This window comes from Euphorbia lathyris, chromosome 1 (assembly GCF_963576675.1).
Source record: "Euphorbia lathyris chromosome 1, ddEupLath1.1, whole genome shotgun sequence".
Classification (NCBI taxonomy): domain Eukaryota; kingdom Viridiplantae; phylum Streptophyta; class Magnoliopsida; order Malpighiales; family Euphorbiaceae; genus Euphorbia; species Euphorbia lathyris.
Window position 1 is genome coordinate 95,704,962 of NC_088910.1, and position 67,598 is coordinate 95,772,559.

General features: G+C 34.3%; 3 protein-coding genes and 1 long non-coding RNA gene across 14 annotated transcripts; 1 reads left to right on the forward strand and 3 right to left on the reverse strand.

Moving 5' to 3' along the window:
* Positions 1-14,342: 14,342 nt before the first annotated feature.
* Positions 14,343-19,795, forward strand: LOC136207626 (WPP domain-interacting tail-anchored protein 1). The gene is made up of 5 exons (XM_065998756.1): positions 14,343-14,578; positions 15,578-16,169; positions 16,548-17,689; positions 18,813-18,953; positions 19,426-19,795. The coding sequence occupies exons 2-5, from the start codon at positions 15,611-15,613 to the stop codon at positions 19,621-19,623; spliced, it is 2,040 nt and encodes a 679-aa protein (XP_065854828.1). The 5' UTR covers positions 14,343-14,578; positions 15,578-15,610; the 3' UTR covers positions 19,624-19,795.
* An 857-nt stretch (positions 19,796-20,652) lies between these two features.
* LOC136207610 (pentatricopeptide repeat-containing protein At3g02330, mitochondrial) lies at positions 20,653-24,037 on the reverse strand. Its single transcript, XM_065998754.1, has one exon. The coding sequence runs from the start codon at positions 23,871-23,873 to the stop codon at positions 21,231-21,233; it is 2,643 nt and encodes an 880-aa protein (XP_065854826.1). The 5' UTR covers positions 23,874-24,037; the 3' UTR covers positions 20,653-21,230.
* A 6,711-nt stretch (positions 24,038-30,748) lies between these two features.
* Positions 30,749-41,515, reverse strand: LOC136207642 (uncharacterized). 10 transcript variants are annotated; one of them, XM_065998766.1, is made up of 7 exons: positions 41,169-41,515; positions 33,993-40,171; positions 32,572-33,916; positions 32,220-32,301; positions 31,214-31,580; positions 31,022-31,096; positions 30,749-30,936 (listed from the first exon to the last, which is right to left on the reverse strand). In XM_065998766.1, exon 2 carries the CDS (start codon positions 40,142-40,144, stop codon positions 38,126-38,128), a length of 2,019 nt encoding a protein of 672 aa, XP_065854838.1. In that variant the 5' UTR covers positions 40,145-40,171; positions 41,169-41,515; the 3' UTR covers positions 30,749-30,936; positions 31,022-31,096; positions 31,214-31,580; positions 32,220-32,301; positions 32,572-33,916; positions 33,993-38,125. The 10 variants fall into 10 exon arrangements, with proteins under 10 accessions (XP_065854838.1, XP_065854834.1, XP_065854833.1 ...); XM_065998762.1 differs by having other exon boundaries at positions 32,572-32,766; positions 33,846-33,916; positions 33,993-41,515; XM_065998761.1 differs by having other exon boundaries at positions 32,572-32,849; positions 33,846-33,916; positions 33,993-41,515.
* A 9,768-nt stretch (positions 41,516-51,283) lies between these two features.
* On the reverse strand, positions 51,284-53,653 carry LOC136207750 (uncharacterized). 2 transcript variants are annotated; one of them, XR_010676887.1, is made up of 4 exons: positions 53,453-53,653; positions 53,321-53,357; positions 53,095-53,176; positions 51,284-51,710 (listed from the first exon to the last, which is right to left on the reverse strand). It is a non-coding gene; the product is annotated as an uncharacterized lncRNA (long non-coding RNA). The 2 variants fall into 2 exon arrangements; XR_010676881.1 differs by having other exon boundaries at positions 53,095-53,653.
* Positions 53,654-67,598: the final 13,945 nt, after the last annotated feature.

The following is a 67,598-nucleotide window of genomic DNA, read 5'->3' on the forward strand; positions in this document are numbered from 1 at the left end:
AATAATCCGGTTAAGACCGGGTATCGAATCCACGGGATTTATAACTACAAGTATTAGACGACTCGGTTTTATACGTTATCTAAGCGGTGAATACTTTGAGGTTGATGTGAGAACCAACTACAAACTACTCCTAAACTATTAGTGAGACAGATTTACGTCAAAAACTCTACGAAGTGATATGAATGGTGATAAGTTATAAATACGATAAACAATGATTCTAAATATATACGGTTAATGGTTTACTCTTGCAATGACGACTACGTGTAGTGTGACCGACCCGTGAAGTACTTAGACTACTTGGTTCCTAGTCAAGGCGTGTCTAATGCTCGGGATCAGAAATTAGGGCCCGTAAGTTCCGTGGCTTGTCAATTCCTACGGTTTCCGGTTTGTCACTTCCGATAAGGCAACACCTATATGAATCCCTAAAGATAGCCCGAATGGCGTCGGAAATCGCGTCCTCCTACACAATAATCAATTATAAATATCAAAAGAAGTAGCAAGCATCAACACATATAAGAAATAGAGATTGTAAATCATAAATTATAAATGTGGAGAGCGTAAATGCGGAATACAACCAAGCCTAGTACATAGGAAGAGTACAAACTAATTAGCAAGTAAAGAGGGAAGAATCGGCCCTTGGAACTAGCTAACCGGACTCAAGACCGTCTCTTAGGACTTGGAGGTGGAATTCTCGAGCTTGGTGGATGGAGGTGGAACAGAACTTTGACGGAATGCCGAAATAAACGAACAAGCTCTCAATGTGGGAGAGTTTTGCTAACTAAAATTTGAATCTAAAACTAAAATAGCAAGAACTTAAAGTATAAAACTTGTCTATCAAAAAGGTATCTCAAATAAGTGCTAGTCACTCTTATTTATACACATCAAGCTAGGGGTAAAATCATAATTTCACAGGGTACAAGCATGGAGCAACATAGCCTTCAATAATGTCTTGCATGTGGACCTAAATCGGATCTTGTTGTCTCAACCATGCCCCACGTATATTGATGTATGTCACGCGTGTTTGAGCTCTTGGCTAAAAAGCGCTTGAATTACACCATGTACGCCCTGCGTATCCTGAAACACGCCTCGCGTAGATAGTTAACTTCGGGGGAAAATGCAGTCTGACGTTTATGATTGGGCCAATTATTGCTTTCTACGCCCCACGTAGGTTGGGGTACGCCTCGTGTACCAGCGGTTAGATCCCACGTGGTGCCTGCGGATAAGGCAATCATTTCTGACTCCATGTTCCACGCCCTACATAAGGGATAATACGCCTCGCGTAAATACATGATTTTTGCTCCTTGTTCGTACCTGAAATACAATTCTTGAGAGCCGAGTTAGCTTGACGTTTTATTTTCTAAATTAATCAGAAATAAGGAAAATTGTCCGAAAGTACAAAATTTATTTTTATTTCGTTATTTTATTTAAAACACTCTATTTTTGCAATTAAACTTATTTATTTCATCTAAAACTAGACCGTAAATCACGTTAAAAGATAGGGACAAAACGCCCCTATCAAAATACCATGTTCAAATTGGAGATACATACACCAAGGTTGCCAACCAGAGTTACGCCAATTTGACCACGATTTCTTGGCTCAGCAAATTCAATACATACATGGAGAATAATATACCAGTTACTGGTATGCTTAATGTCACTGTGAATTGCTCCTGCGGAGATTCATCCATTTCTAAGGATTATGGATTGTTCCTCACTTACCCTCTCCGACCTGGAAATACTCTGGAATCTGTCGCGGCCGAGGCTAATATTAGTACTGAATTGCTCCACAATATAAATATTACTGAATTATTATTCACATAACGGAGCAAACACGTTGAAATTCAATTGATTTTAGAGAGAGAAATTAACAAAGAGAAGAGAGAAGGAATAACAAAAATAAGAAATTAAAGAGATAAAGAAGATGATGTGTTTGACTTTTAATTTTTATTTTGGGATTTACTTGTGATAATTAGATGATAAAAGAGTTAATTTATAAAATAAATAAATATAAGAACCAAATTAATTCTTTTCCTTTTGACATTTAACACCGTTAGTCAATTTGGTATGTGTTTGCTAACGGAATGAAATACATGGTACCATTTTGCAAACTTTTCCCTAAATTTTTTCTAAAGTAACTATTTTTTTCCTCTCAATAGAAATATTTCCAATGAGTATTTACGGATTACTAAAAGATAAAGCTCATTTAGTTGATCCATACACTATCTTGTTGTGCGGTGGTTTTCACCTGGTCAGTGACTGACTAAGTGAATTTGGTCAATCATCGTTAGATCTAAACTTATTTAAATCTTATGGTGGAGATTAAAATCAATGTAGGGTTCAGATTTATACCACCTAGATCTAATGGCGACGGACCAAACTCACTTGGTCAGTCACTGACTAGGTGAAAACTACTGCCTATCGTGATCTCTTTTTACAAAGGTTTAGGCATGTTGTTTATGTTGGTCCCGTGTGATTAGTTCCAAAGGGGGGGGGGGTTAGGAACTAATATAACTTTTTCGCTAATTAATCTTGCTGACTTAGTTATTTTAGTAATTTGAACAGCTCAGCTTTGGTCAGCTTGGGTGAGCTTAGCGTAAGACAGCTTTAGTTAGATGCTGACTAAGACTGTTTTACTTGAGAGATGGAAATTGACTCTCTTGTAGTTAGTTTCCAACTCATTACTTCGATTTACTCCGTGTTTGTTTCTAACAGTTTATATGCTGAGTAAATGCAACAAACAACACAAGCACATATACAACAACAACAAAGCCTTAGTCCCGAAATGATTCGGGGTCGGCTAACATGAACCATCATATAAAACCGTGAAATCAAGTCGTGTCAGCGACACAAATTCTCTCCCTCCACTCTGTCCTATCCACTACCATATTTTCCTCAATTCCCAGTAAACTCATATCACTCTCTATCACCCTCCTCCAATTTTGCTTAGGTCTTCCCCTACCCCTCACCACTACATCCCTTTGCCACTCTTCGGTTCTCCTAACCGGCGCATCAAGCGCTCTATGTCTCACATGACCAAACCACCTTAGTCGGTTTTCTCTCATTTTATTCTCAATAGATATGACCCCTACTTTTGTCCTAATTATTTCATTACGCACTCGGTCCTTTCTCGTATGACCACACATCCATCTCAACATACGCATCTCCGCCACCGACATCTTATGGATGTGGCAGTGTTTCACTGCCCAACACTCCGTACCATATAACAATGCTGGTCTAATTGCCGTCCGGTAGAATTTTCCCTTCAATTTATTAGGCATGCCAGGATCACAAAGGAAACCCGTAGCACTCTTCCACTTCGACCAACCAGCTTTAATCCTATGAGCAACATCTCCATCTACTTCTCCATCTGTTTGGATAATAGATCCTAAATACCGGAAGCAATCCGAGGCCTGAACAACTCTCCCATCTAGGGTGATTGTCCCTGCCTCCCTACTCCTATGGCTGCTAAACTTACACTCCAAATATTCTATCTTACTTCGACTCAACTTAAAGCCTCTAGATTCTAGAGTTTGTCTCCATAGTTCCAACTTCCTCTCCACTCCTTCTTTCGTCTCATCAACCAACACAATATCATCTGCAAACAGTATGCATCATGGTATACCATCTTGAAGTGAACTTGTTAGTTCATCCATAACGATGGCAAAAAGAAATGGGCTTACTGAGGAACCTTGATGCACTCCAATCGTAATAGGAAACTCTTTAGTCTTCCCTACACTCGTGCATACTCCCTCATACATGTCCTTTATGATGTCAATATATTTCCGCGAAATGCCTTTCCTTATCAGGGCCCACCAAAGTACTTCCCTTGGTACCTTATCATATGCTTTCTCCAAGTCAATGAAAACCATATGCAAGTCTTTCTTATTATTTCGATAGTGCTCCATTAATTGTCTCATTAGATGGATGGCTTCCATAGTTGATCTTCCCGGCATAAAGCCTAACTGGTTTTCTGAGATCTTCATCGTCCTCCTTAGCCTTTGTTCGATCACTCGCTCCCAAAGTTTCATAGTGTGACTCATTAATTTGATTCCTCGATAGTTGGCACAATCTTGGACATCGCCTTTGTTCTTATACAAAGGGATTAAGATACTTTTCCTCCATTCTGATGGCATCTTATTGTTTCTCCAAATTTTGTTGAACAACGTCGTCAACCATTCGATTCCCCTTTCTCCCAAACATCTCCAAATCTCAATAGGGATGCCATCAGGTCCTACTGCTTTCTTCAACTTCATCTTACTTAATGCCATTTTGACTTCACCCTTTTGAATTCTCCGCAGGCATTCATGATTTATCATATCGTGATGGATACTTATATCTCCAACATCTTGTTGGCGATCTTCATTAAATAAGTCATCAAAATAGGACCTCCATCGTTCCTTGATATCCTTATCTCCAACTAGGACTTTATGGTCCACATCCTTCACACATTTAACTTTTCCGAGATCTCGCGTCTTCCTATCTCTCATCCGAGCAATTCTATATATGTCTCTTTCCCCTTCTTTCGTATCCAATCTTGTATACAGATCCCGATTCACCTTTGCTCTAGTATCTCGTATGACCTTCTTTACTTCCCTTTTAGCCTCTTTGTATTTTTCGTAGTTCTCGTCACTCCTACATTTCCCCAATAGTTTATAGGATTCTCTCTTACTTTTTACTGCTTGTCGTACTTCTTCTGTCCACCAAGATGTGTCCTTACCCGGTGGCATGCTACCTTTAGATTCCCCTAGAACTTCCTTCGCTACTTCCCTTATACTATGCTCCATCTTATTCCATATCGAATCTATATCTAAATCCATATTGCAAGTCCAAATATATTTTTTGGTCATCTCATCCACAAATTTTTATTGATTCTCCCCTTGCAATTTCCACCACTTAATCTTAGTCTCTACTTGTGGTGTTTGTTTTCTTATACATTTCCTACTTCGAAAATCTAGCACCACTACTCTATGTTGGGTTGTCGTACTCTCACCAGGGATCACCTTACAATCAATATAACTCTTTCTCCAAGCACTCCTTACTAAGAAAAAGTCAATTTGGCTCGCATTACCGCCACTCCGATAAGTCACTAAGTGGGATGTTCTCTTCATAAACCATGTGTTCATGATACTCAAGTCATAGACTGCTGCGAATTCCAAAATATCATTTCCTGCTTCATTCTTATCTCCAAAACCATACCCTCCATGAACACTCTCAAACCCATCTCGCCTAGAACCCACGTGTCCATTGAGATCACCCCCCAGTACCATTTTTTCATCCCTAGGAACCTGTTGCACCACTTCTTCTAAGTCATCCCAAAAAGCTTGTCTTATAGTAGACACATCTAATCCTATTTGTGGCGCATATGCACTAATGACATTCACAACCTCATCCCCTATCACTAGCTTAACACTCATAATTCTATCGCTCTTCCTGGACACCGCTACTACATCATCAATATACTCCCTATCAATAAGAACACCTACTCCATTTCTACCCTTATCCTTTCCTGAGTACCAAAGCTTATAACCCCAAGGAGCTATCTCTCTAGCCTTGGCTCCAACCCACTTGGTTTCTTGTAGGCACAGTATATTTATTCTCCTCCTCTTCATAACATCTACAATTTTAGCTAATCTTCCTGTCAATGAACCTATGTTCCATGTCCCAAAGCGTAACCTACTACCCTTACCCCTACCCCTACCATTACCGTGGACTAGAAATTTGAGAGAGTTAGAAATTACTCAGTATCACTTATCCTGGTTCGGCCTCTCTGCCTACGTCCAGTCCCCAGAATCCTCCGGACTTTTGGAATCCAATACTGAGCTCTTTAAAGGTAGAGCACAAACCGATTACAGGTAGTTGAATATGCAAGAGTACCGTCCTCTATTTTTCTACTCAACTCCTACTAAGCACCACAGCCCGGTACTTAGATTTCTCTAACACTGAATGTTTACAACCAAACACTCGGCACAATACTCTCAATATTTCAATTGATACAATTTGTTCTCTTTCAGAGGGAGAACACTTTGGATGATTACAGAGAATCAAAATAGCATTTACACAAGAATAGAAAATGAGTGTAAGATCTTTTTCTTGTTTTGAAGTGCTTTGAACTTGTATTTTTCTCTCTTGTATTTTTCTTTTTGTACCTCGGCCATGATCCAAGAGGTTTGATTGTCTTTATATAGATGAAGACCTGTAGGAGGATCATTTGAAATGATTTAGCCGTTGATTCCAAAACGGCTCTTTTGGGAGACAAATTCTGGTCAGCTTCAGATATTGTAGGCCAATCCTATCCTCTGAATTCTTCAGACGTCAGACTTATCTTGTTCCTGCAGACTTCGTCTTTTTACGAAAGTTGTCTTTTAGTAATAATCCATTGACCCATACATCTCGGAATGTGTCTATTACGTATTTCCGAGGATTCAATTATTGGTGCAGACGGTTTGCAAAACTTGTCTTCTAGTGAACGGATCTCTCATGCTGTCCTGAGGATTTACTCGTCCTCTTCTTTATACGTTGTCTTTGTTTGTTGTTAACTCTTATGCTGAGTTCCCTTTTTGGTCAGTTTTTATTTGCACGGCAATTAGTAAGAGAGCTTTTGATGCTGAGTTCCATTCCACTTAGCTTTGTTGAACTTCAAGCTTCTATTCTTTGGTACTGAGTTCAATTCTACGCACCTTGTCCTTTGATCTCATGCTGACTTTGTCCTGTCTTTCTTTTTATATCTTTTTGTTTTATACTCAACATTTAACCAACAGATTAGTACAATTAAATCAAAGCACTTAGGGGGCGTTTGGTTTGGGGGTTTCAGGAAAGGGTATGGGAAAGGAGATTCCTCATTCACTTTGTTGGTGTTTGTTTTGCTAATTAAATGATTCCATTTACCCTTTTTTAGTTTTGTGTTTACCCCTAACTCCTCTAATCCATTCCCCACTTCCCCCTAAGGTTTTCTATTCCCTTTCCTCACTCTTTCTAACCTACACTCCTTATAAAATTTTACTTTACTCTCTATTTTATTATTTATTTTTATTTTGGTCTCTATTTTTTTTTATTTTTACATTTCTTTATCTTTGGATTAATTTCATTTTTGTTATATATTTTTAATTTTTTTACTAAATTTTACTTTATTTTTATTTTTGTTTAATCCTTATATTTTTTTATCACTGGATTAGTTTCACTTTTGATCCTTATAATTATTTATTTTTACCTTTTTATCTTGAAAAATAATTTTGATCAAATTTTTTTCTTTTATCATATTATTCAGTTTTAATATTTATTTTTAATTATTTTCTTTTTAAATATAATATTTAATAGGGTAGCAAGTGAAGGACGTTTTGGATTGTTTTGGATTATATATGAAGTTATTTCACGCTTTATAGAAACTATAGTAAAAGAGTTGATTTTTTTTATTATATATGAAATTAAAAAAAAATAGTTTTGATTCCCTATTTGAGCCAAACATCCACAAAGGGAATAGGGTGGAATTGCATTCCCTTTCCTAAATATATCCAAACACATAGGGGTATGAATGCTCATTCCTTTCCTTTCCTTTAGTTTCCCTTTCTTGATTCATTTTCCCTTACCCATTGTGAACCAAATGCCCCCTTAAATTTAATTGTTCATTAATCATGGATGATTTTGTCAAATCAAAATATTGTGGAATGGTGTTTCAACAGTTTACTCTATTTCCTTTTTTTATTCGCATTTTCATTTTAAAATGAAGAAATTTACGTGTTTGGTTAAAGATTTTCTATTTGCCTTTTATATGAAATCTTTGCTTTTTAAAAAGTAGTGTTTTCCAATAGCAAAACAACAAGTCCTTAATCTCTTTTTTTGTTTGCTTTTCATATTTTAAAAAAAAAGAGTTTTATGTGTTTGGTTAGGAATCTGTTGTTTACTTTTTATACATAAAAAAAATAGTTTTTTCCAACAGTAGGGAATCCCCACTTTTCCAATAAGAAACAACAAATTGTAACACTAAACAATAGATAAACCATAAACCAAACATGCATTTAATATAGAGTAATTGACATGTATTCATGATAGGGTAAACTATTTATGTCGCATCCGTGACCCTAATTTTAGCTATTATGTCCAAACATTAGGTTATATTATAGTTATTTATTGATTAGTGAATTAATGAGGTATTATGGATATAGTTTGGAGGTTAATTTCATGCTTTAAGTGTAAAATTAAAAGTTTAGGGTAAGTTTTAAAAGAAGTTAAAGTTTAGAGGGACCAAAAGTGATATTTCCTTGTTGGAAATATAAATCCCAACATTCAAGACCTGCCCTATTTCGGATATCAAGGGGGGGTGGGGGAAGAGAGAGTTGACCTCATTTTTTTTCAATTTTTCATTATTCTCCATTTTTTTCCTATTCTTTTCTTTTAAGCATCCAAACTTACATAGTTGCAATGATCTTCAGATTAACCGGAGTTTCCATGGTCCGATTGAGCCGAAATTTTTACAGTAGGTTCTAGACATTCTAACACACATTGTGGTCGGTGTGATTTTGATTTGGAGATTTCTAGCATGGATTCGTCCTAAGCAGATTAGAGGGGAAGATTTGAGGTTTAATGTGTTTTTCTCCCAATTAGTCCTAAAGTAAATAATTATCAACTACCATTTTGAGTTTATATATATATGAATAACTCTATATTTTTTAGAAAATTGAATTTTTATAGTGATTTTTGACATGCATTTGATTAATGGGAGTTTTTATGATTTAGTTTTTAACATGAACTTAAAGTTAAGTTCAAGTAATTATATATGTATTTGCATGTCAATTTCAACCTATAATATATGTTTATGCATACATGATTTGAGTTTGATTTTGATGAACTTAGTATATTTGATTAATATTTGTGTAAGATTTGGATTTTGAAAAGTAAATGAGTGGTTTTTTATAAATTTATTTCTCAAAGTAAATTTGAGTTTTAATTAAAGGTTGTTAAAATATTAATTTTGATGAAATTAGGATTTATTGGAATAAAGTCTATATAGGATGATTTATGTGTTATTCTTAAGAAATTGAAGTTAATATTGATAAGTATATTTTTAAATTATTTATTGGTGATTTTAGTTCAATCATGATTTATGATTTAATATTTTGGAAATTGATTGAGTAAAGGTATTAAGAAAATTTATGATGTTGATTTATGAGGTATATATATATATATATATATTTCTGATTTTAAATTATATTATGAAATTATAAGATTTTTAGTATCCATCAAGAGTAATCCGGATAGGTGGCTTTAATTAAAGTCCGTATTTAGTGAGAAATACGACCTATGTACACAGTTGAAAGACCTACCGGGTATGACAAAGAAGTGTTGTGTAAGACCATGCGGGATAGGCAAATTATGAGATATCTCGATTCTATTATATTGTGGGGATTGATACATATGAGGATTATCTCTCGGATGGATACGATTTGCGAAATATTTATTGATATACAGTTTATGAAGTATTTATTGATATACGATTTGTGAAGTATTTATTGAGATAGAGTTTATGAAGTATTTATCGAAATACGATTTATGAAGTATTTATCGAAATACGGTTTATGAAGTGTTTATTGATTTACGGTTGATTTTAGTAAATGGTTAATTGCAAACCTATTTATTTTGTATAGTTGTGATTTTAACCAAATAAAGGTATGTAACTATTTTGAACACGAGTTTTATCTTAAGTAATTTAATACAGTGGTATTTTGAGAATAAGTACTATTCCGAGTATTTTATTATGGTTTAATACATAAAATGTTCATTTTGAAGTATATGAATTTTATATGATGCATTTTGAAAATTTTAAATATATATATATATACATAGTTATTTTGAGTATAATTACTTTATGTAGTTGATAATTGCTTACTGGGATTTCTGTCTCACGTTTTTAAAATGTTTTAATGTTTTAAGGTGACAAAGTACAAGGTATAGAGAAGATTACCGACTGATTAGGCGAGAATTTGAAGTTGTTGCTTATTGTTAGAATTGTCACTAAAGCTTTAGTATATCAATTGTAATATCAAGGAGTTGGTAAATATGTTGAGGCTCTTAAATGACTAATGTAGTAGAAATATAAGTTTATTTCATAATATATCTAAGAGGAATTCTTGAAAAGTATGATTGTTATTATATTTGGATAATTTGGAGACTATTAGGTGTTGATTGTGATCTTTCTATATCACGCCCGATGCCGATTGAGGTCATTTAGGATCGGGTGTGACAGTTTGGTATCAGAGCTCTAGGTTAAATTCTTCGGACCTAAGGTTGATAGTAATTGAGGAATATTGATATTTGGTGATACCTAATAAATAATTGATAATGATTGAGGAATATGAATATTTGGTGATAGCTAAGAAATAATTGATAGTAATTGAGGAATATGGATAATTGGTGATGGTTAAGAAATAATTTGGAATTTTTTGAGGATTTGAGTAAACTAGTTAGTAAGTTTTAAAATGGAAATTTGATGTTTAGTACCTAGGTGTATGCAAATTAGTAAGTTATTGGATATTTGGTGATATCGGTTATATGTGAAATAAGTATGAATTGAAATTAATATTTGGGAGTTTCATACTTAGCTTACAAATATATATGTTAGAGGTGAAATAAGACTAGAAGATCTTGAAATAACATGACGAGTTTATGTTCTTAAGAGTATAAGTGACCGAGGAAATAATAGCTTAATGAATTGGAGATATTAGATATAAGCTTGAGAAAGATAAAATATGGACATCCCAACTAATTGTTTTGGAGGTTGACTATAAATTGGAGATTGTGATAGGAGTTTAACAAGTTATAGAATCTTAAATTGAATAAATGATATTCGAATTCAAAGTGCAGATCTATTGGTGAACGTTATCGGGCTGTGGTTTAGAATTATTGTGAGTTGTATATAAATGATGTTTAGAGAGATACCGATGTTAGTGATCAATGAGAAGTAAAATGGGAGAAAATATTAGAGTTCATGATTTGATGATTAAAAATGAAAATTTGGTAAGCTTAAATATTGTTTGATGAAATAATTAGGACATGAATGTTGATGATAAAATTCTTTGATCTTAAGCGATATTGAGGATATGGATATTGATATTTAAATTTATATAGTACTTTACATAGTCAAGTTATTTTTAGTTGAAGTTGGATGATTATAGTGTAAATTTATATACGGATCAAATTAAGAGTTTATAGGTCAAATAAGGAAATTTGATGACATTATAAATTTTATTGACTTTATGTATGTAAGGATATCATTTGGAGTTTGTAAAAACATTGATTATCGTAATTTAGGTACTATATATTCTTGGACTATATGGTTTGGAGAAACGGTTGAAGTTTATTTTGGTTGGATTAATGGTATATATGGTGGTGAATATATATAAAAAAAAGCATAGTAGTTCAATTGAATTTGAGGAAATAAATAGGAAATTTTAAGAATGACATGGATATTAAGATTTTATGAAAATAGTCCTATTGTTAGGAAATTGTGTCATAATATAATAAAATTTATGTTTGGTCAACTTACCTCGCCTCCTCAACACATGGTACTATCTCAATCATAAATCATTTGTTTGCCTTTTCTGATTCTTTTTTCTATTGTTGTTTTGATTTTGTTTTTGGTGAACTATTTATAGAGTAAAGACTTTTCATTTGGGGGAGGGGGGGGGGCGGGGGGTGGTGGGAGGGAATGGGTCCCGCTTGATCTTTACTCTTAGAAAGCTCACAGGGGCTGGGCGCGGATCCTGGAGATACTGGATCGGGCCGAATATCCGAGGAAAAAACTCCGGAATTGGACCAGACTGTTGACTTTTTTTGAGAACCGAACTGGTTTGGACCGTTGACTTTTCGTCAAAGAACTAGACCGAAATTTATCCAGGACCGGACTGATAACCGGATTGGATTGGATTGGATTGGATTGGATTGGACCGAACTGAAATAACCGAAAGTTTAGCAATAATAAATTTATATTTCATACATTAACTTTATATAAAGAGAAATATTATATAATATATAGTTATATATTTTGTAAGGTTTGGTAAACTAATTACAATGATATAAATTTATAATTTATTAATAAAGTATAACATTATTATATAGTCATAAAAATTATCCCGATTAATTCCGGTTTTAAAATAAAATAAAAAATATTTACCTAAAAATATAGACATGGAGAATCAAACACCTAACCGAATGGAACATTGTTAATTGCCTTAACCATCTAAACCAGTTCTATTTCTTGTTAACCATTTAATTAAGTAACAAATATTAGAAGTTTTAAATATTAAATTTTTTAAACATTTTATAAAATAGAATCTCGTGCTTCTTTTACACAGAAGCTTCCTCTCAAGATTGGTTGAAAACTTCAACTCAAGGGCTGGGCGCGGATCTTGAAGCTATTGAAGAAGTCAATATTTACTTAGCAATTATATTTCATAGTTTTATTTTAATTAAATGTTTATGAATACTAACTATGTAAATGTTATTTAATTTGTAGAAATTAGTTCTGATCCTGAAATTGCATCATCTCTTTTATCCATATTTCAATTGGATATCTAAGGTTTTTTTAACCGAATCAAATTCACTTTGGTAAGCATATTTTTTCTTTTTACTTTTTGCTAGTGTGTTGATTATGTAAGCTGCTAAATACTGCCATCAAATTCCTTTTCACCGCCACTAAAAATTCTCTCTCCAAAATCATAAACTCGAACAACAATAATTGAATTATGAACATAATTGATGTGTGACAATCTGAACCCCGAAAATGGATGATTACGAGTCGGAAACATTAAGATTTACTTTTTTTTATCGAAGAACTCATGAAAATAATACATATTTTTCATGACGATTTTGCCTTTTTCGTCACAAAAAAATAGGAGAATTTTTAATTTTTCGTCATAAAAAATTGAATGATTTAGTATTTTTCGTCACTAAAATTTTTACAATTTTGCATATTTCAAAATTTAGCCTAAACGGATGCAGCATACCATTCCCACCATGGCGGGAACAGCGCCATGGTGGGAATGGTATGCCGCATCCGTTTAGGCTAAATTTCGAATTTTCTCTCAATTTTTTTTCCAATTTTGATAAAAAAAATTATGCCAAGGGCAAAATGGTCCAATGAGTGTGGTGATAAGGAATTTCGGTGCAGTATATAGAAATACCCGTTGATTGATTTTATTGAAGTGAAAGCTAATTAATTTAACATTTGTTGATTTACTAATATGGTAAATTTTATATGTTTAGGTTGATGTTTGGCTTTTACTGTCTTTGCTTTGGAAAACAAGGAATTTGTTGTGTTAAAAAATTCAATTACAAATTGGGATGATGATTAGAGAGATTTTGCTAATGAAGTGTTGTCTTTTTTGAATTAAAGGTTGTTTGTTTTTATGGATTTGTTATTTTGTAACTTTGATTTTGTGAGTTTTTATAGCCTTGTTGTCTACCGTAACTTTTAATACTTTGATTTTGTGGGTTTTTTTTAACATTGTTGTCTACTGTAACTTTTAATGAATGTTGTTTGCTCCCTAAAAAAATATCATTTATTTCAAGTTATGTAAGATAATAAAATTTTATATTTTATTATCTTGTAAATTAAATTTTTAATTTATTTTTTAGGACTTAAACTATTAGATATTTATCCGAATCACCGAAAAATTATATTGGATTGGACCGGAACCGAATCTTCGAATCCCCGAACTGGACTGGACTGAAATTTTGGGGCAATTCAATTCTGGAGATTTATTCTTTCAATCCAATCCTGGAGATTTCCTTTTATTAATCTTCGAATTTCAATCCAATACTGGAGATTCATGAATCCCCGACTTGGACCGAACTGTGCCCAACCCACGGCCCGCTCAAGTCCTGCTCAAGTCCGTGTTCTCTAGATCAGGTTTGGATTTATATCGGTCCAGACAGTTAAAGTCTGCCTATTTTTTTTAAACCGGCTTAAAATTTATAAAAAGTAGCATGTATCGGTCCAGTTCGGTCCGTTTATTCATATTAGTTAATAAATTTATATATTAATATTTGTTTTAAGTATAATTTTTTATTTTTTATTATTATAAATTATAAATATATATTTAAGTGAATTTATATGACTGAATTGAGATTTGATTTTTAAATCCAAATATCTAAACTTACACAGAGCATTTTTTAGTTAAAAACCCGCTGGATCCGTCCGAGCTTATCTAGTCCAGTCCTTGTCTAATGGTCACATAGGGGTAGAAGGATATGATTACCTTTTTTTCCAAACTCTCAGGGCCGGTCCTGGGCCTTGAAATGAGGGGGCATAGCCCAGGGCTCAAAATATTAAGGGCCAAAAAAAAAATGTAATATACTCCGACAAGTGATGAAGACTGCGACGATCGATTTCCCAATATTCGTGCTTCTCTGGTCTGCGATTTGCCAATTTTCTTGTCTATCTGGTCTGCGATTGCTTCGCTTCTAATCTCTGGGAGACTGCGATTTGCTTCTCAAGCGTGCGTGTTGCTTCCTTTCCGATTTGCTTGCTCCCCTGCTCTTCCAGTGTGCTGCAGCCTGCAGTGCTGCTCTTCCCTTGTTGTATCTGGTAAGTAATTTAAGGGTTTGCTATATTATTTTTGTGCATTTGATTTGTTTTGAAGGATTTTTTTTTCTTAAATTACATTGAATTTGAACCTAAAATTGATATGGTAATAATCACCACTTTTATCCATTTTGAAGCTCTGTTTCTTATTGTAAATTGTTAGTAACTTTATTGTCATTTATTTGGTACAATGGTACTTATCCATTTTGAATTGAATGTATTCTTTCCACTTTTGGATTTTATGCTTTTTCTTTATTGTTTTATTCTATGCCCTTTATAATATTGTCTCTGTTGTTGATGAACTATGCCATATGTGCTTGTTTATACGCTGGTATCATTTGTGTTTGTTGTAGACCTGAGGTGTTGTAGTTGATTATCAAGTTATTGCTCAATTTTTTTTGTAGAGCCGAGGTATTTACATAGAGACAGCTAAGGGGTTTAGAACAATTTGATTTGGTTTAGCACATTTTGAAGTTGTATTGCCTAGGTGCTTTGGGGGGTTCCTTAGGGGGTGCCAACCTAGTTGGGATGCCTGACAACCTCTATTTCATCTAGGTTCTAGTCTTCAATTTCTAAGGATTTTTTTTGGATTTGTGTATGAAAGGGCCCAAATCCATTATCTCATCCCGGGCCTACAAAAGGTCAGGAACAGCCCTGCAAACTCTCTTGACATACAGAATGAGAGACGAGGATCAGCTCATGGATCAAAACTCTTTGTAGATTAATCTATTTAAGTTAGATTAGTGGTTGATATTAATTAAGCAGTTATTTTTAGAGAAAACTGTAAAAATAAAAAAAAAAACTAAGTAAAAACCGCCAGGCGCATCAGGCTCCAGGCTCGTTTTCTGGGTTCAAGGCTCAAGACCCTGAGCCTTGAATGAGGTGCGCCTTTAACAACTATGGCAAAGCTAAGATTTTATTCAATGTTTGTAAAGCTTTTACAAAATTATGTGACAGCACTAATCTCTGCTGCTCTTTGTTTTGATCTGTATTGACAATTAGGGTACAGTCCCTCCTGAATAAGTAGACATAAGCATGAGTAGTGATGACGTCGAAGCGAGTGTTTCTCTGGATGACATGAACTCTGTAGAGGTGGAAGCTGATTCAAGTAAAATTGATTTGGTTGTAGAGATGTCTTCTAATGGAGAGCTGAATAACGAGTTACAAATTGCGGAGGAGATTGTAATGAGGATGGAATTAGATTGGGCATGTGCTACAGAGAAGTTGGTTAATCTAAGTGTACTTATGATGCATACAGCAACCAAGGAAAGTGAGTTTGAAGCTACTGCCTCAACAAAAGAAGAATTGGTGGGTGATTCAGTGGAGGCTCTGGAATTTGATCTCTTGTCCAGGATTTTGGACTCTGAAGTGACAGAAGTTGACAAGTTCATAACAAGCGCACAGGCAAACGTTGTTGAGGTTCGCAAAATGATATCCTCGTGTGAACATCTGGGAAAAACTTTCATTGGAATGGAAGATAGATTATGTACTTCTGAAGAATCACTGAAGCAGTCACAAGATAAAGTTTCAGAAATCAGAAAGCAGTCTGCAAGGTTCCAGAGGACCTTGTCTGCTCTGAACAGAGGGAAAAACTGTAAGCTACAAACTATTTCTTCCTTTACTTCATACGCATTTGAAGCTTCTATTTACTGTCGATCACTCTAGAAGGTCATAATACGGGCACTTGAATGTATGTTCCTCGTATTGTGTAGAATGTAAATCTATTGTGATGTTCAAATAAACTCCTCATTGGAAAGAACTTACTACAAAGTCAATAAATGCACACCCTCTTCCTATTTTTGTCAGTGTATAAATGCTGTATGGAAGATAATCACTATCAAGTGATGGGAAATTTCTGAATATTTTCAAGTTACATGTTTCCATCTATGATAGCTTCGCGATTAAAGGATATGTAAAAAAAAAAAGCAACTGACTTTTTCATTTCTATTCGGTGTCTGTTGCCTGTTGGTAGGGAATAGTAACGAGGGTGCAAACTTCTTATCAGATGGTCAATTTTCAGACAGCGAAACCAAGATGAACATGCAAACTGCTGAACAGCAGAGACGTATTCTGAGGATGTTAGAAAAATCTTTGGCAAGGGAGATGGATCTTGAGAAGAAGTTAACTGAATCAAGACAAAGTGAAGAAGATCTAAAGAACAGGCTACTTTGTATAGAACAAGAGTTATTCTTTACAGAAGAAGAAGTAATAGATGTTAGCGAACAGTGGTTCACAGCTGAAAATGCTGCTGAGGTTCTGATGGCAACTTCAAAAGAATTACTTAGTAAAATTAAGATAATTCAGTTCAATTTGAACGGTTCAATTCGACGAGAATCTGAACTAAGATTTAAGGTTGATCAATCCATAGAAGAGTTGGCATCCAAAGATAAGGCATTGGAGAATCTCAAAAGTGGCAAAAAACTGAATCATGTACTTCTGGAACAGACCGATAGCTTAAAAGCAAGCTTAGCAGAAGCTGAGGAGAAATTAATGCTTTCAAACGACGAGGCCTTAGTTCTTAGAGAAAAAATGAGTTCACTTGAGAAGCAGCTCTCAAATTCAAAGGTCTTTGGAGATGGAAGTCACAATCAACATGCAATTGAGGGTATGAAAGAAGAACTAGCTGAAGGTAGGGCCTCTAATGCAGAATTCAGGAGTAAGTTGGAAGAGACTACCATGGAACTTAATGAAAAGATTGGTCAGTTTGAAGCTATTTCTCAGAGGGTGGCTTTATTGGAAAAACAGTTGGTTGAATCTGATAATAGGCTCCAGCATGCATTGGCATCTGTTGATGCTAGCCAGGAGAAAGAAAATATGTTGTATGCTACAATAAAGGACATGGAAAATGCAATTCAAGATCTGAAGTCAAAAGCTCTAAAAGCTGAAAATCAGGCAGACAGTGTAGAGGAGAAGTGTATTCTATTGTCTGAATCTAATGCAGAACTCAATGAAGAATTGAGCTTTTTGAGGGGAAGGCTTGAAGTTATGGAAGCATCTTTAAATCAAGCAGAGGAAACAAAAATAGCTGCTGCAAAAGATATCAACTTTCGGACTAAAGTAATAACAGATCTGGTGGTGCAATTGGCCATTGAAAGAGAGCATCTTCATAAGCAGGTTTGAACCTCTTATTAGCACTTATTTCTCTCTCCATACCCCTTTCTCTGTGCGTAAATGAACAGGAAAGGTAGGGATAATAACTTGAATGGTTATCTTTATAAAAGGGGAGATGATTCAAAAATTGCGAAGTTCTTTTTGAGTAAGAAGATTAAGGAAGTGCCATGGCTGAGCACAACAATTATCAAAATTTCTGAATTCATATTTTTATTCCATATGATGTGATCATGTGATATTACTTTTGTAGGCAAAGCACAATATAACTGTCCAATTTTTTGGTTAGCACAACACTTTTAGTTTTCAACGATTATAAAATATTATGGAAGTAGCACTGTTATAGAATCTTACAATTCGACTCAATTCAGCTCTATTTCGAGTCGGATCTATAGGGTGAATCTAAATTAACACAGAATCTTACTATTCAGGATTCGAATCGTACGATTCAAGTCGATTCAGCTCTATTTCATGCCGGATCTAAAGGTCGAATCTAAATTATCGTAGATTCTAGATTGTTATTTAGGAAATCTATAACTCTAACTAAGGAAGGAGATAAATTAGTGGAAAAGGAATCAATAAGAAATTTAAAGAATAAGAAATAAATAAAGATTATTATAATTAATTAACAAATCACAACATATTAACATGATTTTCCCATTTCAATACGCAAGTCCCATCTCATCCCATTTAGAAAACGTCTTTACTTTGTCGTGGTGCAACAACAATTGATCAGAATCAAATTATATTCATCATGGTTCATAAAAAACGTCAACAACATAAACTACTAAACAGTAAACTCACTCTAGACTAATATTTGATAATATTTTAAGTTCGATTATGATACGAACTGAATCTTATGATTCACGAGTCACAATTCACAAAATGAGGATTTTGATTCACGAGTTGAATCTCTATTTGACAACTATATGAAGTAGTAATCTCTTCTCAGCTGAGCAGAGATGATGATTATGTTATTGAAATATTTATCATTTAATCACTTCAAAATGAGGATTTTCATGAATTACACTAAAAATGCACCACTGGTGACAAATGTTCGCTTGTTCTTGCTTAGACTGGTAAATGGAAATTTTGGCATAGATTTTCTAATGCTTTATGATACATGCAGATGGCCAAATTAGCACTTGAAAATAAAACTGCGGTGCTGAAGTTAAGACAAAAACAGAAGGATCCCAATTATGGTAATAGAGGATGTGGTGAACATCTTTTTCCTGATGACATAAGCCAGAAGTCAGCTACTGGTTCCAAGGTAGGTGTTATTTTATTCAGTAGAATTTTGGTTCAAGCATGAATAGATGGTGGATAAATGCTTAATTAGCTGAGCTTTTTCATTTGATTAATGGAGCAATTCAATCATTTGCGAAGTGCAAATGCATGCAATCGTTGTGTTGGGGGGCTATATATGGAATACTTGCCCACTAAGTTGATGTGTTTTGTACTATTCTTATATTGAATATGTTAGTTATTGTCTTCTTTATTGGAAAGCCTTAGGATGATACCATAGGATTTTAATAAGTCTTAGATCTATTTGGTCGGTCACTGACCAGGTGACCTACAGTAACAATCTAATAGTAAAAACAATTGATCTCTGTAATTTCACAAAAAAGATGGAGAAATCAAAATTACTCTTAAGCATTAGAGGGTCGTATATTATGGAGAACATGAACATCTAACATTAAAATGGTTTTCCTTCTATCCCTTAATTTTTCTTCTTTTTACAGGCGGACAAGACTCAGAAATATGCATCTGGCAGTGAAACCGATGCTGCAACTGCAGATTCGGAATCTGTTCCTGATAGTGTGAGAAGAATAGATGCAGGAGTCCTCAGCTTCAAGCATATTTTAACAGCAATGATCATTTTATTGATTTCGGGAGCTGCATATTTTTTTCAGCCTGTGGAACACAGACACCATATATGAAAGTAGAATCCTGACTTAGTTTCTGTATTTTCCATGCACGAGGAGCTCTAAACCATTGCCATTTTCGGACAGGCTTGACATCCTTAAATCCCTGTAAATTTTTGTTTTCTATTCACTCTCTTTCACACAAGATTATCAATGAGAAAATGATAAGTAGAGTTGCTTTCTTAAATGGCTTTAGCTACCTTTAGCAATTTTCAGGTAAAATACTGCTTACAAATATAGTGCACACAGTCATGTTCACTTGGTCGACCAAATAAATTTAATTAGTGACAATTAGATTTAAGTTTATTAAAATCGATAGGGTAAAGATTAAAATCATTTTAAGGTTTAGATTTAATAAAGTTCAGATCTAACAGTCACTGATCAGGTGAACGTGAAACCTGATTGAGGACACACGTATATCAATTCTCTTTTTTGATACGTTGGAATGATTATAATTAGCTGAATAATTTGATACGCTGGAATAATTATAATTATCAATTCTCTTTTTTTTGATACGCTGGAATGATTATAATTAGCTGGAATGATTTGATACGTAATTATTCGGTCGTGACTGATAGCACACATTAATGCTCTCTTTTGATATGCTGCAAAATTCCAGTTACACAGAATACGTGTTGATAAGTTTGTTAGTGTGAATATTATGTTTATTTGGAGCATTCTTAATAATCTGATTTATTTATTATTATTGTATGAAAATAAAATTTTCTATCATGTAAAAAAATACTCCAAAATGTTCTTCACTTAATTTGTTCTTTTATTTTATTTTGACTAAAGGCTAATAACTTTTTTTTTTTTTTTTTGTAGAAAATATTCTGTAAGCTTTAGTAAAAGTAAAAGAAAAAGACAATGATAATGGTGAATATTTATTTGCTCAAGTGGAATAAATAAAGGAAAGTAAAAATAATAAAAGAAAATGAGTCACGGTGTTTTGCTAGCATGTCAAACACATATCCTTTTCGCAACGAGCAAAGTTTTTTTCTTTTCCCCTAAAATAAATACTAAAAGCTGAAATATATTACAAAACACAGTGATTAGGCAATGAAACACTGTTACATTTATAAGATGTCGGTGGTGGAAATGCATATGTTGAGATGGATGCGTAGTTATACGAGAAAGGATCGGGTGAGTAATGAAATAATTAGAACAAAAGTAGGAGTTACATCTATTAAGAATAAAATGAGAGAAAATTGAATACTAAAGTGGTTTGACCATGTAAGCCGAAGAACGCTTGATGCGCCGGTTAGGAGGACTGAAGAGTGGCAAAGGGATGTAATGGTGAGGGGTAAGGGAAGATCTAAACAAATTTGGAAAAGGATGATCGAGAGTGATATGAGTTTATTAGGGATTGAGGAAAATATGGTAGTGGATATGACGAAGTGGAGGGAGAGAATTTATATCGCTGACACGACTTGATTTCATGGTTTTATATGATGGTTCATGTTAGTCAACCCCGAATCATTTCGGGATTGAGGCTTTGGTTTTGTTGTAAACAAAAGATAATTGAGACAAAAAAAAAGAAAAAAAAGTCATCTGAACTTTTCTTGTGAAAATAATATAGAATTCATTTTCAATCTGATGTTAATCATTCTTGTGATAGAAAACTACGTATTGACCGCACAGCTTCTTAGCTCCTCTGCCTGCTGCTCATATCCTTGTGAATCTTCATCAAAATGAGGCATGTAACCAACCCACATCATCTCATCAACAAGCATTGAAATCATTTCATAAATCTCTTCACATTTGGGATGAGCTTTCTCCCGAACCAGAAATGCGTGCACTTCATCTTTTACTTCTATCCAACTGCAACCTGGCTCCTTCTTCAGCTTATCATGCCTCATTTTCTTCCTCGTCTCCGAAACCTTATTCCACATTCCTGCATTGGCATATATGTTTGACAGAAGAACATAAGCAGAAGAGTCTTGTGGATCCAATCTCAAAATAGATTCTGTTGCTTCTTCTGCTATCTCTACATTCCCATTGGTCTTGCAAATGCCAAGCAAAGTCTTCCATACGACAGCATCCGCTTCGAAAGGCATATCGCGGATCAGTTTTAAGGCATCGTTTGTTCGGCCTGATCTCCCTAGTATATCAACCATGCATGAATAATGCTCTACTTGAGGATCCAGACCATACTCATCTACCATAGCATTGAAATATTGCAACCCTTTGTCGACAAGCCCCATGTGTGCACAAGCTCTAAGGATTGAAATAAAGGTTGCATGGTTCGGCTTTATATTCTCAAGTTGCATATTCTCGAAAGTTTTTAGGGCTTCTTCTCCAAGACCATGCTGAGCATAGCCGCAAATCATTGCGTTCCATGTCACGAAATCCCTGTTGAGTGCTTTATCGAACACTAGTTTCGAATCTTGCATGTTTCCACACTTTGAGTACATATCAACCAGTGTGCTGGATATATAGACATCTGACTGTAGTTTTAGCTTTATGATTTGAGCATGTATTTGCTTCCCGAGTCCGACAGTGGCCAAATTTGCACACGTATCAAGAACTATTGCATAGGTGAAGTTGTCTGGCTTTACTCCCATTTCCAACATCTGAGAGAAGAAGCTGTGAGCATCCTCACTCTGTTGTAGCAGTGAAAACCCTGAAATAATTGCATTCCATGAAACCATTGTTTGTTCTTCAGTTCTGTCGTGGATTTTCTTCGCCTCTTCCATCATTCCACATTTACAGTACATATCAATAAGAGCAGCTCCTACAAAGCTATCCATCCCCAATCCAGATTTAATAATTCTGTTATGTATCTCCATTCCAATATTCAAATCTTGCTGACTAGAACAAACTTTCAAGACACTTCCATAAGTGAACTCATCAGGATCCATCCTCGACCGGAGCATTTGTGCAAAATGGGAGAGTGTCTCGTTTTCATTTTCATTCTGTTCATGAGCTGCAATTATTGCATTCCATGACACAGCATCTCTTACCTCCATTTCGTCAAACATACAGACAGATTCGACCACCGCTCCACATTTACCATACATGTCAAGAATAGCATTTGCCACACATATATTAGACTTAAGAGTACTCTTAATTGCTAAAGAATGTATTTGAAGCCCCTCCAAATCTCCTCTGATAGCTGCACAAGCACTAAATGCACCAGATAGAGTAATTTCATTGAATCCGAGCCCGGACTTCAACAAAAGCCTAAATAATTGCAGAGCTTCAAAGCCTTGGCCGTTTCGAGTATAACCAACAATAATGGCATTATAACATTGCAAACTTCGTCTAGGCAACGAATTAAATAGCTTTTGAGCATCTTCCATACAACTGCATTTTGCATACATATCCAAAATAGCAGTTCCTACAATGATATCATATCCAAAATCATTTTTCAAAGCATGGCCATGGAACTGAGCCCCTAGTTTAAATGCAGACAATCCAGCACATGACCTGAAAAGACTAGCATAGCTAGATTGGCTAACCTTAATTTCAGCCCTCTGCATCTCCTTAAACAGCTCAAAACCTTTGATATAATGATCATTTTGAGCGCAACCAGCAATCATAGCACTCCAAGAAACTGCATTCTTCTGAGGAAGTTCACCGAAAACCCGAAGGGAATCATCTAATCTGCTGCATTTTGCATACATATCCAACAAAGCACTCCCAGTGACTACATCATCATTAAATCCCATTCGAATAACAAGCCCATGTAACTGAATTCCAATACTTTCATCTTCTAAAACAGCACATGCTTTCAAAACAACAGCTAAAGTAGTTTGGTCATAGCTCATGCCTGATCTGCCCATGTCCAAGAAAAGATCCATTGATTTTCGACATTCACCATTCTGTAGAAACCCGGAAATCATAGAATTCCATGTAACCACATCTTTATGGGGCATTCTATCAAAAAAGTCCTTTGCAGCATCCATTTTCGCACAACCAGCATACCCGAATATCATTGTGTTATAAGAAATCACATCTCTGTTAGTCATTCTGTCGAACACTTTGTACGCAGAACTTAAATGGGAGCATTTTACGTACATTTGAATCAAACAATTTGTTACAAATATGGTAGGGATAAACCCAGATACTATCATCTGAGCATGGGCTTGTTTGCCAGGATTTAGGGAGTTGAGATAGGAGCATTTCTGGTAAATATGAGAAAAAGTTGTGATCTTTATGGACGACCTTGGTTGATGTAGTGCAAGGGTGGAGATTGTAGAGTTGTTTTGCAGAATTGTTGATGTGTAAGGGAGTATTCTTGCGATTAAGCAAAGCTTTGCCATCAACCATGGCTTCACCAAACACTTTGCACAGTTTTAACTTCAGATTTTCTTCGAATTGTTTAAATACACAGCAGGTGGTATTCACGTGGTATTATAAATAATACAATTAACAGAACACTATAAAATAATGTGTTAAACATATCATGAAAATTAGTTGAAAATTTAATTAATAAAAAATATCTGAAAATAATAAATATAATTCACTGCCAAGTTATATAATGTTAAAATTTAATTATAATAAAGTAAAAAATTAAAATAATAAATAATAATTAAAAAAAACTTTTTCTTTTATCATCGTCTATAAGGGTCTTAGACAGTCTCGAGGCAATCAAAAAATAGTCAAAAGATTTAGATGGTCAAAATCAGAATGGATTCTCAAATTTTGAGTGTATAGGCAGTCCAAAACATCTTGTTTTTAGCACTAGTTGCAAATATAACTGGATGGAGATGATAACTGATTTTCATAGCTTTGTCTCTATCTGGAAGGGATTTTATATTAAGAGCCAGGTGTTCCAACTCATAAAAAATACCTCCCATACATTATTTGACACTTGTCCACTTCTATCTCTAGTCTCGTTAATGATATAATGTTTCTTCAACTGAAAAAAAAGACAGAAAGAGGGAATCGTCGGAAAGAGGGAATTGCATCTACAGTGCCGCCACCCGAAATCAATGGAAAGGGGAAGGAAAAAAAAATCCTATGAAGTTGGATGAGAAGTTGAGTAAACATGGCAACAAACATTCAAAACCCAACCCTAAAACATCAAATTCAAATTTCAGATCTTCTCTTGAGAGTTATGTGCAGAACTAAAATAAAATATTTAAAATATGAAATTTCAAATCCATATTTCATAACAATTGGATAAAAGAGCACAAAAAACTTAAGAGCTCTTGAGTTTTCCATTAACGTTGTGATTTTCATCTATTGGGAGAAGGCTTCTAGCATTAGCATTTGCAGATCTTGTTCAATTTTTTATTCAATTATGAAAACACCTAGATTGTGATTACTCAAACATAGATTCTCTCAACATAAACTGCTCCCATCAACAAGGTTTTGTTATGTGAATTCAAGCAAGAATCTTTCTTAAAATAAATAAATAAATTCCCCTGTGAACCAGTATAAAGTATGTAAACAGTATGGACGAGCCGTGGTGGTGGAGACCGGAGTGGCGCTAGAACGACGGTGGTGATCGGTGGCTCTCAGTTTTGCGTAGAATAAACAGGAACAAAGGGGAAAAAGTAAAGTCTACTGCTATTAAAACATCTTTTTGTAAATAATAAAAAAAATAGAAGTGGACAGATGTCAAATAATGCATTGGAGATATTTTTTCTGTGTTGGAACACCCAGCTCTTAATATAAAATCATGATATGAGAAATTTCTAATCCATATCTATGTATAATATTGAGAAAATATAGTTTTTTTTTTTTTTTTTTTTTTTTTTTTTATCTTAATATAGTTCTTCTCATTTAGTATCTCATGAGATCATTGTTACCAATTTCTCAAATTTTTAAACGACATTTTTTTTAAGTGAATTTTAAAATTTTATCATACAACACAGTAGTAAAATATAAGCTATAAAGTTATCAAAAAAAAAATATATAAGCTATAAAACATTAATATATTTGGTAAAAAAAAATGCAGCAATAATAATTTATAAGTAATATATAAAAATAATAAAAATTATCCAAATAAAACTTCTTATAAACTATATGAATTAAATTACACGTATAGTCTTTTCAAAAAAAAAAAATTACACGTATGGCCATTAAATTTTACTATTTTTTACGAGATAATAAATGAAATTCAAAATATAATATAAAATTCACAAAACTTTATACTAAATTACATCTATCAGCACTATTATCATTGTTGATCCATATTTTTAACATTTGATTCCATCCTATTTAAATTCTCCTCTCTCCTTATTTTATCCATTCCTTTCACACTATATCACTTGGGTTTGTTTAATTCTCTCTGTTTCCTCTTTATGGGTAAAATTAGACCTGTCCACGGGCACGGGTACCCGTCTTTGAACCGAGCTTGGACAATGATAATTGATGTTAGGTCCAGCCCGGTCTAGGCCTATTAAAGCCCGTCTATTTTTTGGGCAGGCTTGAGATTAATACAAATAGCACGGGCCGGGCCAGCCCGACCCGCCTACTAATATTAATTAATAATTTTTTTATATTTATATATTTATATATTAAATATTCATTTTTAAGTATTAAAATTTATATTTTATAATTAAAAAATTATATATATATATATATATAGATTGGTTTACATGTGCTGGGTTTGAGATTTGATTTTTAAGTCCAAACCCAATCCGGTCCGAGCCCGCCTAAATTATTAGTGGGCTGGACTGGGCTTGGACTGAGGGCCCGGCCCATGGCCAAGTCTAGGTAAAATGATGGTAAACAATGATCCAGCCTGGTAATAATAGTAAAATGCAAAGATGTTAGAATTAATTAATAATAATAAATACAAGCTTTAGCTGATATGATGGAGAATGATACAAAAGCAAATGGGTGAATTGGATAGCTTATATGTCTTTTTACCATTTACCATAGGCATCAAAGATGATTATGTTCCTCAAGTTAAATCCACCATTGATCTAAAAAGCATTCTCTCTGTTGAAAAGAATGATTTAAAGTTAGTTTTTATTATGAGTTTTTTTTTACATGAATGTCATAATTTACTATAAAATTAAAACTAAATCATATTATCAAACTTAATTTTTAATATGTTATTATTTTTTTCTATATATACCAAATAAAATATGTTTTTGCACCTAATTTAAAAAATTTAAACCCCAATTCATAAATTTCAAACTCTTGACCATATAATTTAGACCCATAATCATAATTTATAAACTTTAAAAGTAATGATTTTATTTGTTTGATATAATTCAGAATTATGACATAACGTAATTGTAAATAATTTTTGAGAAGTGAATTTCTATGTAAATTTCCCTTTTATTATTATTGATGATGTTTTAGTGGTTTAAATAGTGATCATATATATATATAATTTTTTTAACTATCCATATTTTAGTTCATATGTTAGTGGAATTAGTGGAACCTTTTAGTGGGTTATGTGATTCTAGTTGATTCTTTTGTAAGCTTATATATAGTTCTATTTATTTATATTGTCTTAATGTAGAGAATGAGCAATTACATTGATTAGTTTTATCTCTACCATTTTCTTTATTTCTATCTAAAAGACCAACAAATTGTATCAGAATTTCATTGATCTTAAAGGATCTGTGAGTTTTTGAGAGGAAACACAATCATGGTTTACAACCACACATCAACTCTTTCTTCTTCAATTTTGAATGGCAAAAATGACTAAGTTTGGACTGTGAAGACGAAAGCTCATCTAAGAGGTTTATGTTTATGGAAGTTGGTTGAATCTGAAAGGGTTGGAATAATTCATGATGCTATCTCAAAATCAAAATTTCACAAGAATCATGGCCTGTGAAACATGATAAGACGCTTGAGTTAAGTTGAAAGAACTTTATCAAAGGCAATGAAAGAATAAGGAGATGCAAGTCTTAATCTCAAAAGAGATTTTGAGACTCTAAGTATGAAAGAAAAAAAAAAGTTAATACACGAGTATTATGACACATTGATGGCAGTGGTGAACAACATTCAGCTGATGAGAGAACTACCTGATAACAGAATTGTAGAGAAATTATTCGTGGGCTTTCCTGAAAGGTTTGAGGAAAAACTTTCAGCTCTTGAAGATTCAAGAGATATTAATCAATTAGCCTTATCAGAGTTGATTAATGTTTTGCAAGCTCAATAACAAAGAATTGTTGGCACAAGAGAGAGCCTCAATGCTTCAAATGCAAGAAGTCCGGACACGTATAAAGGTATTGTAAAAACAGGATAGAAGAAAGTGGCAATAAACACATGCCAATGGGTGCCCGGGCTCCCATGTATGAATTCGTTATCACAAAATCTTAGACATCGAGCTTATTTGTTCACTCTTTGATAGATGTCGATTTAGGCCAATGGAATTTGGATATGATGAAATCACTTTTCCCTGATAATGATGCAAAGAAAGTTATAAAAATTCCTCTTAGTTTTAGGAAGCTTAGATATAGGTTGGCATGGATGCATTCGAAAAGTGGATGTTATGCGGTGAAATCCCGATATCATTTAGTTGAGCAGCTCTGATGGTCAAGGGTAATTTTTTCTCTGTCACTTCCCTCGATTTCAGGATTATGGAATCTAATTTGGCAACTTTCAACTCCAGCAAAAATTAAATATTTTCTATGGCGGGCTTATAAAGGGCTCTTACCTTGCTCTGCCAACCTTACCCGAATGTATCTTCAAATGGATTTATGTTGCTCAAGTTGTAGGAATCCAGTAGAGTCATATATATGTGTTAAAGATTTTTAAGAGACAAGAGAGGAGTGTAAAATGCTTTCCCGATGGTTGAAGACCTGATAAATTTCATGGGGATAATATAGTGGACTGGTTGGGACTAGTATTCAAGTCTTTTCATAGGAATTTATTTTTGATTTTTGCTGCTATAGTTTGATTAATATGGTTTGAACGGAATAGGATATTTAGAGAATGAGATATCGAAGAGGTAAGAAATTGCGTTGCTCGGGCTGAGTCTTTAGTGAAGGAATGGAATTTAATGGCAAGCATTGTTGATGGCGTTAAGTAAGTTGATGTCTCGCTGGTGAAATGACGACCCCCTCTGATTAAGAAATTTAAAATGATTGTTGATGCTTCGTTCGTCAATATGGAGAAGTCTATGGTGGTGGAGCGATAATCCAAGATGAGAAAAGCATGTTATGTTGGCTCTTGGGGTTTCGTTATGTCCATGTATAGCATAAGCAACATCCTTGAGGGAATTTTTTTCAAATTGCAGCAGAGGTAGGATCCCTACATTATTAGTGGAGCTAATTCATGCTGTCGATGTTGCGTTTCTAGTGAAGATATTACAGAAAAATGAGCTCAATTCCATGAACTGAGTTTTACTCAAGTCAAGCAGAACAATAACAAGTCAACACTCGAACTTGTGAAATGAGAATCAACACTCAATGCTTTTCAAATTTTAATAGGAGAAGTCCCTAGTTCCATATTACTTTTATTATTGAGAATGTTATGGTTGTTTAATGTTTTCTATTATTCTATTGGTTATGCTAAATATAAATTAATGACATTTTTTTTGCAATATATAAAAACAATTAATTCTCTAAAAAAAATATTAATTAAACTAAATTATGAAGTAATATCAAATTATAAAATTTAAAAAGGCATTCCCTACCTTTTCAAAGATCTCGGAAGAGATAATAAACTTGTGCTATTTATATATACATCTTTTTTTTATATATATAAGTTAGAGGTTAGATGATTTTTTTTATATAACAAAGGATAAAGTATAAATTTAGTTGATGGTTATTAGAAGGGAGCGAGCATCACATACAAAATAGTACAATTTTAAGTCTAACGTTTATCAGTTGGTGTAGTTTCAAACTTAATTGATGAAAATGATATTTTTTACATATAATTTCATGTTCTGTCCTTACTCCAACCTCTACCTTTATGGTCACTCAATACAGTTTGAAATTGCATATTTTATATCAATAAAAAAATAATTTTTTTTATCAACTAGGCTGGAAATTGTACCAACTCGTAAACATTATATTTAAAAATATAATATTTTCTATATATAAGCTAAATTCACTTTTTTTTAAATGTTAAATTTATACCAAAAGAGTTAAAAAATAAATAATACTAAATTCACTTTTTTTTTTAAATGTTAAATTTATACCAAAAGAGTTAAAAAATAAATAATACTTTTGGTTGGTTAGGTTAAAAATATAAATGTTTATAAATATATATCACCAAAAGGTAAAACATCCGATCTAAATTTTTAATGTTTTTATATTATAAAATTCACCGATTGATAATTTTTGAACACTATAAAAAAAGGGCTAATTTCATATAAATGTCCTGTGGTTTCGTTTTTTTACAGATATGTTCTTGTGTTTTGTTTTTGCGCAAATAAAAGATTGTACTTTTCTCCGTTTGCGGAATTGAAGAGACACAAACCGAGTCAGAATCGATGATGTGTTCAAGCGCAATTTTCCCATTTTAAAGTATTGGTATATATTAACCTTTCAAATTTAATTTTTTTTAAATGGTAAAATTGCCCTTGGACACGTCATTAATTCTGACTCCGTTTGTGTCTTTTCCTCAATTCCGCAAACGGAGAAAAGTACAATCCTTTATTTGCTAAAAAACAAAGCACAAGAATCTATCTGCAAAAAAGTGAAACCACAAGGTACTTATATGAAATTAACCCAAAAAAATAATAATGATGTGTTTCAATATGTATAAAATATATATTTCAAAATCCTTCATAATGGGAGTCGTAATATAGAGAATGTAGGACTCTCCACTGCTCTAAGCATCTATAAATACTTGATTTTGAAAATGTTTTTTTTTTTTTTCTGTGGAGAAGGCTAAAATCGTCACAGTAGACCCACTTTTTATGGCGAACTTTATCCCCACTAATGTGTACAAATTTGGTAATATGAACAGAATTTTGTGGGGAAAATTTCTCCACTAATTATTATATTGTTATATTGTTTTGTAGGGAATTGTGTTCGTCACAAATAAGAATTTTTTTTGTGGGGAACATTTCTCCACTAATCTTACTACTTATTTGTGGGAAAATATTTCCCCACAATTCTCACTTTTATATGAGAAAAATAAAATATCCTCAAAAATAAAATATCCCCACTATTTTACTTTTTATTATTTGATTTATTTAGATATTTATTACTAAATACTATATGTATTAAGAATGTAAATAAATTTAATGAATTGTCAAAATAAAATTAATATAGAGGAAAAAAAACTAATAATTATATATCACTAATAATAAAATTATATCAGTTACAAAAATTGAATATAATTTCACAAAATACACCAAAAAATATTGTGTAATTCAAATTCGAAAAATACCATTATAAGTCGTCCTATGTCCGTTCATTGTACATGATCACGATTCATTTTCTTCATGTCTTCATTCTCCTATAAAAAATGAAAGAAAAATAAAAGAAAATTAATTATAATCACATCAACTTTAAAAGATATATTTGATTGTGGCTAAACTTACAAATAATTGGATAGGGAATGCAATAGTTTGATAATAAGCAAAGCTCAATGCATTTACACTCAAATGAACATTTAACTGCAGAAAATAGGAAACAGACAGAACAACCTACAATCCGTTAATACAACGTTGATCCTCATATAGTTGATAGTAATAAACAAAACTAACCAATCAAATGAGGGTAATGTTGAGTACCTTTTAACTTTAGATTTAATTTTCATGGCTACCATCTTCGGATGTATGAAATATTGAAACTTTCAGCACCTCTTTGTTTTTCAGCATCTCAAGGACACAAACACCTCCTTTTTATATATTAGTGTCCGTAACTCCATCCTTATCCAATATCCCACGAGTTACACCTTCCTTGATAGAGATGAACTTCCCATACCCTTCCATCAGCAACTTGAAGTTTCATATGCCTATGAGCTTCAATTAGATATCTGGAAAACTAATCTTCTTCACTGTTTTTTCCATCAATGTACCATACAGGTATGCGGTGTCCCTACCATAGTTGTCTTCTTATACACCAATCCTTAATATTTGATAGCCAATTTTCGCAGACCTGTCATAAAAAAGCGTGAGCAGAGCAAATTATTCACTAATGATACAAATTCCAATTTGGTTCTCACAGATAACAATAATAGATGATTTTTTTGTCCCAATTCTTTGACTATTAGTTGTAGAGGTGGAAAATTGGCTAGCAAACCGAATCGAACAGTGAATAAAAAATCCTCATACTTACAACAATGAAACAAGAATTAATATGCTATATTCATTTCGATCTCATAAACAAGGCACATGAATTGTCTTGTAAACAATACATAAAGCCTTCTGATCTCCTTAATCCAAAATACTATAATTGACTTTCAAGTAAAGGATTTATCAGCGAATACCAGACAAAAATTATTATCATGGAGGACGAGTAAAATGGCATATCCGATTTTTGATATCGTAAATGACATGAAGGATTCCCGGGAATTGATTAAACTTATATCTTACATCAAGTAAAGGGGAAAGTGAGATGATACTCCGGTGAAAAATAAACTTTAGAACTATAACCTCATATGCAGAAGCCGCCAATATGAGTCAGCATATAACATGAAAAAGATGACTTCATATTTCAACACATAGGAAATAAAGAGAAAATTAACATTGTTCAAAGTAGGAACTAACATGATTTCAAAAAAAATTCAAGTGGCACCTGTAATTTTCAGACAAACCATTTTTCACATATGCAAACTAGCAAAAAGCAGCTCCAATTCCTCTTCCTGTGAGACAGTCCTCTGACACGAACGACAAAATAAAAAAAAAAGTTAAGAACCATCAAAATAACCATTAAAGCATAAAAATAATTTAGGTATTTGGACTTCAGATACAACTGAAGAAGCTCAAATCATTTTCAGATGCGTATTCCTTTTATTCCGAGTTCAATTTTTCTCTAATATATTTTTCTATTACCATGAACCTGCTTAAATTAAACGACATAAGAAAAATGCAACAAAAATGCAATTGTTTCTTTAATAGCAGTAGCAAATTTCGTAATATTATCTTACCTGAATAGACAGAAGATGTAGAACTTTATTAAGAACACGTAGGGAATGGGTAACATAGATGCTGTTTGGGGGGAGTTGATTCCTTCTCTGCATTTCATCATGGACTGTTGCCGCCTTCTCATCATTTCCCCTTTTCTTCAATTGAGGTTTAGAATGGGAGCTGGTCATGTTTTCCATGGAGAAACTAAAGATCCACTGCGTATTTATAGAATGTCATGTTTTCTGATGCATTGTCTAATATCACTTGGCACAAAAGATTATATAAAAATTTGACAATCCTACAAAATACGAAGTTCAAGTGAAACTTTAGAATAGTTTTTAAATGTCACAAAAAACGTAATAAGCAAAGAGCCATGATTTATATAACTATGCCAAACATGAGATGGAAAGAGCTTCAGATAGACGACCATTAAAAATTAACTTTGTGCGTGCGAGTGTGAGATAGAGAGAGAGACAAACTGAGCAAGAGATAGATTCTTTCTCTCAACCCTATATTCAAATCATTACTGCTTCTATTGTGATTAATTTCCTCTGCCATTTAGAGCTTGTCAATTGTGAGTGTTCTGTTTTGGGAAAAATGTTCAAACTTGGTTTGGACCCTAACAACATATGATTAAATTACAGTGACAGATGGGAGTAAACAAGTGAAAGACACTAGCTAATAGCCTTTGGATACTTATAGATTCGTGGAACTACAAGACGATCTCTAGTTAAAATGGAATTGATATATACCATGCAATCCTATCTCTGTAAAATGGCAGAATTTGATTAAAGTTTATGCTTTTCCTATTCAATTAAATTATGTGAGTAAACGTTAGGTTCATAACCGAGGACATAAACTTCATTTGAGTGTGGATAAACAGAAGCTTCATTTGAGTGTGGATATCAACTGTTTACAACAAGTATAAAGGAATAAATGCATCATCAATTTCCTTTTTGAATGAGGTAAACTAACCTGATGTTCACAAAAAGCTACACCAATAGAAACTTGTGGTTTTGGGCTTCAAACAATTCATGGATGGTGAAAGGCCAATTGAAATAGAGAAGGATAATTATGACAATAAAGAAAATAAGCATTTCAAAGTGCATTTGTGGTCAATACCATTGACAGCAGAACAATAATTAAGCTTCAATTAACCTAAAGAAAAGAAAATCGAAGCATAACATAATTAGGGAATAGAACAAGGATAAAAGAGGATGATAAACAAGGCTTACGAATAGAGTAACATCGGCATCAAATTGAAGGGATTGGGCGAGAAGAGAGCCAGCAATACCTCTTCTTATCATCACCAATCTCCTACCTTCTTCTTTGGAGCTTTAATGCCCATCCATCTCTCATCAATTTCTGCGAAAAAGATAAACAAAAAGCTTAAAGCTGGATGGATGGATGTAAAACCTAAAAAATTCGAGGCTTACCGTACCAAGAATATTTGGTCATCTTTGCTTTCCACATCCTAGTAATACGCATCCTCAATGGCCACCATATGAGTTGTCCAGCTAACAGTTTCCACATGGCTCGAATAACATCACTGGAAAATTCCAGCATTCGCACAGGTAGAGACGACATCGCAGACAAGGTCCCAACTTACATGTAGTGATGTCCAGGATTTAGGTCGAATGCTTTCTGGTGGTTCAAGGGTGAAGCAATGAATTTCAATTCCTGAAGTTTAGGACGGGTGAAATGGGAATGAGGAATGAAATTGGGAATGAAATTTTCTTCAAGATTTACTAAAAATGATGGGGGGAAGATTGAAAAAATTGGGGGGAAGAGAGGGCGGTAAACAAAAAAAAAAATTGGGGGAAATAATTTTGAGGAAAAAATAACAAGTTAAAATATCTAATTAATTAGTAAAAGTAGTAGCAAAATATTAGTAAAAATAGTAGAAGTAAATTAGTAAATGAGAATAAAATTTAATATAAATTAGTTTGGTATTCATAGTAAAACGTATAAATTACTTTGAGTAAAATTATTGAGATTACGTTTTTATAAGAATATCTTACAAAAAAAAAAAATGTAATTAGTACAGATATATTAAAATTTAGTATAATATATATAAATTAAAAAAATTAAAAGAATTTTAAAAAATTTAGTATGATATATATAATAAAATTAATCTTCTAAAAAAATATAATAAAATTAATTATTATAAGCATTACAAACATTTTGGTCCCTAAACTAAAGCTTCAAAATCAATTAGAACGCTAAATTATCAAAATCATCAATTAAGTCCCTGAACTAAGCAAAAATCATCAATTGAGTCTCTATCTTATCCTAAAATCGGAAACTGTGCTTATTTGATATAGACTATAATAATATATGTGTTGATTCAAAATGGGTATGGAAAAATGTATGAAATTGTTCAACCGAATGATTTTCGATAAGCCCTCAATTGAAGATTTTTGTTTAGAATAGTGACTCAATTGATGATTTTTAGCTAGTTCAGGGACCTGGTTGATGATTTTGATAGTTTAGAGCCTAATTAACTTTGTAGTCTTAGGGTCCGTTTGTTTTACCTACTGTTTGCTATTGTTGTTTGCTGTTTGCTGTTACGGTTTGTTGTTTCCTGTTTGCTTTTGAAAAAGCTGCTTTTCCAAAAATCAGAGATTCTCTGCTTTGGTAAAAGGCTGCTTTTCAGGTGTGAAAGGCAAACAAAAGATCACTAACCAAACACATAATGATGATTTTCAGATTTAAAAGGCAAACAGGAAATCACTAACAAAACACCTAAAACTTTCCATTTTGAAATTAAAAGGTAAACAGGAACCTAAAAATTAGCAACCAAATGGACCCTTGGTTCAGGGATCCAAATGAATGTTATGCTATCATTATAAGTTTGGGTTCAAGTTTCAAAAATAATTATAGTTAATTTGTTTTTAAATTATATATATATATTCTTTAATATAATAATATGTACTAATTTTTACACCATTTATCTGATTGTTTGGTTTTAAACTTGTTAGGCAACCTTTAAGTGAATTCTCTCCCAATTAAAGTTTTCTACTTACACTATAGCTCGAAATCGAGACCTTTAATTTAACCGACTTGAATCAAGCAAATCAACTTTAGTATCTTCAGTGGGGAATTTCGAAATTCCCCACTAAAATTTTGTATTTTGTGGAGGATTTCAACACTCCTCATTGAAGTATTATATTTTCAGTTGCGAAATTGAGATCTCCCCATAAATACTTAAAAATTTGTGGCGAAATTTGAAATGCCCCACAAATATGTCAAACTTGTGGCGGAATTTTGAACTCCCCAGAAATATCTTATTTTGTGACGAATTTTTAAATCACCACAAATTCATTACTTTTAGTGAGGAAAAATATATCCCCACAAATAGTCAACTTTCTTGTAGTGATTGTTGATGGTGTTAAGTAAGTTGATGTCTCGCTGGTGAAATGACGACCCCCTCTGACTAAGAAATTTAAAATGATTGTTGATGCTTCATTCGTCAAGATGGAGAAGTCTATGGTGGTGGAGCGATAATCCAAGATGAGAAAAGCATGTTATGTTGGCTCTTGGGGCAACATCCTTGAGGGAATGTTTTCAAATGAATTAATTCTCTAAAAAAAATTATTAATTAAAATTAAACTAAATATGAAGTAATATCAAATTATAAAATTTAAAAAGGCATTCCTTACCTTTTTAAAGATCTGGGAAGAGATAATAAACTTGTGCTATTTATATATACATCTTTTATATATATATATAAGTTGGAGGTTAGATGATTTTTTTATATAACAAAGGATAAAGTATAAATTTAGTTGATGGTTATTAGAAGAGAGCGAGCATCACATACAAAATAGTACAATTTTAAGTCTAACGTTTATCAGTTGGTGTAGTTTCAAACTTAATTGATGAAAATGATATTTTTTACATATAATTTCATGTTCTTGCTATGCCCCCTTTGGAATGGGAAGAGGCTGCAAAAGTCCAAGGTAAGCTATGTGCTCAATCTTGCAACGTTGACAAGCATCACAAGCAGCTACACATTTGATAACATCATTATGCAATTTGGGCCAGTAAAATCCTTGTTGTACCCTAGCAAGTGTGCCCTTGATGCCTGAGTGCCCCCCAAATGAAGAATTATGGCAAGCATCAATTACCTTTTGCCTTAGGTCTGTATTAGCCCCCACATAGATCCTCTGCTTGTATTTAATCAACCCATTGAGTAGTGTGTAGTTTGGAAGTTGCTGAGGTTGGACCATTAATTGCTGCAAAATCAGAGTGGCTGCAGAATCATTCTGATAAGAATTCTGCACTTCTTCTAACCATGTAGGTAAAACCTTGGAGATTGCCATAAGTTGGGTACCTTGTTCCTCATGTTGCCTTGATAAAGCATCAACAACTTTGTTCTCAATGCCTTTCTTATACTGAATTGAATACTCTAAGCCTAGGAGCTTAGAGACCCCTTTGTGTTGTAAGTAAGTGTGAAGTTTCTGATCTAAGAGACGTTTAATGCTCTCATGATCAGTTTTGATGATGAAATGAGAGTGCTCGAGGTAGTGTCGCCAAGTAGAACAGGCATGTAAGATGGCTAAGAATTCCCTTTCATAGGCAGATAAATTTTGGTTTCTAGGACTCAGTGATTTGGAGAGATAGCAAATTGGTCTCCCTTGCTGCATCAAAACTGCTCCAATTCCAGTTCTACTAGCATCACATTCCAACACAAAAGGAAATGAGAAGTCTGGTAGTGCCAACACAGGTGCTTGAGACATTATTGCTTTGAGATCAAGAAATGCCTGAGCAGGAGTCCAATTGAACTGGTCTTTCTTAAGGAGGTCAGTGAGAGGTTTACTGAGGCTGCCATATCCTTTGATGAATCGTCTGTAGTAACCAGTGAGACCTAGGAAGCCCCTCAATCCTTTGAGAGTAGTCGGAATAGGCCACTCTAGCATTGCAGAGACCTTAGCAGGGTCTGTTGCCACTCCTTCCCCAGATATGATATGTCCCAAATAAGTGACTGAGGTAACAGCAATGTCACATTTGGAGGCCTTTGCAAATAGTTGATGTTGTTCCAACAACTGAAAAACTAAATGCAGATGCTCCATGTGTTCTTCATTAGTGGGGCTATAAACAAGAATGTCATCAAAAAACACTAGAACGAATTTTCGTAGGTAAGGCTGGAAAATCGTATTCATGAGAGACTGAAAAGTAGCTGGGGCATTAGTCAAGCCAAATGGCATGACTAAAAATTCATAATGCCCTGAATGGGTACGAAATGCAGTTTTTTGCACATCACAGGCCTTCATTCTAATTTGATGATACCCTGACCGAAGATCAATCTTAGTAAACACCCCTGCTCCTTTTAATTCATCAATCAGTTCTTGTATAACAGGTATAGGGAACTTGTTCTTGATAGTGACCTTATTTAATTCCCTATAATCAACACAAAATCGTCAGGTGCCCTCCTTCTTTTTAACTAACAGCACTGGGGAGGCATATGGGCTTTGGCTTGGTTGAATGACACCTGTGGCCAACATCTCCCCAACAAGTTTCTCAATCTCATTCTTTTGATGACGAGAATATCGATAAGGCCTGACATTGATAGGGTCAGTAGAGTTTTTTTAATGTGATGGCATGGTCATGGGTTCTTTTAGGTGGCAAGGCTGATGGTGTTTGGAAGAGGTGTTGATATTTGGAAATCAGGGGTATGAATTGTGGAGAGCTAGTCAGTTCTGTTGGTAAGGATTCAATAGTGTTTACTTGGGTAGTGTGCTGAGAGTCAATCTCCCTAACAAACATGATAAACAAACTAGAGGATATTCCCTTCCACCCCTTAGCAACTAGTTTATTAACAGATTTAAGAGACATTAGCTTGAGGGTGCTCTTTTCTGAAATTCCCTTAAGCTCAATCTGCTTGTTATCTTTCATAAGAAGCAGCTTGTTTTCATCAAAATCAAATGTTATAGGAGAGTATTTTCTCATCCAATCAACACCCAAAATCATGTCATAATCACCCAAATCTAATATTCTGAGGTTAAAAGAGAACCTGTTGTGATTCATGGTCCATTGGCAGCTATTGCATTTTTGGTGCACCATCAATTGCCTCCCATCTGCTACTGACACAGCTGCAGGTGCAACCTTCATCAATGGTAGCTTAGCCTCTTTTGCTAACTTCTGGTCCAAAAAGCTGTGAGTGCTGCCACTATCAATCAACACCATGATTGGTTTCTGCTGCAAGGTGCCCTTCAACTTCAAGGTGCCATTCGAAATGCCCCCATCTAAAGCATTTATAGACAAGGTTATTTGCTCTTGGTCCTCTGTCTCTTTCCCTGCTTCTGATTTCTCCAGAGAGTCACCCTCCATCTCTTTCTCAGGTATATCCTCTGCATTTATGGCATTCAATTTCTTCAAGGTGCACTGGTGGCCAGGGAAGTACTTTTCCCCACACTTGTAACAGGCTTCTGGAGTTCGTTTTAGAGTGGTGGTGCTTGGTGGAAGTTTGGGATCTGGTGGCTTAGATGAGGAAGGGTTCAGGCTTGATGGTTGAGGTGTATATTTAGTGTTTGAAGGGTTATTAGGTAACCAGGGTTTAGGGGTGAGGGGTGATCGAAATTTTGGTTTTGGTTTAAAAGCATCCATAAGATCCTTGAGATGGGTTTCTTGGTATTTAGCAAGTTTAATGGCTGTATAGAGGCAAGTAGGTTCTGACTTTCTTACAGATGACCGAATTTCAGGTTTCAATCTTGTTATGAAATTAGAAACATAGTAGGATTCAGTGATGGTAGGATGTACCTTCTCCATCTTAAGTTTGATCATTTCAAATTGATCTTGGTAGGCAGCTACATTAGTTTCTTGCCTGAGTTGCTCAATCTGCTGCACTATGTCATCAACCTCAGTCTCCCTGAACCTCTTTTCTACTTCTTCAATAAAACCATCCCATGAAACTAATGGATTGGTGGGAATCCAATTTTTGTACCAACGTTCAGCCTTGCCTTGTAAATACAAGCCTGCAAGCTCCACCTTCTTCTCCTGAGCTACTTTAAATAGCTGAAAATATTTGTGACACTTGCTGATCCACAGATCTACATCTGTGCCATCAAAAGAAGGCAAGTCACATTTTGGCAGCAACTTGTTGAAATAGGGTGCCTTGCTGGTAGTTGCAGGGTCACCATTAACTGATCCTGGTGGCCCACTGCCTAGGATTCCCCTCTCCTGGTGATCCCCATAGGTAGCAGGGTTTCTGTTGACCTGGTAGGTTTGAGGGGTGATGACTTGTGAAGATGATATTCCTTGGCTGGGTGTATGGAGTGAACCAGGGTTTGTTGGTTGGGAGTTAGATAACTTGGCCAAGATCTGGCGCATTTTATCCTCCAAAGACTCTTGAGAGTCCATTTGAATCTTACGAAGTTGGTTTTGCTCTAAACGTAAGTTAATGAGTTGATTTTGTTGAGCCGTCTGGATGTCTGTAAGCTGGGCTTGCGTTTTCTCTGCCTTTTCAGCAGCTGCCTCAAATCTGTTGTTAAAATGCTCTGTGAGCTTTTGAAGTTGTTGTTCAAGAGCTTCCATGGCTGCCTGAGCTTTTCTGGCTGCTGCTCGAGTTCGTCTTTTGACGGAGTTACTGACCATAAACGGTGGCCGGAGGATAGAATGTCTCTGATACCAATGTTAGGTTTACTAACCTTAGAACAGATTTAGAGTGGGAAAGATAGAAATAGAGATTAGAGGGAAGAGAATTTGTAGGAAGAAGGCAATTCATATATTTGTTCATTCATGATAAGCATAATCTTGTACCTGACCTTAAATAGCAGCTTTAATGCTGCTGAGGTCATTAGGTAGTACCATTACAGCCAGGAATCTACAACTGGCATAACAAACTTAGCTACAGTCCAAAAGGACTATTTTAGGGAAAACAATGCAAATGACCTAACAGCTATAAAGGAATAACATTTCAGCAAATAAATAACAAACTAACAGATAACTAACTGATTGCCAATTATTCAAATCAGTCCCTCAACTCTTATTCCTTCTAGAGTATGTGATAAAGAGTTAACATTTAAGCTAAGAAAAATCTCAACGCATGTACTCACTTTTGCTATTTACCAATTATAAGTCAAATATACCTTGAATTTTCTTAAGAAAAGTCTAACCAACAGAATTAATAATTATTCTTAGATTTTTTGGCTTACACAGCTTACTCATCTCAATTGAATGAGGGTATTCCCCACCAAACAGGGTAAATCCCGGTTTCGATATAGAGATAGAGGCCAAGAAAGAGGGGTTTCATCATTATAAATTTAATTAGCAGGTCCAGGGTAAGAAAGAGCATTTCCATCATTTTAAAATTTAATCATTGGTAATTGCAAACATTGAGTTGTCCACAATAATCAAACCAAAATTACAATCATCAACAAAAAATTCAACTGAAATTCAATTCAACAGAAATCACAATCATCAGCAACACAATACATCAGATGCCTCTTCCAAAGGAACCCTAACCAAGTAGACCAAGATTGGAAAAACAATAACACAAATATGGATGAACAGAAATCGTGATCTCAGAAATCACAACCGAAGTTTTAAAAATCTTAAACTCACAAATCACAACAGAAGTTATAGAGCTATAAATAAATTAGTGGAGAGGGAGACTAACAGACGCACGATGGCTGGTGACCGACGTTGGACGAAGGGATGGAAATTACTTGAACCCGCAGCTTACGCCTTGACAAAGCCCTGCCCTTACCGATTGAACTACAATCCCGGGGAATGAGAGGTCGACCAGTTCTAAGCTTGATTGAACTCGGCATAATGAGTTAGGGTTCACAAGAGAGAAAGATAATGGGTTTCTGAGCTAGAGTACGGAAAGGAAACCATGGGATTAAGGGTTGTTGTTCATTTTAGTTAATCGATGTGATTGGGAGTGTTTGTACTGTTAAAATTTTGGTTTGAATTTTTGGGGGCAATCCCAAATTTTTGGGGGGAGGGTATATGAGCCAAAGCCAAAATAACAGATGATCGAATTTTTTAGGGGTTAAAATTAATGAGTGGACTTTTAATAAAATTTGAGAAAAAAATTATTTTCGTAAGTACAGTAAAACCTCTATAAATGCATATCGTTGGGATCGGAAAAAAATATATTCATTAAGCGAGATTATTTATTTATCGATAAATGAATAAATTATTCATTTATCGATAAATTAATAAATTATTCATTTATCGATAAATATTCATTAGATATGTAATTATCTTGTTTAGGAAATATATTATTTGATTGATTTGTAATAATCATATTAGCATAATTACAAATCAATCAAATAATTATAGGCATAATTATAGGCACAATTATAGGTCTTGTTTTTTTGTAAATTCTTGGGTATTTTTATTGATCAATATATATATTTTTGTATATAATTTAATAATTATTACTTTATACTTTCATTGGGCCCTTAAGGATTTAAATATTTTTTATTACTTAATGCATTTAGCGAGGTTATTACTTTAGTCCATTGGCCCAAGTCGGGACCGGAACAATTTATTATATAATCGAGGTTTAACTGTAATAATAGAATTGCATAATGAACACTCATTAAATGTATTAACTATGGCCCTGTTTGGTAAAGAGCGTTTTGAGATAAAAATAGCGTTTTTGACCAACTTTAGCGGTTTGACCACTGAAACCGCTGATTAGAGTGTTTGGTGGAGAGAGGTTTGGAAGAGCGTTTTGGGATGAAAACGCTAATTTTGAAAAAGCTCATTTTAGGAGCTTTTTCAATTAGCGTTTTGGGATATTAAATTTTGAAAACGCTAATGTAATCAGCTAACAGCTAATGTAATCAGCTAACAGCTAATTCCCAAACATGGCCTATATGTTTTTAATGAGCAGTTTTTTAACACTCATTAAATTTTAGTCATTAAAACCTCTTTTTTTGGTAATGAAATTTTATATTTATGCAGTAATAAGTACGAAACAATAAAAAAAAATAAGTATAAAACATGGTTAATATAGCGTTATTTAATTTATATGCGTTTGAAATTTATATTTTTTTTTACAGTTTAAAATAAGGTTTTATAATTTTTCTATATACATATAGATGTTTTTAAACGGTTAAAAAAGTAATACATAGCGCTTTATTAATTAAGTATTATTCGCTTTGCTCGGGCCGAGTCTTTAGTGAAGGAATGGACTTTAATGGCAAGCATTGTTGATGGCGTTAAGTAAGTTGATGTCTCGCTGGTGAAATGACAACCCCCTCTGACTAAGAAATTTAAAATGATTGTTGATGCTTCATTCGTCAAGATGGAGAAGTCTATGGTGGTGGAGCGATAATCCAAGATGAGAAAAGCATGTTATGTTGGCTCTTGGGGCAACATCCTTGAGGGAATGTTTTCAAATGAATTAATTCTCTAAAAAAAATTATTAATTAAAATTAAACTAAATATGAAGTAATATCAAATTATAAAATTTAAAAAGGCATTCCTTACCCTTTTAAAGATCTGGGACGAGATGATAAACTTGTGCCATTTATATATACATTTTTTTTAATAACAAAGGATAAAGTATAAATTTAGTTTATGGTTATTAGAAGAGAGCGAGCATCACAAAAATAGTACAATTTTAAGTCAAACGTTTATCAGTTGGTGTAGTTTCAAGCATAATTAATGAAAATGATATTTTTTACATATAATTTCATGTTATATCCTCGCTCCAACCTCTACCTTTATGGTCACTCAACATTTTATATCAATGAAAAAAATAATTTTTTTATCAACTAGGCTGGAAATTATACCAAGTCGTAAACATTATATTTAAAAATATAATGTTTTCTATATATAAGCTAAATTCACTTTTTTTTTTGTTTTTTTTTTTTAAATGTTAAATTTATACCATAAGACTTAAAAAATAAATAATACTTTTGGTTAGGTTAAAAATATAAATGTTTATAAATATATATCACCAAAAGGTAAAATATCCGATCTAAATTTTTAATGTTTTTATATTATAAAATTCACCAATTGACTATCAAAATAAAATGGAAAGAAAAGAGAAAAAAAAAATAATGATGTGTTTCAATATGTATAAAACATATATTTCAAAATCCTTGATAATATGGGCTTTGCTCAATCCATAACCCAGCTAGAGTCGTAATATAGAGAATGTAGGACTCTCCACTGCTCTAAGCATCTATAAATACTTGATTTTGATTGAGAGCAGAAATATTATTTTCTTCTTCCTGCAAACCAACATAAAACCTAAACACTCCAAATTTAATTTACCCTATTACCTATAATGTCTCTTTCCAGCTCCAGCTCCAGCTCGGATTCCGATTCAGGCGATTATTTTGCCGGCCTCACCCGCGTTCCATTGCGCAATCCGGTTTCGCACTATGATTTGAATCCGGAACCACCGGTGTCACCGTACTTTGCGAATTGGAATGCGGATGTGATTCCGAGCTATGATGCCGATTTTATAGCTAGCAACTTTGTGCGCTATGGTTTGGATATTGGTTCTCCAATTGGTATTTATCCTAATAGTCAATTCCAAGTTTGGCGATCGAACGAATTGCATAATCCAAGTATCGGAATGGGAGGGAGATCCCCTGCTGCGAGAATGGTGGTAGAAAATCTAGCTTTGGTGGAATTCAGGAAGGAGGAGGATATGATTGATTGTGCAATTTGCTGGGAGGAGATTGAGCAAGGGGAGATTGTAAATAAGTTGCCATGTTCACACTATTATCATAGACCCTGCATTGTCCCTTGGCTCGAGAGAAAAAATACTTGTCCTCTCTGTCGATACGCGTTGCCCACAGATCGAGTTTCCAGAGATTAGTATGATTGCCACAATTTTTAATAATCAAGTGGTATATTAGGATTTTGATGGTTTACAAACTACTGTCTAGGGTTTATCATAACTAGAATGTCTTCAATTACAGTCAAAAGTATATAGGTTAATTGTAGTTACTTTCACAAATCAGTAAAGATTTTGGCTTTTAGATTGTGTGTTACATACTTTGATGCTTTAGATATTAGTCTGGTTCATGTGTCTAATTTTTGAAATGTATTCTGCTATATTTACTTGTTCAATCTCACTTGCAGGTAGGTACCGTACAATCAATTGCATTTCTTTCAGATCTGTTTCTTTTCTATCAATATGTATGGCTTAGTTATTACTAATCAAAATTACAAATACAGAGAAAATCAACTTCTAAACCAATAGTACAATAGTAAAGCACAATTTTTCATTTAATTCTGCAACTATATCAATTTAATAAAGCTGAAAGACTTTTTGTTTCCCTAGCTCTTTTGTTTCCCTTGCTACTACCGGAACTTGCTTTGTTGGTAGTAGCTTGTAGGGGAAAATTGAGAGGAACAAGACTCCCGTGGAAAACTTGAGCTCCAAATGGAGTTCCCACATCATCATGCATCTCCATGAGCTTGACAGTATCCTCTTTGAGATTGTACCACACAAGGTTTCTTTCTTGTACTCCCATTAAAAATTCATCTCCATTCTTTGAGAAAGGAGATACTGTCATAGCTTTAAAATTAAATGACAGAAGGTTTGGTGTAACGGAAACCAGTTTAGTCCAGGAGTCCTTCACTCCGTGTTCTGTCATCACCCAAATGTCAAACCTGTTATGAATATGATAGTTTGCACATAACGACAGCATTCTTCCAACACTTAATATGCAGAAGTAATGTTCACCCCCACTCAGCTCAGGCTCCGGAACCACCGTGAACTTTTCAGTCCCGAGGTTAAAAGCAACAATCTTACTAGGGCTCGCCATAATCCGATCTACATCCACTAGCCAATGCAAAGCATCACCAAGAAGCAAACCCATCTTGTCATCAGTACCAAGAACGTAAGTCATTCCCGAAATTTGCCTCCATAATTTTGATTTCAGGCTGTAAATCATAGTTTCAGTCATACATTCTGACGATGAAAGCACAATAAACTGACATAGCCTCACTACCTTATAATCATCAGCAATTGGATCGTACCCAAACCCTAAAGTCCAAGAAATACGATCAAATCTTATATTATTAGTTCTGCGGGGAAGACGCAAAAATGGTAAAATCTGATGCTTTCTTGTTGCTGGGTTGATCAAGACAACCCTCCCAACTGCATTGCTAAAGCATAATAACCCATTACAAGAACCCACTATCATGATATTATTAATTGAAACCATATCAATGAGATTATAACTTGAAACATCGATTTTTAAAGGATAATGGAGTTGGACAACTCTATCAAGTGAATCAAAACTCACGGAGTAGAGGGAATCGTGATGAACTTCTGAAAAAATCACACCTAGGTGAGAATCGGTCTCCATAGATATTCTCCAATGGGTTTTGATGAAATTTGGGCCATCGATTTCAGCACAGTATGACTTGGAGAGACGTCTGAAGCGCAAGAGACTATCTACCGGAAGCCGGCTAAGAATGCTAGTAATTAATTCTGGCGGCAATGTCATTTTGATATATTTTCAAGAAGGGAACAAGAAAGAACCCAATGGATTTCTTCTTTGGCTTTTTGATTGTGGATAATCTAACCTGTGTGTTTTTCTTTAATACTAATACATACTGTTTTGGGCGGTTGTTTTTCTGGTAAATATGGGGTAAATTACACCTATGGCCACTGATCTTTATCTATTTTCACATTATGACCACTCTACTTCATTTCTTTCTGGTATGACTATTGAACTTTATATATTTTAACACCGGTGGCCACTTAACGCCTCAAAACGACCATTGAAGGCTAACAATAAAAAATCCAAAGCCTTAATGATATTTTAAGGAACTTTAATTCTTGAGAATTTTTCGTTTTGAGGTTATTTAGGTGTTGTTTGGTTAGGAGAGAGAAAGTGAATTTTAATTATTTAGGTTATATTGAGGCTTTATCGAAAATCATTCGGTTGAACAATTTCATATCTTCTTTCTCAAACTCATTTTGCTTAGTTTAGGGACTTAATTGATGATTTTTGCTTAGTTTATAAACTTAATTGATGATTTTGATAGTTTAGGGTCCTAATTGATTCCTAAACATTAGTTTAGGAACCCAAATAAATGTAGTACCTTTTATTTTTCGACAAATCTTTATCTGCTTTAAAAAAAAAAACAATTAATGCATATGCGGATTTTTTTTCTATTAAAATCAGAACTTTTTCTTTTTCATAATAGTCATTTTATTTTCTATTCTTTCACTTATACCCTCTTTCTCCTCCATCCTATTGCATGAAACTGAAAATTTGGAACAAAATTACCTTTAAGACAATACAATTTTCTGCAAAAATTACCAAATTTGTATAGCATTTCTTATTTTTATGTGAAAATATTAATTATGTTTTATTAATGGCAAAAATCATAATTAAGTTCCTGAATTTTGGCAGTTTTAATGATTAAGCTCTTGGTCATTTATTTTTTCACATTGAACCCTTAATCATTGATTTTATTATGGATTTGACCCTTATTTAACTTTTTCGTCAACTTTGGACTGCATACATCGTTAGAGCAATTCGGCTTGTTGAAATGAACAGATAAAAATAAGAGTTCCTTGACTAAGAGATATAAAAATTAAAAACTAAAACGAAATTAGAATCCGGCTTGTGATTTTCATTAATCGCCAAATCGATCTTCTCAACTCCTAAACTCGACGGAAAATTTAAATAAGGACCAAATTCATAACAAAATCAATGATCAAGAGCTCAATATGAAAAAATAATTGATCAGGGATTTAATTCTTAAAACATGTAAAGTTCAGGAGCTTAATTATACTTTTGCCTTTATTAATGATTACCTAGAAAAAATAAATATTAAAGGGTATTAATTATAACTTATCCTATACCATAAGGCATAGGATAGCCGGACGGTTTTGATTGATAGAAAATAAGAAACTATCGAGGATTTTAAGTTGGGTAATTAATTTATTAGTCCCTATATTTTGACAAAATACACTGTTTAGTCCCTGTATTATCAAAAACACATGGTATGGTCCCTAATCTTTTTCTTAGTGAACTGTTTAGTCCTTTAGTCTGTTTGTTAGATTTTTTTTTTACCGTTTATGACTTCAGAAATGACTAAATTACCCTTTACTATTTACCTTCAAAATTCAGAAGAGGAAATCCAATTTAGAAGAAGAAGCTATTTGTATGGAGAACAAGAAAAAGAACAGACTCAATGCTTACGAATTTAAACGATTAGGAAGAAAATCAAGAAAAAGAACACTCAAAGTTGATTTCAGATGTATTAGAGTTTAAAGGAAGGAAAATAAAGGAAAAGAAGAACGCATATCCAAATTGACTAACAGAATCTTAATGAGAGTGCAGGGACTAAACAGTTTACTGAGAAAATCGTTAGGGACTAAACAGTTCACCGAGAAAAACGTTAGGGACTTTACCGTGTGTTTTTAAAAATAAAGGGACTAAACAGTATGTTTTGTCAAAATATAAGGACTAATAAACCAATTACCCTTTTAAGTTTTATTATAGGGTTAAGGTGCAAAAGTACCCCTAACGTTTTGGGTCAGGAGCAATTTTACCCCTAACGTTAATAAATTTGGTCAATTTCAGACACTATTATAAAACACAAACATTTTTGTTCATTATTCAACATCAATTGCATAACAATTCGTTGTGAAAAAAAGGATTTTACGTTTTTATAATTTAATAATAGAATTTGAGATTAATATTTATAAATTTGGTGAATTTTTTGAATTTATTTTGTCTAACTCGTACAAAAAAGACAGTATATTTTTTTTTTTTTTCACATCCCAACGTATGTTTATGATTTGTTACTGATAAAATAACACACGTATGAAGTGTAGATGACAAGGTAGCCTTCTCGACATGTACCTTAATGTTTTTATGTGAATGTCACAACCGTCTGGTATCCTAAGCCAGCAACTTAGACTAATCTAGATTCGAATCGAATAGGTTCCTCTTAAGATATAAAGTTCTCCCACCAAATATTTTAATCACAGCTGCATTCTCATCTCTTGGATCACCTGGACCACATACTTGGTGGTTAGTTTTAATGTGACATTGATGATTGATTGATAGAGCATCTTGGAGCTTTAGATGAAACATACATTAGAGTTCAAGGTATTGGCTACAGATAGACGTAGTTATCGAAATTGAAAGGGTGTAATTGCTACCGATGTGCTTGGAGTTTGTTCACGACATATACAATTTATGTATGTATTGATTAATTGGGAGAGATTTGTTGGCGATGATGGAGTGTTTTGAGATGTTTTAAATAGACAAAATGATTTAAAAGTGCCTCACTGAGAGTAAAATTTAATTTTGTAGAAAACATATGTAACAAAATTGTGATTATATATGATTTTATTATCTTGTTGATATCGGGTACGGTGTGTGAACGATTGGAACTTGGAAGGAAGTGATAGAAGTTGGATGTGTCTACCTGAAGGTCTAATAACATGTGAGAGCCAAGAAGGTTCAAGAGAAGTTTCAGTTGTATACGATTCAGACTTTTGATGCTAAGGAAAAAGAAAAAAAGTTCATGCTAACGAAAATGTGAAGACATAAAAATGAAAAAAAATTTAAAAAACACGAAAAGTGAAAAATATAGAAAAACACAAACTTGAAAATGTAAAAAAAAACGTTAAAAACACGAAAATATGAAAAATATTTTTAATGTTAAAAATAAGAAAACGTGAAAAAATGTGTTTTTAACTATCTTTTCTGGCATTTTTTCACGTTTTCTTATTTTTCGCATTTGTTTATGTTTTTATGTTTTTTCGCATTTTCATGTTTATTATTTTTCGTGTTTCATACTTTCGTGGTTTTTCACGTTGTATTTTTTGTATTTTGTCATTTTTTTCGCGGTTTTCACATTTTTGTGTTTTTTTTTTGCGTTCTCATGTTTTTGCGTTTTTTGCATTTTCGTTTTTTTTTTGTATTTTTTTCATATTTTTGTTATTTTCGCGTTTTTCATGTTTTCGTGGTTTTGCATTTTTCATGTTTTCGTGTTTTTCAAGTTTTTTTTTTCATTTTTTCGTGTTTTGTAATGTGTCCGTGTTATTCATATTTTTCGCATTTTTAGATTTTTTAATGTTTCCCATTTTTTAGGATATAAATTATGGAGTTGCCAAAACTTATAGGTTTTGAGAAATTGGCTAGAGAAAATATTAGGTATTTAATGAAAGGTAATTTTATAAATTACAAAAATATAATATAAACAATAACTATTTTTAAGTTAAAATTAAGAATGACCATTCCATAAAAACAAAAAATAGAGATTCCATGAAAATAGTTATTTCATATAAAAAAACAACCAAAAATATGAATAGTCATTCTTTAAGCCATCTCTAAGAGCATCCACGATGGTTGGTAACAACCATTGTGGCTTATGTAGGATAAGTAATAAAATGTAGCAACATCCCATCAGAAGGGATTAATTTTTTAAATTTTTTTGGGGTCAGAAAAATATATTAATTAACAATAGATATTGAAACTGTGGTTTTCCAGAGCTAAGCCATAATTTTGTACCATTTTTTTACAGCTTTCTGCGCATAGGGGAGGAGCTTCACTTGCTGATTATGGCGATGCAGCCAATGAGGTCCTCCATTAGAAATGCTCTAACCGAACAAGAAGTAAAAATCAAATTAGACCCATTAAAGATGGTCTAACCGAACAAGCTCTAAGTCATGAATGATGAAAATATAAATATCTTGAAGAAGAACATGTTGTCATCAACTTAAAAGTCATGACATTATAAAAAATGGACTAAATATAAATTAATAACAGTAATATCTTGATGGAAAAGACTTTATGGAGATTCCGGTAAGTTTTAATTTTAAAAAATTTACCGAAATCACGAGTTTCGCTTCCAAATTGCAGGAAGAACCCTTTTTTTTCACTAAACGGACCGCTAATGTCGTTGCCACCACGGGCGGAACGGACGAACTTTCCGTTCGCCCGTGGCAACGACATCGGCCATGCTTTTCAACTTACGGTGGAAAGCATGGCGCACTCGTTCCACCATTAGGTGGAACGAGTGGCGCACCAGTTCCACATCACAGAAGGTACTAAAATGACAATTTTCCACTCTTTATTAATGTTCACAATTTTCCATAATATTCATTAAATTACACCACTCATTATGCCTTGAAAAAATAAAATGACAAAAAGAGTAATTATTGCGAAACTCATTAATGGGGTAAAATAGAAAAAATTTACATAGAAAAGCTAAAGTGATAAATAATATGAAATAAGACAAATCTTCTCTCTCTAACAATTATTATAAATCAGAGGAAGTATATGAAATCGTAACTGAAATTAGACTTTTATTTAGAGTTTTAAGGTTTCAACACTACAAGAAAAAGAGGTTTTAATGATAGGAAATACCATCACTAAAAGTCTAATTCCACTCATTAAAGGTTTTTAATGAGCGGAATATTCCCCTTGAGGAAGCCCTTCTTACTAAAAGTATTAGTGAGCGGAATAATTCCACTCATTAATAACTTTCAATGAGTGGACATTTACCCTTACTAAAAATATATATAATGAGTAAGAAATACACTCATTAATTTTTTTTATAATAATATAATATACACTCATTATAAATATTTATAATGATTAAAAATCCTCTCAGTGATGATATTGCTTATATGGATTTAATTTTCAATAATAAAATAATTAAAAATTTGGATTGAAGCAAGATATGATAGGCATCAAATAGTAATTAGTATTAAAAACTTTCGCGCAAAATAAGCTAATGTGGCTTGTAAAATATAAACCATAACAACCAGAGGGAAAAACAAAACTAAAATTAAGTTCATGAAATTTCGAGTCATCAACAACTAGAGTTATTTACATATTGCCAAAGAACAACACTACTAAGTTCATCCAAGAGCTTGTAAAAAGGAAACATTAATGGCAGGCATATTTGGTACGTGTCAAGCATGGCAAAAACACTCACATTCTCAAAGCTTTGCTCGTGCCTGGAATGTCACCGAGCAAACAATGAATTCTCACTTTAGTTGAACTGTTATGAGACATCAATTTTAAAATAGTTTCCACTTGATGTGTTGCGTAAGCTGAGCGTGATCTATGTCGGAACCTTCTCTCGGTGCTGTGATCAGTTGATTTGCATTCCTTTGGTCACAGAGTGGCTTCGTTTGCCTGTCGGTGTTGTGGTAGTGCTTGATAAAGAGGATGCCTCTGTTTATAGATGGGATCTGATATACATTAATTAAACATAATTAAGAAAAACTAATCAAACAATTAGAATAAATTAACTCAATTTCAATGGTAAACAATTTACTAGTCCCTAACTTTTTATTGATTAACTAATGCCCGTATTAGGAAATTATATTGTAAAGTCTCCATGAAAGAGTGAATCAAATTCAATAGTGGATGGACATAAGTGAATGCTGCAAAGAAAACACACAGCAACATCAATGATGAATTGATGGCAATTAAAAAACGTGTCAACTTTCAGGACCTATTAGGATGCAAATTTGATATGATACAACAAATTAATATTCACTAGGATTAGGATATGATCTAACCTACTAACCGAATATGTTGAAGTAAAGGGATACTAACACTTGATACAAAGAGAACCTATTTGCAACTTCTAATCAACATAAGAAAGATGCTACAAAACAACAACGTTAAGAGATATATTCATATAATTTTGAATAATAAGTTTAATACATATCTAGTGACTCAAGCACTCTGCCAACTTGAATATGCAAGAGAGTAAGTCTCTGCTCTAGGTAAAGATTTGAGCGCCAAATTGATGGGCTGCCATATCGTGATCCCTCTGTTCGCATCTATTCTACTTTACAGAAATTTTAAGGTAACTATGTCTTTTTATACATAAAACGTGTGGTAGCAGGGGAAACAATATAATACAACTGAAAAGTTGCATAAGAGGTTATAGCAAGTGAATAGCTAAATACAGAGCCTAATTGATGCAAGTAAATTATCTTTTATATCATAATTTAAGAATCAGTAGGAATGTATCTAAGGAGGCACCAAAAGCATTTCAAACAATTTCCAATTATACAAAAACTACATCTTCATGAAAAGTATTGGCATTTACAGCACCCAAATGCTGATCATACTCCTGAGTAATCTGCCCTGTATTCATATCCCACAGCACAAACACAGTTACTTTAATGGTATTTACAGCACCCAAAAGTAATGGTATTTTACCAAATTAACTCCGGATAACAACCAGTTATAAAGGTAGCAAAGACAGTTACTTCAATTCTAAGCCATTTGGTCCATGCACTTTTGGCACATTTAATCAATTCTACTATAACTTTTTGTGAAATTTGGCCGATTGAAACGATTCGGTTAGCAGTACACTATATGCACTATAACACAATTAGGAGGCATGGCTTTCTTTAAGCGCATAAATAATAAAGGAACTATCTGTCAATGGTCCAATTTTGAACCAAAAATGTCAAATTTTCGAGAAGTACAAGGGGTGAAAATACACATGCACCAATATTAAGAAGCTAACCAATTAATGCACTCCATCATTATTCACTTAGACTACCATAATAATTCAAAAAATTGATCAGAAATCCAAGATGAAGAAGGACAAACCATTTCCTATGGCACAAGCATCCCAGCCAACTCCTCTAACTTTTTTAACATTGCTCATGGCAGTCCTTCTGTTACCAGCACACTGTAAAGCTTATAGGCGAAATGAAATGAGTTAATACTACACTAATGTTAGAAGCAACATCATTGTACGACAGGAATAGGAGCCAGAAATTCTATCTGATCAAAAGAAAAAATATAGGAACTTAATTTGTATGCAAAAATATACCTGCAAGGTGGCAGTAACATTATATTTTGGAAGCTTCCTGTTAATGAAAGATCATAATATAATGAAAGATCATAATATAAATTCTTTGTGCAAAAACAATAAAGCTTCCTACATAATGTACCCACAACTCACAAGATATCTCTCAAAAACAGCTCTCTAGAGTGCTCTATCAGGCCACCAACAGTGACCGAATATCAGCTTAGACAGGCAGGCAGCAGAATCAATTAGAATGAAAATTGTCAATATGAAATAGAAAAGTAAAATCAATTAGAATGAAAATTGCCTATATGAAATAGAAAAGTAGATGTAGAGTGAAGATAAAACTTCTGTATGTCCTCACCGAGAAAAACGTTAGGGACTTTACCGTGTGTTTTTAAAAATAAAGGGACTAAACAGTATGTTTTGTCAAAATATAAGGACTAATAAACCAATTACCCTTTTAAGTTTTATTATAGGGTTAAGGTGCAAAAGTACCCCTAACGTTTTGGGTCAGGAGCAATTTTACCCCTAACGTTAATAAATTTGGTCAATTTCAGACACTATTATAAAACACAAACATTTTTGTTCATTATTCAACATCAATTGCATAACAATTCGTTGTGAAAAAAAGGATTTTACGTTTTTATAATTTAATAATAGAATTTGAGATTAATATTTATAAATTTGGTGAATTTTTTGAATTTATTTTGTCTAATTCGTACAAAAAAGACAGTATATTTTTTTTTTTTTTTCACATCCCAACGTATGTTTATGATTTGTTACTGATAAAATAACACACGTATGAAGTGTAGATGACAAGGTAGTCTTCTCGACATGTACCTTAATGTTTTTATGTGAATGTCACAACCGTCTGGTATCCTAAGCCAGCAACTTAGACTAATCTAGATTCGAATCGAATAGGTTCCTCTTAAGATATAAAGTTCTCCCACCAAATATTTTAATCACAGCTGCATTCTCATCTCTTGGATCACCTGGACCACATACTTGGTGGTTAGTTTTAATGTGACATTGATGATTGATTGATAGAGCATCTTGGAGCTTTAGATGAAACATACATTAGAGTTCAAGGTATTGGCTACAGATAGACGTAGTTATCGAAATTGAAAGGGTGTAATTGCTACCGATGTGCTTGGAGTTTGTTCACGACATATACAATTTATGTATGTATTGATTAATTGGGAGAGATTTGTTGGCGATGATGGAGTGTTTTGAGATGTTTTAAATAGACAAAATGATTTAAAAGTGCCTCACTGAGAGTAAAATTTAATTTTGTAGAAAACATATGTAACAAAATTGTGATTATATATAATTTTATTATCTTGTTGATATCGGGTACGGTGTGTGAACGATTGGAACTTGGAAGGAAGTGATAGAAGTTGGATGTGTCTACCTGAAGGTCTAATAACATGTGAGAGCCAAGAAGGTTCAAGAGAAGTTTCAGATTTTTTGATTCTGTCCAAAAAAACAGGCTCAAAATTGCACAGTGTAGCTGCTTCCGCCCAGAAGATGATTTCGCCATTGTGAACGCTTCACCAGGCTTGATTAGCACGGCCATTCTCTTGCCGGATTGGTCGGCCGGCGGGGATCACCTGTGGGTTGTCACACTCTACCCACCGAAGTTTACAATCCCTAGCGAGCTCTCGTCTCGAGGGCCGGTGTGTGTTTTGAAATCTTCAGGGAGCTGGGAATCGCAAGAATTGAGAAGTCCTCCATTGAATTGCATGGGATGGGAAAGACAGGTTCGGAAATGGCCGAATTAGCAGGAGGAAGGGCGGCCCCACCCTGAAACAAAGGTGTACGTACATAAATAAGAGGCTGGTTATGGCCTTTACTTGAGAGGGCTCCTTCCCATCTATCTTGACCGGGAAAAGAAAGGGGGGAGGCCCTTGCGGAAGCCCTGCCCGCCCTTCTCTATTAAGAGGTTGAGGGGGCCTCCGCTCCGATCCTCTTTCGTGTGCAACACTTTATAGTGGAAAACCGCTCCTCTAACTTGAGTGGCTTGACGCTCCCAGTCCTAGTTAGAACTCGGACCCCCCCTCGCTATCTATCGTCAGTTATTGTCCCAGGCGAGGAACTGTTTGTATTAGACCTGATTCTCGCGCAACAAGACCTTTTGTGAGTGCCCTTCCTTTGGGGTTTGAGGCTCATCTCAGTTCGTCTTGTCTGATTGTTTTTGTCTTGGTATTGCAAGCAACCGTCGTGAAAGAAGTCCTCTATTACGATTCAGACTTTTGATGCTAAGGAAAAAGAAAAAAAGTTCATGCTAACGAAAATGTGAAGACACAAAAATGAAATTTTTTTTAAAAAACACGAAAAGTGAAAAATATAGAAAAACACAAACTTGAAAATGTAAAAAAAAAACGTTAAAAACACGAAAATATGAAAAATATTTTTAATGTTAAAAATAAGAAAACGTGAAAAAATGTGTTTTTAACTATCTTTTCTGGCATTTTTTCACGTTTTCTTATTTTTCGCATTTGTTTATGTTTTTATGTTTTTTCGCATTTTCATGTTTATTATTTTTCGTGTTTTGTAATGTGTCCGTGTTATTCATATTTTTCGCATTTTTAGATTTTTTAATGTTTCCCATTTTTTAGGATATAAATTATGGAGTTGCCAAAACTTATAGGTTTTGAGAAATTGGCTAGAGAAAATATTAGGTATTTAATGAAAGGTAATTTTGTAAATTACAAAAATATAATATAAACAATAACTATTTTTAAGTTAAAATTAAGAATGACCATTCCATAAAAACAAAAAATAGAGATTCCATGAAAATAGTTATTTCATATAAAAAAACAATCAAAAATATGAATAGTCACTCTTTAAGCCATCTCTAAGAGCATCCACGATGGTTGGTAACAACCATTGTGGCTTATGTAGGATAAGTAATAAAATGTAGCAACATCCCATAGAATTGGCCGGAACCAAGATCGAAAGCAACTCCAATAGTTTGAGATTCTTCTTTTGCCTTCTAGAAAAATAGGACTGCTGCCCACGTCGAACTAAGCCTGCCTTGACCATCATAAGATTTCCACACGTCGGTCATTCACTTATTTGAATTTTTAGGATTTTTTTTCTCTGACCACTTAAAGACTGAAAAAAGCCGGTGGTGGACCTTCAGCAAAGTCGGACCTATCAGCTGCCTTCATCAGAAGGGATTAATTTTTTAAATTTTTTTGGGGTCAGAAAAATATATTAATTAACAATAGATATTGAAACTGTGGTTTTCCAGAGCTAAGCCATAATTTTGTACCATTTTTTTACAGCTTTCTGCGCATAGGGGAGGAGCTTCACTTGCTGATTATGGCGATGCAGCCAATGAGGTCCTCCATACATGTAAAAAATTTCAATAAGACTGAAAGTAATTTATGAAGATGCTAGACAAAGACTTGTTACTTAATTATTATGTAAGTTACTTAAATTTGTCACAATAGATTATTGATTTATTTCAATCATGGATGTAAAAAGTTTCAATAAGACAAAGTAATTTATGAAAATGAGAAAAAAAAGACTTGTTACTTAATTATTATATAACTTACTTAAATTTGTTGCAATAGGTTCTTGGTTTATTTCAGTCATGTACTGTATTTATTATAACTACACTTATACAAGTAACAATCAAATTAGACCCATTAGAAATGCTCTAACCGAACAAGAAGTAAAAATCAAATTAGACCCATTAAAGATGGTCTAACCGAACAAGCTCTAAGTCATGAATGATGAAAATATAAATATCTTGAAGAAGAACATGTTGTCATCAACTTAAAAGTCATGACATTATAAAAAATGGACTAAATATAAATTAATAACAGTAATATCTTGATGGAAAAGACTTTATGGAGATTCCGGTAAGTTTTAATTTTAAAAAATTTACCGAAATCACGAGTTCCGCTTCCAAATTGCAGAAAGAACCCTTTTTTTTCACTAAACGGACCGCTAATGTCGTTGCCACCACGGGCGGAACGGACGAACTTTCCGTTCGCCCGTGGCAACGACATCGGCCATGCTTTTCAACTTACGGTGGAAAGCATGGCGCACTCGTTCCACCATTAGGTGGAACGAGTGGCGCACCAGTTCCACCTTACCGTGGAACTTGGTGCCGTTGCCGTTCCACCTAATGGTGGAACTAGCGGCCCATCCATTTGGCCCTATGGCCAAACGAATTGCGCTGTCAGTTTGGCTGTTGGGCTAAATGATTGCGGCGTCCAAGTCGGCCCTAGGGCCGACCCCCGCCCCGCAACCGTTTGGCCCAACGGCCAAACGGACAGTGCATTCTGTTTAGGCCAAAACGAGCCCGAATTAATTTTTTTCTTGAAAAAAAAGTAATTCGAACCGTCCGTTGGTAGTCCCAAATTATTAAAAAAACGAAAAAATGAGAAATTGAGTATATTAAATAAAAAATGGTTGAGGGCCGTTGGTAGTCTCGAATTACAGGCTGATATTGTTGAGGGCCGTGCGGGCCACAGGCATACAAGCTCACGTGTTGTGACTGCCTCTGTCCGGAGGCTGCAAACGGAGCAGAGAATGATGGGGGATACCCAGAGGGCACAGAATCCACACGACGAGCGTGTTAGACGTCAGGAGATGGACGGAGATGAGTCTATGCCTCCTCAGAGTGCTTCTTCTGTGCGAGTACCTCCTCAGACAGTGTCGAGGGGTCGAGACGAACGTTTTGCTGCTACAGCAGGATCGTCTTCGAGTGAGAATTTTAAATTTAGTTATTATTATATGATTTATTCGTGATTAGTAGAAAATATATGAATATTCTGAAATGAGTTTACTGTAATTTCAGGTAGCAGCAAACGCGCTCTAGGAGTGCTGGAGAGGATGACTGGATCGTGAAGACGCCGGTTCCCGGGGGTCCATCTGATGGTCTTGTGATCCCGAGCTTTCTGGGACATATTGCCTATGCTATCTAGAGCGGGCAGGATAGGGGTCTCCTCAAGTGTCAAACACGCTCAGTCTATTATGGGAAGCTGTGTGTATGGTACAGTGGTGCTTCTAGGGATGCTTTTCTTTAACGACTGCTAAAATTGCATAGGGCTTTGCTTGAGCCGAACTCATATCACGCACAATTAATTTAGATGCGGTACTGAGTCTGCTCATCTGGATACACACGTAACGTATGATTGTGCTGACCAGTTAATCTAGCCTTAGCCTTTATCCCCCAACCAGAAAGGTCAGGCCGTTGATAGGCTTTAATCTCAAATTTACACCTGCACGCTTTAGTTTACTTTTTCTTATTAACCCTGCATCATCTGTTCTCCCTCTGTAGCGTTCACCGCGTGAACATCTCAATTGCTTTTGCTTTCCCCCATGTTTGTGCGAATATATTATAATCTCAAACCCAATTCGAATAGCTACCTATTTTGCCCAATTAACAGCATCTTGACATAAAGGGAAAACGATATCCGTTATAAAACGGGAACTGTAATCAATGTCGTCGGGTTGCCAATCTTCTAACGGTTCTTGAATATATAAAGAATACATAATAAGTATTAACAATACGTGCAAAAATTTAAAAAGTAAAATTCGGGTGCATAATAGGTATTAACAATACGAGTAAAAATAAAAAAAATAAAAATTCGAGGCTTATTCGGGCAGCCTGCCCGTTAAAAATTAAAAATCCGAGCTTGTTTGGGCGTTTTATAGGCTAAATGGGCAGGCTGCCCATTAAAAAAGTGTCATTTTTAGCCTAAACGGGCAGCCTGCCCGTTCCACCGTTGGTAGGAACGGGCAAGTCACTCTGCTCAGCCTACGACGGAACGAGCACAGCGCGCGGCCCATTCCGCAGGTGGAACGGGCGGCGCGCGCTGCTCGTTCCATAGATGGAACGAGCGATGTTTCGCAGGCCAAATGGGTAGTTCATCTATTCGGCCTGCGGATCGAACGACATGAGCCGCCCGTTCAGGCCAAATCCTTAAAAAAAATTAAAAAAAACAAAATTTAAACTTTATTAATAATTTCTTAATTTACAAAATTTTATCTTAAACCCTATATTTTTTTTAACAAAATTATTAAATAAAGTTTTAAAAGGTAATATTGCCATATAATCTCTTTTTTAATGATTAATTCTCTAATAATATTCACTCTTTTTCATTAAAAATTAAAATTCCGAGCTTGTTCGGACTTTTTATAGGCTAAATGGGCAGGCTGCCCGTTAAAAATTAAAAAAAAGAGCCATTTTTAGCCTAAACGGACAGCTTGCCCGTTCCACCGTTGGTAGGAACGGGCAGGTCACTCTGCTCTGCCTACGACGGAACGAGCGCAGCGCGCGGCCCGTTCCGCAGGTGGAACGGGCGGCGCGCGCTGCTCGTTCCGTAGATGGAACGAGCGGCGTTTCGCAGGCCGAATGGGTAGTTCATCTATTCGGCCTGCGGATCGAACGACATGAGCCGCCCGATCAGGACAAATCCTTAAAAAAAAAATTCAAAAACAAAAATTTAATTTAAATTTAGTTCGTAATAATACCTCGTGTTCCAAATCATGGTCTTCGGAAATGCTCGGGTCCATTTTCGTCAAAGTCGGATTTTTAGGTTTGGGAGAGAGAGAAAAAAAAAAATTTGAGTTTTAGTACCAAACAAATGAGGAGGGTATAAATATCAAAAGGGTACGGTGAAAAGTATAATAGTTGCGGTATTAATACCCTTTAATTTCATCTCTAACAACGAATTAATTGGAGGTATTTTTTGAATTCCAAACAGAAAAAAAGGTACTCCTTCTAATTAGAATTAATTAATATTGTTTAAGGGAAACCATTCTAAATTACAATTCGTTTTTATTCAATTTCATTCTTTTTCTCAATTTTGCTCTTGCTAAAAATTCTCTATTTAATAACATACTTTTTAATATGGAAAATTTATGAGAGAATATAAAAAAAAATTACATCACTCTACAAATTTATTTATTTTAATGGTATTATAATTAATAAGAATAAAGTACATATTGTTGGAGAATTAATCACTAAAAAAGAGATTATATAGTAAAATTGTCTTTTTAAACTTTATTAATAATTTCTTAATTTACAAAATTTTATTTTAAACCCTATATTTTTTTAAACTAAATTATTAAATAAAGTTTTAAAAGATAATATTTCCATATAATTTCTTTTTTAATGATTAATTCTCTAATAATATTCACTCTTTTTCATTAAAAATCGTATATTTTAAAATGATGAAATATTGGATAAGAATTAGAAATATTTGCGTAATAAACAGTAACCAACAAATAAAAACCGATAAACTAAATCCGTCCTTAAAATTAGACCTGTTTATGAGCCCATTGATCCGTTCAAGCCCGCCATTCATAAAATAGGATTGGACATGTATATTTAACATTTAACCCAATCCAGCCCGAACCCATAAAAGCCCGAATGTAAAATAATTTGGGATTGGGATTTGTCTCAAAATCCAGACCCAACCCGACCCAATCCATCCTTATAAAAAAATGTTATATTTATCATTTTACTTTGCACTTTAATATTTTTTCTAATTATTTATTTCAAATTGTTCAGGTTAATAGTACATTGATAACTCAATTTGCTGAGTTAGAATTTAGTATTGTGTAAACAATTTTTCTTTTTATTGTTTATTCTAATATTTTATGCTATTTGATCATAATAAATAATTAAAATTTAATGCAACAAGAGTGTCTTATTTATTCTTTTTATACAAATCAAGGTTTAATTAGTCCCTGTTAACTTATTTTTACCTCTATAACTTATTTTTACCTTTGTAACATCTCATTTTCTTTCCTATTTAATGACTTATTTTTACCTCTGTAACATCTCATTTTCTTTCCTATTTAATGACTTATTTGTTTATAGATTAAATTTTATTATTTTGTTAATTGTTTTTTTGCTTACAAAAATCATGTCAATTTCTTTTACATCCATTGAATTTTATTGAATCAGTTAACTAAATTTTATTTTATTAAACTTTTCTTAAGTATAATCATAGTTTTCAATTTTAATTTATTTTATTTTTAATATAAATATATTAGTTGGACTGATCGATTGGTCTTGGGAATTAGTTTTTGTAGTTTGGCCCAACCCGGTTCGAACCCGATATAAATATAATATGAACTAGGTTGGGCTTGGAAAATATAGTTAAGTGTCAATCCCACTTAGATCTGGCCTAACCCTGGTTCGGTCCAATCCATGAACAAGTCTACTTAAAATTGACAATAAATTAGTTTTATAATAATATTTCATAAAATAAAACTGATGAGAGCGGGGCTAAGAGCTATGGCATCAATCATTCAGAGGTTGAAAGTGACGGGTAAGGTAAAAGTATGTCCAACTGGTTCACATCTTTAATTTCTTGTTTTCCTTTTTAAAAAAACTAGTCGAAGACCCGCGCGTTGCACGGGAATACAATACTATTTAACTAATTGATGTTGCTTTCTATTTTCTTTTAGCAAAACATAACATTATTTAATGATAGTGGATAAAAAAAATTATATTCTTATTATAATCCGGTCTGTCTCTATCCTATACTAATCATCTAATAGTAAAAATACACAAAGTTATTTTGTTAATTTGTAAAAATCAAAATAACCTTAGAATTTACCAATTATACATGTAGAAGATCATAAATTAGGATCGTTGTATGGTATTAAATAAACTTTCATTAAAATAAGATAAAATTAATATATTAGTATATGTTTTAAAAAAATGTTCATATATTTTTAATAAAGAGAACGATCAAGAAATGATTGATTGTAGTAAAAGTAAGATAAAAGTAAAAGATAAACAATGATTTGACAAAAAAAAAATATAATTTTTATTTTTGACACACCATCAGAATTAAATATCAAATTACAAATTAGGGTAACTATAAAGATGACTTATGTCAAAACTAAAGGGGTTTTTTTTTATCTCTATAGATAAATGCCTTCGATGCCTAAATCAAGTTAAGCAAACCCTTTATTATCTCTTCATTCTGTCTCTGCCAGTGTCTTGATTTGAGTCGATCATGAGCTGAAAATATGCTTTCTTAGCTATAATAATCATTTTAAAGACCTAAAAGCAACTTTGTTTATAGCTTTAAAATAAAAATAGCATAAAATGGGAATTAATTTAATTTAATTTAATAAGTAATAATATTATGAATTACAATTTCATTTTTCTAACTAAAATTTTAACTATCAAAGCTTACTAAAAATACCTAGAAATTATAATTCTAAAGTTAATCAAAAGTAAAATGTCATGAAATTGCACATTTGTTTTATCTAGTGAAATTGGCTGTATATTTCATGTCTCTAACTTAACATATAATAAAGTTGATTTTCCACTAGGCATGTTGTGTGGAATTAATGAAAGATAAAATAATAAACAATCGAAAAACACAGATTTACGTGGTTCACCAACGTTGTGTTAGCTAGTCCACGGGCAGAAGGAGAATAGTATTATTAGGAGGTGAAAATCAGATTATAATGATTAGGTTACATAATGGGGTATTTATAATACCCAATCTAACCTAATCCTACTAGGAACCCATGATCCTAATCCCACTAGGAACCCATGATCCCAATCTCAATCCAACTAGGAACCCATGATCCCAATCCAACTAGGAACCCATGATCCTAATCCAACTAGGAATCTGAAACCCAGTACTACTCTGAATAGGAAACACTAATTCAAGGCATTACGACAAATCTCCACCTTGACTTGAATCCTCCTGAAAACATAACATATGCACCCATGACAGTGTCAGATGAACAGACTTCTCCCTCTGTCTCAGAGTCGCCCCCACAGGGCAACTAATAATCTCTGACGTTTAGCAAGTCCAAACAGTGTTGAAACTTGCTCTATGGAACAGGCTTGGTAAACATGTCAGCCGGATTGTCAGCAGTGCCTACCTTCTTCACCTTGACCCTCTTCTCATTTCTCAGAAAATGATACCTCACATCTATATGCTTAGTCCTCTCATGATGAACCTAGTCCTTGGCTAAACAGATTGCACTCAAGCTGTCACAATACACTGTAGCCTGATCATGATGTAGACCAAGATCACTAACCAGTCCTTTAATCCAAATCCCCTCCTTAGCAGCTTCAGTCAGTGCCATATACTCTGCTTCCGTTGTAGACAAGTAACTTTAGGCTGCAAAGTAGCTTTCCAACTGACAACTGAACCGCCAAGAGTGAAAACATAACCAGTCATAGATCTTCTACTGTCAACAGCTCCAGCATAATCAGAGTCTGAAAAACCTGTCACCAAACACTCTGTATCACCTCCATAATGAGACCAACGTCAGATGTACCTTTTAGGTACCGAAAGATCCTCTTCACAGCTTGCCAATGCTCCTTGCCAGGTTCAACCATAAACCTGCTAACAACACTAAAAGACTGTGCAAGATCAGGTCTAGTCTAGATCGTTGCATACATCAAGCTTCTTATTGCACTAGCATAGGGAACTCAAGACATGTACTCCTTCTCTTCAGCAGACTTAGGTGCAAAAGCAATAGACAGATGTGCACTTGCAGCACTAGGAGTATCTATGGGCTTTGCGGTAGACATGCCAAATCTTGACACGATCTTCTAAATATAGCCCTTCTGTGACAGAAAAAGTTTCCTTTTGCTTCTGTCCCTGTAAATCTCTATTCCCATAATTTTCCGAGCTGCACCCAAATCCTTCATCTCGAACTCTGCACTGAGAAGACCCTTCAACTTCTGAATGTCGTGCTTCTTCCTTGCAGCTATCAACATGTCATCTACATATAACACCAGATAGATAAAAGACCAATCTTCTAGTTTATTGTAATAGACACAACAATCATATGGGCTCCTGGTGTAGCCCAGCTGCATCATGTAGCTGTCAAACCTCTTATACCACTGCCTGGGAGACTGCTTAAGTCCGTACAAGGACTTCTTCAACTTGCAAACATAATTCTCCTTTCCAGGAATCTGGAAACCATCTGGTTGGGTCATGTAGATCTCTTCCTCCAAATCTCCATGCAGAAAGGCTGTCTTTACATCAAGTTGCTCAAGCTCCAAATCCTGATGTGCAACTATAGCTAGCAACACTCTAATAGAGGTGTGTCTGACTACTGGTGAGAATATCTCATTATAATCCACTCCGTCTCTTTGATTGAAACCTCTAGCAACAATTCTAGCCTTATACTTGACTCCTCTGCAGGTGATATCCCTTCCTTCATCTTGAGAACCCACTTGCAAGTAATAATCTTTCTCCCTAGAGGTGGTATGACTAAATCCCATGTTTGATTCTTATGAAGGGACTCCATCTCATCTCCCATAGCAGCAAGCCATTTCTCAGAATCGGCGCCTGAAACAGCTTCCTGGTAAGTTGATGGTTCACAAGTGTCCACCTCTTCAGCAACCTGTAGTGCATAGCCCACCATGTCCTGATACCTGATGGTTCACGATCTTGAGCTAAGCTACGATGTGTAGCTTCAGGTGGTTGAGAAACTGATGATGTAGATTCTGGTAGCTCTATTTCTGCTTCTAACTCTTGTTCCTTCAAGCCACTCTCACTCTGTATGACCTGAAACTCCACCTGTTTATCCATGCTATCAGTTTCTGTTGCAGTTGTAGGCTTCACAGTGGGTCTAAGCACATATTTTTCGTCAAAGACCACATTTCTGCTCAAAATGGCCCTTTTCTCTGATGGAGACCAGATCCTGAAGCCTTTAACTCCATCTCTATAGCCTATGAACACTCCCTTCTTGGCTCTTGGCTCTAGCTTACCCTCATTAACATGATAGTAAACTGTGCACCCAAAAGCTTTCAAATTTGAGTAATCAGCAACCTTTCCTGAACATATTTATATAGGCGTCTTGAGTTGTATACCGGTGTGTCGTCCGCGGTTAATTAGATAACATGTTGTGTTCACCGCTTCAGCCCAGAATCTTCTTTCTAACCCAGCGTTAGAGCGCATGCACCTCACCCTCTCCGATAATGTCTGGTCCATTCGTTCAGCTACACCATTCTGTTGCGGTGTATTCCTGACTGTGTGATGCCGAGCAATCCCTTCATCCTTACAGAACTGATCAAACTCAGACGAGCAGAATTCCAGACCATTATCAGTTTGCAGCCTCTTTATCTTCTTTTCTGTTTGGTTTTCCACCAATGCTTTCCACCGCTTGAAATGCTTGAAAGCTTCACTTTTATGCTTCATCATGATGACCCAAGTCATCCTTGAATAATCATCAATCAGAGACATAAATATCTGTGACCTCCCAAAGACTCAACTCGAGATGGACCCCAACAGTCAGAGTGGATGTAATCAAGTGTGTCTTTTGTTATGTGAATAGCTTTGGGAAACTTGCTGCGTTGTAGTTTCCCAAAGACACAGTGTTCACAAAGCTCCAGACTCTTGACCTTATGACCATCAAGAAGATCATCCTTTGATAGAATTTGCATCCCTCTTTCGCCCATATGACCAAGTCTCATATGCCATATCTTTGTCATATCCTCTTGGTCAATCTCTGACGATGCAGCATTAGCTGAACCTGTAACAGTGGAACCTTGCAAGAAATACAAAGTACCATGTTTCACACCTTTCAAAATCACATCAGAACCTTTATAGACATGTAGAACTCCATTTTTTTCCTAACCAGCTGAGACCCCTGCTGTCTAACAGACTCAAAGATATCAGATTCTTCGTCATCAATGGAACATGCCTGACTTCGTTCAACGTGCAGAACTTACCATCATGTGTCCTCAACTTGATCGAGCCTATTCCAACTGCTTTGCAGACATGACTATTAGCCATTGAAATGCTACCTCCATCTACCTGCTTATAAGTTGAAAACCACTCTCTCCTTGGACAAATATGGTAAGATGCTCCAGAATCAAGAACCCACACATCAAAGTGATGAGTGTGTCCATCAGCAACTAGAGCAATATCATTTTTAGAGCTGCTGTCGCCATCTGCTACAGCAGCAGAACCTGGTTGATTTTCTGATTTCTTCTTCTTCTTTGGACAATCAGTTTTCCAATGTCCTTTCTCCTTACAGTAATTACAGGTGTCATCTGGCTTGCGACCCTTTGAGAACGGCTTCTTAGACTTCTTCTTTCCACCGTTTCCCTTTCCCTTACTGTCGCTGGCAACCAGTCCAGAGGCCTGATTATCTGTACCTATATTGCTCGCCTTATGGCGCAACTCCCTGCTATGAAGAGATGACCTAACTTCTTCCAGAGTCACAGAATCTTTACCAACAGTAAATGATTGAACAAAATTCTCATATGAAAGTGGTAAAGACACCAACAGAATCAAAGCAGCATTTTCATCTTCAATTTTCACATCAATATTACGTAATTCTAGTAATAATGTGTTCAATTGATCTAAATGATCCCTGAGTGGCGTACCTTCCTGCATTCGCAGGCCAAACAGACGTTGTTTCAGAAGAAGTTTGTTCGTTAGAGATTTCGTCATGTATAAGCTCTCTAACTCCATCCATAGACCGGTAGCAGTCTCTTCGTCTGAGACCTCAGTGATGACGTCATCTGCGAGGCACAACATAATTGTTGAATGTGCCTTTTCTTTCAGAATCGTCATCTCAGCAGTGACTTCTCCCGTTGCCTTCTTCAACGTCGTCCACATACCTTGTTGTTTTAACAAAGCCCACATCTCGATCTGCCATAGACTGAAACTATTTCTCCCAGTAAACTTTTCGATTTTCACGTTCATCGCAGACATCTTTCTCTCCAGAAAACAAAACTCCGATCGGAAACCAAAAGCTCTGATACCCGTTTGTTGTGCGGAATTAATGAAAGATAAAATAATAAACAATCGAAAAACACAGATTTACGTGGTTCACCAACGTTGTGTTGGCTAGTCCACGAGCAGAAGGAGAATAGTATTATTAGGAGGCGAAAATCAGATTACAATGATTAGGTTACATAATGGGGTATTTATAATACTCAATCTAACCTAATTCCACTAGGAACCCATGATCCGAATCTCAATCCAACTAGGAACCCATGATCCTAATCCAACTAGGAATCCGAAACCCAATACTACTCCGAATAGAAAACACTGATTCAAGGCATTACAACAAGGCATAATTAAAAATAATTACGACTAAACCCCATGCTTGAACAATATGAGTTTATAACTTGAAGCTACCCATTTTAGTGCAAAATTCACCCAGTGCAACATTTCAATACTTGATTGCAAGACAGAAAAGCTTTATAACTGTAAATCTGCTAAGACATCAACAAATAAGAAGTTAAATGTTGAATGAATCATGGACAATATTTGCTATTCTCCATATTCAATATGGTAATGTTTATTAGGCTGACATTCAGGGG

Bases quoted from the DNA above. Each gene is read 5' to 3' on its own strand.
- LOC136207626 (XM_065998756.1), top strand. From the start codon at position 15,611: ATGAGTAGTGATGACGTCGAAGCGAGTGTTTCTCTGGATGACATGAAC. The intron at 17,690-18,812 runs GTTTGAACCTCT...TGATACATGCAG, and splicing joins GAGAGCATCTTCATAAGCAG to ATGGCCAAATTAGCACTTGA. The intron at 18,954-19,425 runs GTAGGTGTTATT...TTCTTTTTACAG, and splicing joins AGTCAGCTACTGGTTCCAAG to GCGGACAAGACTCAGAAATA.
- LOC136207610 (XM_065998754.1), bottom strand. From the start codon at position 23,873: ATGGCAAAGCTTTGCTTAATCGCAAGAATACTCCCTTACACATCAACA.
- LOC136207642 (XM_065998766.1), bottom strand. From the start codon at position 40,144: ATGGTCAGTAACTCCGTCAAAAGACGAACTCGAGCAGCAGCCAGAAAA.